A 72,089-nucleotide genomic window follows, 5' to 3' on the forward strand; every position below is an offset into this window, starting at 1 on the left:
TGGTTTCCTGTCCATAAGCCCCCTATCACCTCCCCCTCCCCTTCTTCTATAAGGGTGTTCCCCTCTCCACCCACCCCCTCACCTCCCCCCCCACCCTGACATTCCCTTACACTGGGGATCCAACCTTGGCAGGACCAAGGGCTTTTCCTTTCATTGGTGCCTAACAAGGCCATCCTCTGCTACAGCACCATTCTTTCTTTTCAATTTGTATCCCTTTAACTTCCTTTCATTGTCTGATTGCACTGGCTAGAACTTCGAGAACTATATTGAATAAGTAGGAAGAGAGTGGGCAGCCTTGTCTAGTCCCTGATTTTAGTGGGATTTTTTTTTTTATTTTTATACTCCAGATTTTATTCCCTTCCTGGTCCACCCCATCTGTTCTATATCCCATACCTCCTCCCTGTTCCCCCAACCCCAGTCTCCACAGAGATGTCCCCACCACACCCATCCCACCAGATCTCTAAACTTCCTAGGGCCTCCAGTCTCTTGAGGGTTAGGTGCATCTTCTCTAACTCAGACCTGGGAGTCCTCTGCTGTATATATGTTGGAGGCCTCATCTCATAATTCTGAAAGAAATGCAGGATGCAAATGGAGAAGAGCCTGAAGAAAAGAAGGTACAGCGACAGGTCCAGAATGGGATCCAGCTCAAGGGATCCCTAAGACCTGACACCATTACTGAGGCTGTGGGGCATTTCACAAAAGGGCCTATCATGACTGCCAACAAGCAGCTGAAAGAGTCAGATGCAGATTTGTGCACCCAACCAATGGACAGAAGCTGCTGACCCCTGTGGTGGAATTAGGGAAAAGCTGGAGGGAGCTGAGGAGGAGGGCAACCCTGTAGGAGGACCAGCAGTCTCAATTAACCTGGACCTCCAAGATCTCTCACTGGATCACCATCCAGGCAGCATACAACAGCTGAGATTTTATACATCAGAGCCTGTAGCAAAAACATCTTAACCTAGATTCATCAACAATTTTATTTTCCAAATGCTTTCTAAGGTCACTGCTGACGAACTACATCTCCAAAGTTCTTTACTAAGGTGGTGACTGAATCATTAGTCTCCAGCAGCAATGCCTGAATCAAGAGGTCAAGCATTATTGTTGAGTGCCAGTGACAGTGCCCAGTGAGGGGCTGGAAGCCCCCTTAGAGTTTCCATACAATTCTTAGATTAAGAGGGATATGAAGGCAACAAGCAGAGCAAAACTGCATAACAGCACGAAGTCCTCAGAACATGGAGTCCTCTGGGCCATGCCCCTCCTATGAGTTCTAAAGCCCTGTCATTCCTCCTGTATGGCCCCAGGTAATTTATTCACTTCACCATCCAGTTATACCCCTCTCCCTTCATCTCCTCCCAGTCCCATCCTCCCACCACCAAACTTGATTTTCATCATGGTCTTTACTACAGCAATAGAGAAATAATTGAAGACTTACTGTAGATGTTAAAATAAACATAACACTTTTCCTAATTTGGTAAAGAAATTTTAATTTTTTTGCAGAATATGTTAAAGAACAATTTAATATGGGACTTCCACATCAAGGAAATGTCTTTAGATAGTGACTATTTTTATTTTTTAACATTTTCTATGTTTTCACTTATACATTCATATTTTATTATCATATACCAATTGGACAAATTTACGGTTTTCATTGAGACATTTTCATACATGTATACAATGTGCCTTGTTTACATCCCACATGACCCTCCCTTCCCTCCTATCCTTACCCCTGCTTCTTCTTACCCCATAACCCCCTTCTAATTTCATTTCTATCTTTTTCTACTGACTAGCCTTAATTAGTGCATTTTGTAATTAGACTGGATTCAGGCCATCAAGAATTATATAACTGGTTAGGGTTATTTGTTACTGTGTATTCAAACAAACTTTCAAAAAAAGGTTAAGAATACTGGAATAAAAATTAGGCCATGGGCAGCCCCGAAAAACATAACAAGAAACATAATCTTAAAAAAAGTTCTGAAGATGTAGGCTTTAGCTGCAGCCAAAACACACACCCCTATTATCGTTGAAATTGCACTTTGCAACACTGGGTAACCTAACAAGTATAATGCCTCAATAGACTTCTTGTTGACTGAAGACTCATTACTGGAAACAAATGCATAGGAGATGTGTGCAGAAAAATCAAAAGAAAACCCTATACAAATAACAAGATTAATCATGGATATGGAATCAAGATTAACATTCCAGAATGCCATGAAACCTGTCACTCCCACAATCACAGAAGCAATAGCAAAGGTGACCCACAGGGAACACACTGGGTGAGGAATCAGCAGTAAGGAAACGATGAACATAGCTGTTGATGCGATCATGACATTTCGAACAGTATTCTCTATTATCGCAGCATACTGATCAAAATAGATGAATGCCTGGTTATATACCATCAAGGGAACCTCACAGTTTTCAGCTATGCCTCGCAACTTTAGTAACATTCTTTTCTTATTGCTAGAGGATGAAACATCTATGGTTTGGATAAAGCCTCGTGAAGAAGTGATTTCATTTGATAAGGAGACATTAATATCATATGTAAAAACAGGGAAAAAGTTTAAAAAGCCTGCAATATTATTCATAAAGGTATTCTTGTCATTAGGATTATTTCCAGTGTTATTCATATACTGCATATATGCCTCCAACCAAAACTCTGTGAGATTTTTATCTACATACTCATTTTGTTCAAATTGTGTCATACATTTGTCCAGTTTCTGTCTTACATCTTTATCCCAGTAGTTGACAGTTTCTGTAACAATGACCATAACCCTTGGACCATAATCTGAAAAGTAGTCTTCCTCGACATTAAAGTAGGGTGTGATATAGGAATCATCACTTGCCAGGTTGCGAAGATCTAACCCTTCTTGCACTTGGAAGCACCCATATATACTGCTGATGATGTAGAAAATGTATATTAGCACCACAATAAACTTGGCTTTGGAAGTTGTGAGAAAAGGACCAAAATAGTCTCTAAAGAACAAATTCATGGGATGGTTATCATCTCCGTGTTCATCTGGAAACGAACCGAATGGGACACAGCAGAACTTTTTAAATGAGGAATATTTTTGGTCTGGCTTTTCCAGCCAGCGCGACCACACAACTTCTCTTTTACCATCCAGAGCCATAATTGCTCCAAAACAGGTGATGCTATAAAAATAGCAGAAGAGCAGGGTTGTTCCCGTATAGATACAAAAATACTGCACGGATCTGAAAGAGCTGGTGATTCCCGTATAGAAAGCAAGGACATTGGTGATGGTGGTGATTGTAATGGACACTGCCACCTTTGAGTAAGAATTGGAGAGTCGTTCGCTTACGCTCTCCATGAGGCTGGTCTTCTGCCAGGCAGAAATCATGATAAACATGTCATCAACTCCAACACCTATAACAAAAGAACAGATGTTCAAGTATATTAATAATATACAAGTTAAGACACTGGACATTTTCTATTGGCTGTTTGCAAATCTCTGCTTAAACACTGTTTGCTCAGGCTGTTTCTGAGTTTATATCAGAATTTGTCACTCATTCCTCTGTTAGAAGTCTTAGCTCTGTACACACCTGCTGTTTGTGCACAGCACACTCTGTTTAACCAGGGGTCTTCATGATAAACCGAGGACACCTACCTGATGCCCATTTCATACTAGTTGAAGCAGTATCAGCAACCTATCTTTGATCACACAAGCCATTTCAACCAATATACAAATATGTCTATCAAACATTACTTGAAATGCAAACTGGCAAGTGTGTTTATAGGTAGCATCAGGCCATGTAAGTAGTGCCACTTGTATTATAGCACCTGCTTTCTAGAAATACACCCAGGCATACACTATCCCTGCTGGTCTCTATTGGACACCCAGCATGTGGTGGACACAAGGTTTCATTGGTCTTGAGATGAGAGGGTTGTGCAAAACTGAGATCTTCAAAACCCTTTCCATGATGCAATTTCATGATTGGCTTGAAACAGAACTGAAGAATGTGAGAGAGCTTTGACATTACTAATGTCAAAAAAGAATGGAGACATAGAAGGAAGGAGACTAGACAGTCCAGTCCTACCACCAATGAATTCATTTTAGACTACAGTTGAGACTGCTTGTACTTGTGTTTTTATTCCCAAATGTATTTTACGGTGAGTCTTGGAACTGCAATGCTGATCGTTACTCTTTTTCATAGAGTACAAGTTAGGGTTGGGGAGATACTGGGACTCATAAGCTGGCCTGTAGTTCAGATATTCATGCTCATGACTGAGGTGGAAAGATACAAAATTTTCACAAAGATAGAGGAAGTGTCATAGACTGTATGGTGGCACCACATGACTAGCAGCTCTCAAGTCTCCAGCTGAACAAGGGAAACAATTAGAGACACTGAGGACCAAGAATGGGATGCATTGGTTTCTTAGGTGTTTAAGAACTATTATTTTATTCAGAAATTCTCCTCACAGTTCTTAAGTTGCTGGAATGCATATACAAATCTATTCACACACTCCTGTGGATACAAACTGTGCAAATACAGTGAATACAGACTGGCTTGTAGTAAACACATCTCCCTTAACTATAGTTATTGATGTCTGTGTGGAAAGAGAAACTCTTGAACCTTATGGAAGCCATATTGTGTCAATTAAAAACAAACCTAAGGCCAATGAGCTGAGGCAGGAAATAGGAGGTGGGAGTTCCAGCAGAGGAGCTTGGGATTCTGGGAAATAGTCAGGTGTGGGAGATTCCAAACACTGGAAGAAACTGACACATAAACCTGAGAAGAGGTAATGAACCAGTGGAAGAAAGTAGCCTAGAATAAACTGGATTATTGATAAATGAGCTACTCAGGGAGAGAGCCAAAACTTATGGCTTATTTATTAATGAGATATTAAGTCTCAGAGTCACTATTTCAGGGAACAAAGTGGCTGGGAAGAAAATCACCAACTACAGCTGGGGGCACACTGACTGAATGTACATAAATGAGGGTGTGCTCTGAAAAACAAGGCTAAATTGATGTACAATACAAAACCATTTACTATTTTCAGGGAAAACATTTTTCTCAAATTGCATAGTTTGATGAGTGTATGGGTGTGTATTCTTACTCTAAAATAAATTCCAAAAACAGCATAAAAAAAGAACACTATAATCTCCCTTTCAAGGATAACCCTGAAAAACATTTTAAAAAATTTTATAGAATTTGTTCTATGTAAATATTATTCTATTTCCATTTAACTTTTATTCTTTGTTTCATGTCATGCACCCCATTCTTGTTCATCTCCCCATCCTCTCATATCTGCCATTTGGCCTTGCAACTCCACTGCCCCAATTAAAAATACACAAACACCAAACAAAAACCAGAAATCATAGAAAACATGATCATGGACTCTGTAGTGTGTCACAGTGTGTCCCACAGTATATCCCTCTGTCCACACATTTTCATTTGTAAACTTTGATTGCAACAAGTCATTGGTCTGGTTGAGATCTCTGGTTTCTGTGACACCATCAATACTGGATTCTCACCAGGTCTCCTCCCGGTTATCCTGTTGTTGCCCTGTGTCATGGAGATCCTGCAGTTTTGGATCAGCAGGACTTGTACTTTCAGGCATCCCAACCGCTTATAGATGATATTGATTTTGGGGTTGGCCAACTCAGAGCCCTGGGTGGCAGCTGAGCTAGTCAGTGGTCCAGCTCTTCCTTATCCACACCACCATGGTGAGCTCTCTAGTCCTGCTCCTGCTAGGCCACCCGATGCCACATCAATAGTAGACAGGGTCAGTTCTCCTGGCCATACGCCCTTGAGGCTGGCTCACCTACACGCCATGTCTCCAGGGCCAGCTCCACTGTGCTTCCCATCAGGGCACAGGGCCCACTCTCCCAAGTGCAGCAGCTGGTGAGAGATGGGACCAGCTATCCAGAATGCTGCAGTCAGTGAGGGGCAGGCCAGTTCTGCACAGCCTCTGGACATCCATGTGGCCTCCAGTGGCTGCCACAACTAACAACATTCCCATGTTCTCTACTCGTTATACGAGCCGTGGACATTGACATTGATCCATGCTGCTGCATAGTCAAGGACCCAGAAATGGCCCTCATCTCAGCAGCAGCTTGGGTTGGGATTTTACCATGACCCCTGGTGGCAGGGCTGGCCACTCCCAACAGGCTATTCCTCTCCACCCTCAAGTCTCCAGCTCTGCCTCTTGTCATGATGCTCAAGCTGCTCCACTTCTCTTTCTCATCTGTCCACCATATACTTGTACATTGTGGTGGCTCCTACTATAGTCTGGCCAAATGGCTGGTGGGACCCTGGGTGACATCCTCCAGCAAGTGGATGTTTATGGCCTGCTTGTGAGGTGCAACAGAGGGCAGATCTTTGGATGGCATGGCTGAATGCAGGTCTCGGTCGTCCTCCTTCCACACCGTGCTGCCTGGATTTGATCTGAGTTTATGTGTCCTAGGCATAAAACAGCTTTGGCCACCAAGCTAAGCATCAAGCTATGATGAACAAAGGACTGCCATCTGCCCTGCCCCTGACTGATATAAGAACACCACCACCACCACCAATGTCTCTTTACCCAATGCCGGGGCGGGGGAGGTAAGTTGTTTTATAATGAGAAATTTTCATTCAATTATATTTGTCTTTTAAAAGGTTAAATATGGTTTCAACGTTTCAATATGTCTGATCTGACAAATTCCACATTGATATGGGATCAGGTTGCTCTTAATATTTTCTTATTCAAAACACACCAACATTTATTCTACTTATAATTACATTTATCAGATAAATTTTTAGAAGTGAAATTGCTTGTCTGTAGTTCTCCCCCTTTAAGTCTTTGATTTGCTCCAAACTTGGAGGAATGCAAACCAATTTATACTTTTCCTACAGCAGAATCTAGAGAGTTTTCATTTATGCACAACATTCCAAAATGATCTCACTAGTACTGATTAATCAAGAAAAAAAGAACACTTGTTTTGTTTTTGTTTTTTAGATTAGTGTGTATCCCTTGATATATTTCATCTTGCGTTTTCCGGGGTTTCTATTTTGTTTTCTATGTGTGAATGAATGGCCATCTCTATTTGTCTAGGGCACTATATTTTTCCAACTCTGAAGACAGATAATTTGTTCTTTCTGTTGTTTGAGCCAGCTAAACACAATGCATTCCCTTATCCACTGAACATATCTATAGATTTAACATGGCTTCATAATTTGTTTTACTCACCAAGAATAAGAAATGGTGAGTTTGCAACTATGATCACAAATGGGACCCCAATGTGCAGCATCAGGCCAAAGCCACTCACCACTGACATGGCGACAGAAAACACTCCAAAGACTGCAACCCACATTTTGTTTCTTATACAGTCCAACCTGTAAATTTAGAGGGAAAATAAGAACTTATGATGGTGGCTTCCAGATTGAAATCCTACCAATTGGTTGTTGACTTAGACACCTAGGCAGAAGTCTTTGGGCTGACAATTTCCATAGCTTTCTGCCAGAGACCTTAAACTAACAGACACCATTACATTAACAACTCACAAAGAAATAGTGGGGACAATGAAGTGGGGAATCTACAAACGTTCCTGGGTGATTTTTATGTAACTATTTGAGCACTATCCACTGACTACCATTTCAGAATAGAAATTTGCTAAGCACTACAAATGCTTAACTCTGACTTGGGTATGGATGAAATACAGTAGGTAATAGGTGGTGGCTTGGCTCATCTTCGGTTGTTATGGCAAAATACCTGTGGCTGGATACTTTATAAAAAGAAAAGCATTTACTTAAGTTCACAATTCTGAAGGTCCAATAGGATGATGCAGCATCTTTGCAAGGGCTTCTTTCACTGTGTTATAACATGGTACTTGTCATTGTGGTGGGAATGCTTAAGAGAGAAAAAACAAAAGGAAATATAGGAAAATTGATAGATTTAGGATCCAGGCTTGCTGTTTTCATAACAACTTCCTGTTTTGGGAAATAATGGGGGTCCCATGAGAACTTTCTGAGAGCAGCATCCCCTACTCTATGAAAAGTGACCTACTGCTTTTCATAGATCTTGCTTCTTAAAATCTCCCAATATCACAATACTTGAAAACCAACTTTCTAACACATGAACCAGGACTCATTCAAACCACAGCCAAGGACAAACTGAAACGGAGCATGTATCCAGTTTTTTATTCCTCCAACCCCCGACTTCAAGATATAAACATAGTATACATAGTCTGCAATTTCAAATTAGCTCAGTGAGTGTTGCAGCTAAAAGTATGAAAACATTGTTTTAAATGATTTTTGTGATGCTTATGTCTTTCTGATATGGGCTTTATAGAAAGGTTGATAATTTGAAAAAAGAAAGAAAAAGTTGAACACAACACATTCTGAATGACCAACCAATTTTTTTTTTTTGGTCAAAAGAACAGAAAAGAAGATAAATACAGGACATGTTTAAAGTATGACACTATCTATGCCTTATCATCCCACAGGTCGCAATGCATATCTGTATAAGGGTAACATCCATCTAACCCTAACCCTAACCCTGCAGCAGTCAGAGAGGCTGTCTTGTTATAAGCCACCAACAGAGTTCTGGGAACCAAGCATGGCTCCTCTGCATGAGAAACACAAAATTCTCTAAAGCACCTTGCTGCCCTAACACACATTTTAAAATCTTGGCAATACACTCCAGGTTTTAGGCTTTACTTGCTATAAAGTGCTTCAAAACAATGACTGATACCTACCTTTACAAATATATTATAGGGAAAAGAAAATAGGTTAGATCCTAAATATGAGTATGACAACTAGGAATTCAATGACATTGATCACATATGAAAAAGGTAACAATTTCTTTACCTGTTCTCATTCCAGGAAGAGGAGGTGACTCCAGAAACATCTGGGAAAGCAAAGCCTTGTAAGATTGTCATAGACCTGCTAGGAGAGGCGACTCAGCAGCCAAGCCACTGAAAGATCCTCAGTCTATCCAGCTGGGTTTTGCAGAAAGCTCTAGGGATGTGTCTTTCACTGAGGCCAAGCAATGTATGCCTGAAAGGCCATTGTGTGATGCTATAAAGGTGAATGTAATTGAGATCCTAACATGTCAAAGATGTCAAAACTGGGAGACATATATCCAAGGAGAACTGCACACAGAGAAGGGAAGCAGCCCAAGAGAGGGACTACAGGCAACACAGCTATAATGGCTGAGGCATCTAAGACCATTGAAACAGAAGTTCCAGATATACAGCTATGAAGTTCTGTGTTTGCACTTCTGGGTTTCAGTCTTCCTTCCCTTTACTATTCCCTTACTATGTCCTCATGCCTCCTTTGTGGAAGGGTAATGTGTATTCAGGCCCATTTTATAAGGGAAGTATATAATTTATTTTTTTAACAGAGAATCACAGTTAGGGAATTAACTCAAGTCTCAGATGAGGCTTTGGCTTTTTAACAGTGCTAAAAGTTAAAACTATGAGGACTTTAAATAAAAGATTTGTAAGTTTGATTTTACGTGTATAATCTTGTCCCAGTTGTGGTCACGAGAAGGGGGGGTTGGGTCAACTAGAACTGGAGTTATAAGCAGTTGTTGGTCACCATGAGGGGTGCTGGGAACTGAACCCAGGTATTCTGCAAGAGCAGCAAGTGCTCTTAACTGGTTTTATCTAGTTACTACTGTGGGAATGTTTAAAGTTGGACTAGATGCATGAGCCAAGGGGTTGGGGATTTAGCTCAGTGGTACAGCGCTTGCCTAGCAAGCACAAGGCCCTGGGTTCGGTCCTCAGCTCCGGAAAAAAAAAAAAGATGGCCATGAGCCTATTGGGACCAGGGACAGAAAGTGTTAGTTTGAATGAAATATGTCCCCCATAGGCTTATGTGTTTGAATACTTGGTCCTCAGCTCCTTAACACTTGGTACTGTTTTGAGAAAGTTATGTAAGCTTTAGGTGGTAGAGCCTTGCTAGAGAAAGTGCATCATCACTGGGACCAGCTCTGAGGTTTGTAGCCTCACTCTCTGTTCCCACAGATGTAGGAATGTGGATGAAACGTGATCAATCAGCTCCCTGCTTAATGATCAACTGTATCCCTCAAGAAACAAGCCAAAATGAATTCTTTCTTCTTTAACTTTCTTTTAGTCATGGTTTCTATCACCATGTATTATGAAAAGTAACTAATACAACACTAACTTATGGAATGAAGTGACAAGGCAAATATTTGACAATAGATACCCAGTTTAAAAGAGAAAAACTCAATAATTTGAAATCTGTAAAACTAGGAAAGAAAATAGAACTAAAACAGAAGTTTCTTCATCTGTTCTGCTTTCTATAACAAATGCCTTAGACTGAGTAACCTATAAGAGCGGAAAGGGAAGTCAGCAAATTCAGAGATAGAAAGTAGAATAAAGTTTGTCTGGGTCTCGGGGAGAGGAATTAGGTTATTGCATAATGAATATGGAGTATCTGTTAACAATGAATATGGAGTATCTGTTAATAATAATTAATATAATAATTATTATATTAATAACATAATAATAATAATGTTAAGTATCTGTTAACAATAATATCTACTTGTGAAGCAGATAGTTGTGTTGGATAAACAGTATGGATATAATTAATATTACCAAATTGTTCACATAAATGAAATATTGTAAAGTGTGTATGTTCTATCACAATATGTTTACTATGAAATAATAAGTAAAAAAGAATAGTTTTACCTGGAGCATGATACAACTGCAAATAGTATGATTAAAATGTATGCCAAGTGAAACAGAGGAATCACAGTCTTGGAGGTTGCCTCAAACTCCAACTGTCTGGAAAGGGATGTAAAGTAGACCACCTGCAACAAAAACATGCCCAGGAAATAAATTCAGATTACAGATTCTGTCAAAAGTACAAGCATACCAGATGCTTCAGCTTGATGGGCAGTGTAAAAAGTGGGACATTTGCTTCTTCACAGAAAATCTGCATAATGCTTTTCAATGTTTCCTTCAAAATCAAAATCATTTCTTTGCCTTTTCGTTAAGATCGGGTGAGAATCTTAACTGTAAACCTAAACAAACCAAAACTGAGTTTTATGCATAACTATGAAACCCTGTCCTCCTTAACAACTGTGGAAAGTGTGGTGTTTTATAAATCGTGTTAGGTTGCTAGCTTCTTATATTTTAATTGCGTCAGTAACTCCTTAGGAAACACTTGGCCTTCCGCTAAGTATTCACTGGGGTTATATATTGGAATTGCTGGTCCAGAAATTTGTCAGACGACATGGACGTCAGCACTAAGCCAGGTTCCCTACCTATAACTGCCCTGAAAAGGGCCGGGCTAGTTACCACCTTCTAATACAGCGTGGTAGAACTCGAAAGTTTTGCCTTTTAATTTCACTTTTAATACGAACGGGCTTTGAGGGCTCTTGGGAACAAGAGGAGGGTCACATAAAAGAAATAATTTTCAAGTGACTTAATTGGAAAGCCAAACCCTACACCGAATGTGAAAACTCGCGTCTATGCTAAGCGGAGTGACTGGTGCAGGCTGCAGACCCGGACGATACCGATGCATTTGCGATGCGACGCCCTCCGAGCGCAGCAGAGAGAGCTCCCGGCTTCCATCCGGGGTTCGCTCTGTCTCTGCCCTCGTTGGCCTCCCTTGCGAGCCCCAGCCTCCGGGCACCTCTATGTCTTCCAGAGCCAGGTCGCTCTTCATGTCGTTAAAATGGTCGAGGAAGTGAGTCAGCCACGCCTGGCTGCGCTCGCGGTCCTCGGGGTCCTCCGTCTTGAGGTAATACAGCAGCCGCATCGCCCGCGACTCCACCAGCCGCTGGCGGTTTCCGGTCGTCGCGTAGCCCAGGACATTTCCCCCGAAGAAGCCCGCGAGGTGGATGAGGTGGTCGGCCACGCTGTGTATGGGGAAGGTGAGGTCCGACAGGTTCAGCGACGAGTTCCGCTGCCACGAGAAGAGCAGAGGGTTGGGCGGGACGCACCCCGCGCTGTACTTGGCGCACACCTCCGGGTACAGGATCTGCGTCCCGTTCTCCTGGACGACTTTCAGCGCCTGCACCGCTCGGTCCAGCCTGCTCACCTCCGCGAAGGCTTCCGGCTCCAGCAGCGAGTCTCTGCGGGACACCACCAAGATGGACGCGAAGTCGGTCTCGGAGCTGGTCCTGGAGGCGGAGAAGCGGTACGAGTCGTTGGTGCTGAAGTGGCTCTGCACGAAGCGCCGCTCGGCCTTGGCCGGGCTGCCGATCGGCGTGTACTGCTCCTCGAGGTTCTCCTTCTCCTTCGGGAGGAAGATGAGGCCGGTGCCCAGCGACGCCGTCAGCAGCACAGGCCCGAGCAGGAACAGCCATGGGTTCGCGCCCACGAGGGCGCCGAGGCGAAGGAAGCAGCTGGACAGCGGGGCTTCCAGGCAGTCGGTGTGGCAGCGGCGCGGCGGCGGGGCCTCCTGACCCACGGGCGGCAGGCGCTCCAACGGCGGCCCGGTGGCCCAGCTTGGGCTCGCCTCGTCCGGAGGGACGGCTTCCAGTTGTCCTTCCGTCTCCCGCAGCTCCTCCTCAGCCGGCGCCACCTCGGCCGGTGCCTCCTGCTGCTGCTCCTCCTCTCCTGGTGCCACCTTGGAGGAGATCATGTCACCCACGGCTGTTCAGAGGAGCTGCTGCGGAGCTGTGTGCGCCGCAATGGTCCGGCGGGGACCGTTGGCTGCTCTTGTGCCCGGATGTTGGAGGTAACGGTTGGGAGCACGTGCGCGCGCGAGGCGACCTTCCTGGTGCGGGTCACAGAGCGTCCATCCCGCTATCCCCGCACTGACCGAAGCCCTCGGTGGGAGCACAAATTAAACCTTTTTAGTTTGGCGTCCTGGTGGCCGGGACAACTTCGCGTTTACTTTGTTGTCGTGTGTGTTACTCTCCTCCCTGCCATGCTGTCAGAACGCTGAGGTGAGGGTCATTAAATCTAGTTTTGCTAACAAATTTAAGTGCCAACCAGAGGAACATAAGCATTTCTTGGAGGAAATGCTGCTTGTGCTACTTAAACGGTTGCCTATCTAAAGTTTACACAGTTTCCGATCTAAACGAAAATTGTACCGAGACAGATTTGGAGATCTTTATGAATCAGCACCCAAAGAAGGACGAGCAGCAGAGGATCGTTGCTTCCGGTTTATTTCCACCGTAGCCGGCGACCTGACCGCGTTTGCTGAGACCACGCAACAGAGCTCCCCTAAACGTGCTGCTTGTGCGCTCTCAGATTCCGTGCAACAGAACCGGTCCGGTTGTTTTCACCACAGCAGAAGATGTTACTGCGCCCATCCTTGATGTTTATTCACTGCTGAGTAGGAAGGGCTTAGCAGATTAAAGATCTGACCCCTTCCATTTCTCACAGGAGCAGGGGCATCGCCAAAAAGACCGACTTTTCATCAGCCAGCGCCTCTCCTCCTGCACTCAGCCTGGCTGGGAAAGGAGAGAACAGAGGCTGCAGTCAGGGGAGGGTTTTGAGAAATTTCCACAGAGATCCTGTTAACAACCCAGTTACATTCAGGACTAGCTATCTCCTGTATATTTCTGTTGATTTTGTTTTGCTGTAAAATTATAAAAATAAAAGGCTGTCTTTTACCCCCACTGGGCCCTGCACCGTGGCGGCCCAGTCTCTCTCTTAAACTTAAATCGCTACAGGAAAGAACAACACAGTAAACCTCTGATCCAATTGATGATATAATTGCCCACCTAAGCATACAAGGCCCTGTACATATCCATCCCTTCAGAATATTCATAACAACCTTTAAAGGTACAGAGTGGAATCTTAACATCTGCCTCCATGCTCTCTTGGCGTTTTCTTCCTCCATTCTCCTCCTCTTCCCTCAAACTTCTCTCCTGCCCATCCTTCCTTCTCGTCCAGTGACAGGCCCCGTTCTATCTTGTACCTGCTTCACCTGCGTAATGACATCATCCCACAATTTTGTTGCCAGAACTGCAGGCTAAGATGTGTCAGTCATCACAGCTGTTCTACCGCATGGCAGCAGTGATAGGTAAGAGGAGGTACCCATCACTTTTGCTTAAACTGGTCAGTTTATGGTTTGTCATAAATTACAGCTGATGCCACATGCGGTGGTTTGCACCAGTAGCCCTAACTATTCAGGAGGTTGGGACATGTATATTGTAAGTTGAAGGCTAGTTTGGACACCAAGGCAAGCAGGACATTGTTTCAAAACAAAATATCAAACCCAAAGAATGGGGCCATCATTTAATGGTTAAGTATCTTCCTAGCATGTACAAGCACTTAATCCCAAGCACCACAAAAATGCAGTTAGAAAAACTCTAATACACGGAATAACTATTTATCTATCCTGTCATGCATAGGGATAGAATGAAAGTCATGATCAGGGAAGCATGCCTAACAGTAACATCCAAAGTAAATCAGAACAAAAGATAAAATGAATAAATTTAATAACTACAGAGTCCAGATAACAGTTGTCTCATTTAGGGCAGACATTGGGAAGACAGCTTGTGGTAGTCTGAGTATGCCTAGCCAGGGAGTGGCACTATTTGGAAGTGTGACCTTGTTGGAGTACGTCTGCCACTGCGGGCCTGGGCATTAAGACCCTCATCCTTACTGCCTGGAAGTCAGTCTTCTGCTACTGGCCTGCAGATGAAGACATAGAACTCAGTTCCTCCTGCACCATGCCTGTCTGCATGCTGCCATGCTCCCGCCTTGATGATAATGGACTGAACCTCTGACCCTGTAAGCCACCCTCAATTAAATGTTGTCTTTATAAAAGTTGTCTTGGCCACGGTGTCTGTTTACAGCAGAAAAACCCTAACTAAGATACAACTTTAAGACATTCTTGTCATTTTGGTTTTTATAAGGCTTTTATTAAAAAACATCATGCAAAAATTTTATATAAGAGAAAAAACACACATGAGACTAGGGCTGTCTTTGTGAGAAAACTAAACACCATGTTAACTTTATTTTTTTCCATGTTTTCTTTATCTTTTTTTCTTTTATTGGATTTTTAGATTGACATTTTAAATGTTTTCACCTTTCTTGGTTTCCCCCCCAGAAGCCTGCTATCCCATCCCCTCTCCTCCTGCTTCTATGAGGGTTCTCCCTAACCCATGCACCCACTCCCTCCCACCACCCCGCCCTGACATTCCCCTACCCTGGGGCATCAAGACCAGACAGGACCAAGGGCCTCTCCTCCCATTGATGTCCAACAAGGCCATCCTCTGCTACATATGTGGATGGAGCCATAGGTTCATCCCTGTGTACTCTTGGGATGGTGGTTTAGTCTGTGGGAGCTCTGGAGGGTCTGCTAGGTTGATATTGTTGTTCTTATGGGGTTGCAAACCCCTTCAGCTCCTTCAGTCCTTTCTTTAACTCCTCTATTGGGGACCCCATTCTCAGTTCAATGGTTGGCTGGGAGCATCCGCCTCTGTATTTGTCAGGCTCTGTCAGGAGCCTGCTATATCAGGAGACAGCTATATCAGGCTTCTGTCAGCAAACACTTCTTGGCATCTGCAATATTGTCTAGGTTTAGTGAATGTTTATGGGATGAATCCACAGGTGGGGCAGTTTCTGGATGGCCTTTCCTTCAGTCTCTGCTCCACACTTTGTCTCTGTATTTCCTCCTGTGAGTATTTTTGTTACCCCTTCTAAGAAGGTCTGAAGCATCCACACTTTGGTCTTCCTTCTTCTTGAGCTTCATGTAGTCTGTGGATTGTATCTTGGGTAATTCGAGCTTTTGGACTAATATCTGCTTATCAGTGGATGCGTGCCATGTGTGTTTTTCTGTAATTGGCCCCCTCACTCAGAATGATATTTTCTAGTTCCATCCATTTGCCTATGAATTTCATGGTCATTGTTTTATATTTTTGAATCCATTCCTCTGTTGAAGGGCATCTGGGTTCTTTCCAGCTGCTATGAACATAGTGGAGCACGTGCCTTTGTTGTATGTTGGAGCATCTTTTGGGTATATGCCCAGGAGAGGTATAGCTGGGTCCTCAGGTAGTGCAGTGTCCAATTTTCTGAGGAACCTCCAGACTGATTTCCAGAGTGGCTGTACCAATTTGCAATCCCACCAACAATGGAGGAGTGTTCCTCTTTCTCTACATCCTCGCCAGCATCTGCTGTCACCTGAGTTTTTGATCTTAGCTATTCTGACTGGTGTGAGGTGGAATCTCAGGGTTGTTTTGATTTGCATTCCCCTGATGACTAAGGATGTTGAACATTTCTTTAGGTGCTTCTCAGCCATTCAATATTCCTCAACTGAGAATTCTTTGTTTAGCTCTGTAGCCTATTTTTTTTTTTTAAAGTTTGATTCTCTGGAGTCTAACTTCTTGAGTTCTTTGTATATATTGCATATTAGCCCTCTATCAGATGTTGGTAAAAACCTTTTCCAAATCTGTTGGTTGACGTTTTGTCCTATTGACAGTGTCCTTTGCCTTATAGAAGCAAAAACTTTCTGGGCCTTGTTTTATTTACTTCTTGAGCCTTTCCATAATGAGGATGCCATTCAGGATTTCTGGCGGGGGTTGGGGGATGACTACTTACCCAGATTCAACAGACCCCAAACAGAGAAGATTTAGTGTCACACACCCAAAGAGCTGGGGCTCTCTAAGATGCTTCTGAGTTAGAAAAGTTGCACAAAGCATTGCAAGGATACTGGAGACCACCATTGGTGGACAGCAGTAATATTTTAGACTAAGTCCTGTAGCAAAAGTTCTACCTTGGGCTCCTACAGATGAATAGCTAATGTTTGGCCTGCTCTTAGCCAACCTGCTACAACCTTTTTCTAGTTTCTTACTTTTCTCCCTTGTATTCTTTCACCTTTTCTTTTTTAATTTCCACACTTTGCACTGTGGAATTACAATGTTTGTCTTTGAACTCTAACAGCGGTCAACAGAAACTTGAACAAAAATAAGCAGAAGTTAATTCTTTTTCACCAAAGCTGTAGAAAACTAGTCACTGTCCTGACTCAGAAAATGTTCACTGAAAATGCAATTTCCAAAGACTCTATTTCTCACCTCAGTCTTTGCTGATGTGACACAGCTGCCATGAATATTTTCCAAAATTTAAAAAGTGGAGCTGGTGTTTCTTTTTGTAAGGCAACCGAAGGCCAGAAACAGGTGTGAGGAGTCAATAATGAAGAAAAAGCAGGCCAAATGGCAGAGGTCACCAAGAACTTGGTCTTACTGCTTTGGCAAAAGTCAGTCCTCCACATTTAATGAAGCTCAGATCCTATGTCCAGGGCTATAGACAGTGTGGTCAACTCAATCTGCTTTCTGCGCAACCTTTCAGCTAATTGTGTTGTTGTTTTAGACTTGCTTTTTGTAGCCACTTCTCTTATGGTTTCCGACAAAGTTTAAAAGACAGTCTAGGGGTAAAGTGCTTATTTACACAAACATGAGAACCTGAGTTGGAGTTCCCGACCCCATATTTGTAGTCATAAATAATAGAAAAGGATTTGGGGCACCAACTCATGCTAACGCTGGCACTGGCGGGCCACATGGCGCCAGCGGTCTCATTTAGCTAGCCAGGCTTGGCAGACTCTATGGCCCAAAACTCTCAAAATGTCTCACTCACTAAGTTCCCAATTTCTATCCCACACTACTGCTGGCTATTCTCTGGGCCCTCTGGTGGCCACACTCTTGCAACTCTCCCTGAGAACTTTGCTCACATTTCCAGCATCCCCCCACCCCCACCGTGGTTATTCTCACAATTCCCAGTATCCTAGTAAAATCAAAACTCTAGAAGCTTGTAATTTATCAATCAGATTTGTATTAGTAAATTTTCACTCAACAAAACATCTACACAATAAACTCAGAGCCAATTGATATTGATATAAACTGCCCACCTAGCTAAGACAAATTGTCCTGTAATAATCCATTCTGTATATGATATTCATAGCTACCTATGGCTATTAAAGCCACATGGGTCATCCTTTTCCTCCTCCATCTTCTCCTCTTCCTCTTCCTCTCCCTCTCTCCTGCCTTTCAAAAGCTCTATCCCTGCCTTTCTTTTTCACTGCCCAATCATGGGCCCTGCCTTATCTTGTGCCTGCCTCATCTGCATATAGACATCAATTCACATTTCACACTTTCTGTCTAATTAAAAAAAAAGAATTTTTCTCTCAAATGAAAGCTGAGCACAGCTATTACCATTCTGTAATTATAAAATATAACATACACCTAACACCCAGTCCATCATTTTTGTCAATTAAATAGTACATTCTGTTATCTATCCTAGCACAGGAAAAGCTTAAAATCTATGTGTTATGTCTTGTCTAGCTTGTATATTATCTGAAAACTATCTAATTAAATGCATATTCCCAACGTTAAATAGCCTGGGTAGGCTATGAGACTATAATTAGTTTTCATCCCTGTCAGAAATCTGAGGACGACCAATATTATCAGAAAATATAGGAAGCCTAACATGGCTTCCAGAACTGGAACAAGTTGTAGAGACAACTGCTTACCTATACAGTCCCCTGTTAGCAACACATTAGAGCATCAGTCTTCAGCCTTCTGGCCCAGGATCATCTGACAAACCTTTGTAACACAAAATTTTGAAGGACTGATTATTCTGACTTGGCAGAGATTATCAGTTGACTATTCCGCATAGTGTGTCCTTTTCTAATTTGTCTGTAGATGAAATAGGCAATTTCTGCTCAGTGACCACCTAGCCACAGTGTAATTACCTCACCTAGAGGTAGAGACACTCAATTTCTTCTTTGAATCCACAAAAGGGAAGATGCTAGGAGCAGATATGTCTCAACAACAAAAGAATAAATAACGTTAAATGTCACATTTTGTGGATTTTCGATGTTTTTGAAAACTATCTATATAAAGTAATCTGGACCATTGTTCATTAACTACTCTTATCTATTTCTAATAAATTATCTTGAAAACACCCTAACAGCAAACTCAGAGCTTAATCATCTCAGATCAATTTATAACAGCAGTTATAGGACTGGGTCTTAGCCTTGTATTCTTAAATGTCTATAAGAGAGTAACAACATCAATCATAATTTTGTATCAATAAGAAATTCATAGCAATGAAAACCTAAATTTTCATCAAATAAATTCTGTACCAGTGTAAGAGATTATAACTCAACTTAATAACAAATATAAGGATTTCTACCAGATGAGATTATGGCTGCATAATCAATTCTAGCTAATTTCTCCCTGTTAAATTATGACCATTTCTAACTTTCCCAGAAAGACAACTTCAGAACAACCACCCTCAGCCCCCCAAGTCTAGGACATTGGGCTGACAACTCTTCACAACTTCTTCAGACTGAATATGGGCGTTGAGCTATCTTAAAGGGGGGTAGGGAAAATGGGGGAGTTGTTTGGCCTTAAGAAGGCCACCCAACGATTGTTGTAGTCTCTGATGTCTGTCCTGACTGGATCCGGCTGAAAGTCCCTGAGATCAGGAGTTCAAGAAGGTCAGTTCAGCACGTCTGACGATGACAGTCACCAAACTGTAATTCTGTAATATATAAGTCTCAAAACAAAATTTTAGTATCAAAATATCTGTATGGATTGTATTCCTCTGTGTAGGGTGTACAGAGTGGTTAGGATGAAATTCTGTTCTTTTTTTGTTTTATTTTCTTGAATCTAGTTCTTCAGGAGCTCTCCCTCTATTAAATCTGACCCATAAAGCTCTGGAAGGTTTCCAGAGCCCAATCACCTTTTCTAAAAGCACAAACGCAAAACCTTTTCCCCAAATCGGCATATCCTTCAGTTGGCAACCAGAAAGGCTTGTATCTTGTGTTCTCTTCCAGAGAAATAATATTATCACAAATCTCAAAATCACACCCATTTTGAAAATTAAAACAATCTAAAACAAATGAAGTAAATTAAAATATTGTATTATGCCCTCTGCTTGGAGCCATTGCATTTCCCCCTATACTAGTTGTGAACCATGGGCAGAATTTCTCACGTGACTCGGGCAAAATCTGTCTCTCCTTCTAACAATAAAAGCAACGTAATCACACTTCTATTAATGCCTGCTAATAAGAAGCAGGCAGCTTGTCAAACCAGGATTTTAACCCAAAATTCCCATGGAGCCCACATTAGGAAGAATATGAATATCCTGTAAGACTTACTAGAGCACTGTATCTTTATACCATCTATCTGTTGAGCTCTCTACCTGGAGCCTCACTCCACTCACAGCAACTTCTATAATATACGGCTGTTATTCACTATGCCTGGTGCATTAGTTCCGAATCATGGGCAAAATTTCCCATGTGATTCGGACAAACTCCGTATATGAATCTATTCTCTTTGAATTAAGCCACACTCTTGGCTTTTTGACCCAGTGTGGCCAGGCTCTTTTCACAGCAGGGGACCTAGAATCTGTGAGCAGAGACTTCCCCTGTGTTTCTTTGTTTCAAGGTTTCTACGCTTGAGTCTCGATCTCTGAGCCACCCCTCTCTCACTTAGAAAATAAAACTCTAACTTTCAGGCTGATAATTTTAAATTTTTCATGGATTCTTGACTAACACGTTGGCTCACCACCTGTAGTGGTAAATAATAGAAGTGGAAGCACCAACCCCCCGCTATGGCTGGCACTGCGGGCCACATGGCATCTGAGGGGTATTTTCATCTCAATCAGCAAAACATCTCCACCTGACCTGCTAAGTTCCCAACTTCCCTCCCACACTCCTGCCTGCTCTCTGGGTTCTGCAGTGATCTCTCCGCTTCGGTCATCTATCTCTCAGCTCTCTGCTGCATATTTTGCTCACATCCCCAGCATTCACCCCCTGTGGTTATAGTCACAACTCCCAGTAACCTGTTAAAATCAAAACTCTAAGAAGCTTATAATTTATCAATTAGATTTATATCAATAAATTCTCACTCCACAAAATGTCCTCACAATAAACTCAGAGTCAATTAACATTGATATAAACTGCCCACCTAGATAAGACAATTAATATATATAAGATAATTGTCCTATACTTATCCATCCCTTAGGAAATATTCATACCTACTGTGGTCATTAAGACCACACAGATCTGGGTTGTCCTTCTCTGCCTCCACCTTGGTTCTTCTTCCTTTCCCTATCTCTCTGGCCTTTTAAAAACCTTGTCTCTGCCTTACTTTTTCACTTCCCAATCACGGGCCTTGCCTTATCTTGTGCCTGCCCTCACCTGCATATAGACAGCAATGCATAGAACTGGAGACATTAATAGACATTATCTGGACATTTTAAACCAGATACTCCTCATAAAGATTCATCTTTAAATTGAACATAGACATTTATCCTTCAGGATAACAAGTGTCTTGTTTGCCCAGAGAAAGACATGGTTTGTACCCTTTTATTGCTAAAGGAATTAAGCCCCAGTCTGTAAGAAGAAAGCTTTGCTCTTTTTAGTAAGACTAAGCCTGCCTTGCTGTTAAGAAAATATCTGTTCTGTCCCATGATAAGGAGAAGCTTTTCTGCTCTTTCTGCTCCCTCTGCAGCTTCCTTTTTGTCCCTCTTTTTTTTCTCTGCATTCTGCATATTGCTCTCCTAATTTCTAAGTGCCCTGTTAATTTCTAAGATAGTCTGTTCTGCTGTCTTCTCCTAACCTTGCTCTCTCCTCCTGTTCTGATGTGGTAATGTCCTTCTTTCTTTCTTTTTTAAGAAGATTTTATTTATTTATTTATTTATTTATTTATTTATTTATTTATTATATTTAACTACACTATAACTGTCTTCAGACACAGCAGAAGAGGGCATCAGATCTCATTACAGATGGTTGTGAGCCACCATGTGGTTGCTGGGATTTGAACTCAGGACCTCTGGAGGAGCAGTCAGTGCTCTTAACCACTGAGCCATCTCCCTAGTCCCTGGTAATGCCTTTCAATGCAATCATTTATAATCTTTTGTACCTTTTCTGGGAGAACAGATCACATAGGTTTCCATTTTCCCCCAAAATGTTCACTAGAAGATCAAACATAAATTCAAATCATAAGTTGAATAAGAAGTTTACAACAGGGAATGTTTACATAACATTCACTGTCACTATCTCTACAGGTTCATGGAGAGGCTAAAGACCATAACTAAGTTGTCATTCAAGTCGTGTATAGATAAACCAAGTCAATATTTTATCTTCTGTCCTTGCATCTACAATGAATTATTAGTTCTCTGTTTATAACCTTTGATTAGTTGTTTTACAACCTCTTGGAATGTGTTCTAAGTTTTAAATGCCTGCTTTATCTCAGAAGCAATTAACTTGTGACACTTGAAGACTATCAGAGTTCTCATTGCAGTTTTGACTATCAGAAAAGACTTAATAGCAGTCCTATTATAAAGGACTTAATAATTACTAATATAATTTTAGGAATTATTATAGGAGCATCATTAATAATTAAGAGATCAGGGTTGGGGATTTAGCTCAGTGGTAGAGCGCTTGCCTAGGAAGCGCAAGGCCCTGGGTTCGGTCCCCAGCTCCGAAAAAAAGAACCAAAAAAAGAAAAAAAAAATAGATCATCTATTTGTCTATATAGCATCACCATAAGACAGTACATCTTCACTGTTCTGAGAAATCTGCTCGAAAGGGTGAGTTAATATCTAGTGTTTGTTATATATATTTAATAATTATGGGGAAAGCATATTAATAGCAGAAATCTTTCCTCAAATGTATTCTCTTCAGCCTTGCCTAGAAGGGCAAATCCATCATGTCTTTGGAGTCCATAGTGAAATCATTTCAGGAAGAACACCTGTTAGCTTTTAGCTTCTCCTAGATGGCTTCTGGCAATTATCTATAATACTCTTCACAGACTTCGGCCCAGTGACAATAGCTTTGGTTTTTCTGTAGTAGAATTAATGTAGTATACCTGTGATTTTATTTTGTATGTCCTCTACCTTCCTGACCCATGTCACCTATCTGTGGTGAATAGCTGTCACTTACAGTTTCCTCTTTTTTCATCCATCTGGTAATGCTGCCTCTGAGGTTCATGGTGCCTGAGACAGATTTGTTGGTGAATAGCTACAGCATCACCATAAAGGCCAACTTGTAATGGGTAGTGTGACTACTGGACTTCTGCAGTTCTTCCTCATGTATGGAGCCCCAGCAGCCTTTGATCACAGAGTCACTCCACAGTGATCGCTCCAGAAGAGCCAAGGTTCAGATCCCAGAGGCACATAGATGAGATGTCACCTTCAAAATATCTATAGAATCCCCTGTCTCCATTGTAGTCCCACAAAAGGTAACTCTTGCCCACCACCTTGTCTTTCAACTTTCAGTGGCTGGTCAGCAGAAGAGGACACCGTTACACAGACTGGGGAACAGATAGATCTGGCTGCTGATGTTTTTCTTGACTTTCTGTGGGGAAGAATTACCTGTTAAATTCAAGGCAAAGGCTAACTGCTGATTCCTTACTGAGGCAGCCATGGCAGGAGCCTGAGGCCAGTACCTGTGTCTCTCTCTCCAAATCAAGGCACAGTGTATTTCCACTTCTCTGGATACTCAGCAGTGACCATCAAACGTTTTTCTTTGTATATCTGACTATTTTCATCCAACATCCGTATTGCTAATGCTTCAGTAGTCTTTTCTGTTTCTAGCTCACATTATGTTATAGAATTATGCCACAATGTCTTATAAATTGTGTCTATGGAGAGCTGGAAGGTAATTTGTAAGCTGTTCCATATAGTTCACCTTATTGAACCTGAGTCTGATGTATATAAGCATTTTTTGCCAGATACGTATCTTGGAGTAGAATTTCTGAGCATATAGCATGCTTTCTTACCAGCAACTGAGCTTATCAGTCTTCACAGTTTTACTTAATTGGGATGATGTATGATATATCCTCAAGGATATATGACAAATGGTGCTAAACACCTGTTCATACATCTACTGCCTATTTAGAGTCCCTATTTATAGGATTTTTAAAAACATATTCTAGATATGAACCTGAAAAGTTATACATTTGAAATGCTTGGGAACCTGAGAAATTCCCTGCAGGAGAATCTGACACACTGGGATTATCAGCAGGCAGTTAGAAGCCGGATTAAGGGTTTAGAAGCTGGGTGGCTCCTGACAAGGGTCAACATGTCATTGGGACTTCCCAGGAGAACTCCTGGCAAGGATGCTATGTGATAAGGATCTCCACCAAAATTTACAAGCTTGGAAAACTGAAAATAGATCTACAGATGAAAATCTTCCCATTCAAAGTTCCCTTTTCTTCCCTATAGAGCTCTAAGCTCTGGGTATCCTGGCACAGTTTCCATTTATGCCGAGAGACTGCTGTCCTTAGTGCTAATTAAAGGGCAATTTGTCTGTTGGGGTTGGACTCTTTTTTCATTTATCTCCACTTACTTCAGTCAGTCCTGTTCTCACAGAGATCCTTGACTATTACTTGCTCTTCAAATATCTTTTCCACAACAGGATCTGCCGACCTGTATGGCTTTGGGATTGACCTGACTGAGGCAACAGGAAATGAAGAAATGACAGATACGGATACAGCAAAGCTGGGATCAGTTAGATTCTGCACTCTGACGGAGACTACCAGTCACAGCCTGGAAATTCAGCGCATGTATTACACACCATAGGACCAAAGAAAAGGCAGGTTAGCTAATCTCAGTGTGGCACCTGTGTTAGTTAGAGTTTCTTTTGCTGTTTTAACACCATGACCAAAAGTGACCCGAGGAGGAAAGAGAGTGTTTGGCTTGCATACATATCCTAAATCATAGTCCACTGAGAGAAACCCATGCAGGAATTCAAACTGGGTGGGAGCATGGAGGCAGGAGCTGATGCAGAGGCTGTGGGAGAGTGCTACTCACTAGTTTGCCCCTTGTGGCTTCCTCAGCCTACTTCCTTGAAGTGCTCAGGACCACCAGTGGTGGCACCACCTGCAATGGTCTCAGTTTTCCATGTCAATCACCATTAATTAAGAACATGTCTCACAGACTTGCCTATAGCCTGATATTATAGTGGCAATTTCTCAGTTGAGGTTACCTCCTCTCAGATGACTCAAGCTTGTGTGGAACTGATATAAAAGTAGCCGGCAAAGGATATCTGTAAAGAAGCCAGACTCAGGCTGCAGAATGCTGCGGGAAGTGGAGGTTGATATTTTCAGGCAACATCAGGATAGAGGACACTTCAGTTGCTACTTTCTGCACACACTAGATGGAAAAAAGCAGTAGACTTGGGACTTAGTTTCATAAAAATAATCACCGGAAATAAATATGATCACCAGAACATCCCAGAAGAAGGCCAGGCCTGAAGCTTTGAAGTCTTTCACACGGCCATCCTCAAGTCAATAATACACATTCCCTTGGGACTTCATCCACTCCCCACACCTCCTTATTTCTTATTTCTTAGATGTCATGATGAATCTCCACATTTGGTCCAGAGGAAATTTGCTGCAATGTTGGACACCAGACTATAAAAATAATAAGGAAGAACGTCGCAGCCATTTAAAGGGATTGAAGCTTCGAAATGCCTTGCTTGTTTGTTTAATTGTTTTTTTTGCCATAGTTATGTTAGGATAAACATCTGATGATAAGCCTTTATCATTTCTAGGTTGTGCCAACATAACTGGGCCACATCCACAATATCACTGTATGTCCAAGCACTTAGGAGGTGGGTCTTTGTTGTGGATTTGGTCTAACGAGTGTATTATGTTAATTAGGTCCTGAAAACTGCACAAGAATCTGCACATAAGGCACTAAGGGTCCCTGCCCCCAGCTGGCTTTGATTGGTGAACAAAGTTGCTGGCAGCCAATAGCTGGGCAGGGAGACAGAGGTGGGACTTTAGGATGCCCAGGCAAGGGGACCGAGGGAGGAAGAAGGAGATAGGGCAGCCATGCTGAGAAAGGAGTAGCTATCATGCCTGAGAAGTAAAGGACAGAAAGACAGACAACAAGACAGGGAAGAGTGGCCCCAGCAACCCTCTCACTGGGTTTCAGGCAGCAACGATGGAATATAGATTTTAGTGAGTAATAACTCCGAAATATTGGAAGGGAGATGTCAGCCACATGGAGGTTTGTGAGTGGCCCATCCATCGAGGTGTTTAAGGCCACTGGCCATGTCTTCCATTCCGGCTATGTGTCTTCCATTCGGAATCCAGAACACTGGGGCAGGCAGCAAGGAACATGCAGCCACTGCTAGGTTGATTAGAGAAGAAGTTAATTGGAAACTGCCACAGGTCTTAATTAATCACCAATTATATTTGCTTTCATTACAAGGAGCTGCTGTCAAGCACATGCATTGGTAATCTGTATGACATTAAATCCTGTCTAAATCAAGAGGCTGCAAACCTTTTATCCTCACCAACTCTACTGAGGACAGTAGTAGATCAACTGGTAATTCTAAAAATATTGACAGTTACCAATTTTCATAGGTCCTTATGATAAAAGGTCCTTCAACTAGTCTGAATCTGGTCTACGCCAGAACATTGTATTATTGCATTCTGTGGAGCCCTTGGTGGACCACTGAACAATGCTAATGCCATTGACATTGTGTGTGTGAGTGGCATCAAACAAGCAATGTCTCCAGGGAGCATAGCCAGGGACCCATTAAACCTTATAAGGATAAATGAGTGGCAAGGTTTTTGCTAACACCGCACTCTGGTCCAGTGAGTGGGGCTTGATAGTAACATTTGCTACAAATTTGATGTAAAAAAACAAAACCAACCTTATAAGGATCTACATTTTCCCATTGGATGTATATAGGGGGCCTCAAATTCTTTTAGTACTATCTTTTCATCTTTAACATGGGTACGTTCAATATCAAAGTGACTGTGCTGGATAGGTTTATGCCAACAACACAAGTCAAATTCATCTGAGAGAAGGGAACCTCAATTAAGAAAATGACTCCATGATATCGGGCCATCGACAAGACTTTTTTTTTTTTTTAAATTAGTGATTGATGGAGGAGGGCTATTGTGAACGGTGCTGTCCTTGGGTTGGTGATTTAGATCCTGTAAGAAAGCTGGGCAAGCAACGAAAAGTGAGCCAGTAAGAGCGCCCATCCATGGCCTCTGCATCAGCTTCTGCCTCCAAGTTTCTGTCTTGAGCTTCTGCCCTGACTTCCTTTGATGATGAACAGTGGTATGGAAGCATAAGCCAAATAAACCCTTTCCTCTTCAATTTGCTTTTTGGTCATGAAAGGATATCTCATAGTAGCAATGGAAATCTAACTATGACACGTTGGTGCCAGAACTGTAAGATATTGCTATGGCAGACCTGACAATGTCGTTTTGGGGAGGATTGTGAAAGGATTTTTGAATGTTGGGCAAAAAAATGTCACTGAGTGTTCAGTGGTTGATAATTTGTTCTGTGGGGGCTTGGAATATAAGAATGTTGAAGATAGAAGCCTGGGTTGCGAAGTTTCAGAAGGAAGTTTAAAGACTCTATCAGGGCCATTCGTTATTTTGAGTTTAGATTCTGTGGTTCCGGCTAGCTGGAGCTGAAGAACCAGCTGTGGTTAGCAAGATACCAGAACTAAAGTGAAACCTAGTGTCGTCGAAGTAAAATCTTCTGGAAAATGTTTCCTACAGCACACAGATGTTGTATTCCAGAGGCAGCCGACGTTGTACCTCATGCTGGCAGATGAAGGTGGTAATTTAAGAGTCACCCAGGTGGTTGTTTTGACGGCATGAAGTGGGGGCAACAGAGGGCAAATGAGGCTTAGCACTAGGTAAGGTCATCGGTGAGGGTGCAGCCTCGGTGGCAGTTGGAGGTCTGGCACTGAAGAGAGCCTATGAGAAGTTAATGGTGACAGTGCAGCCCAGTTGCAGCAGAAGACCCCAGCCTTTGGAGTGTCTAGTACCACAGGATGGCCACCAAGAACAGCAGCTATGGAGTAGAGAAGACGGAGCTTAGAAGACAAGCTGTGTGTGTTCAGAGGTGAAGCCAGAGACGTGACCCAAGCCCCTTGGAGGAGGCCGGAAGATCATGAATAACTCCTAGACATTGGACGTTGAGTTATTTACATTTTTAAAGCTTTGGATCTCATTTGATTTGATTGCGACTGTGCCCCGGTTCTTCCCCATTAAAGTAAGAAAGTATTTATTATTTTAATTTCATAGGGCCCTATGGGAGATTTTGGATTTTAAATGAGATTGGCTAGTTTAAAGAAATTGAACTTTTAATGTGTTTGAATTTGTAAAGACTGGGACTTTTAAAGCTATTTATATTTTTAATGTGAGATCTTGAGGATGATAAAATGATGATGGTGATTTTAATGGTGATTTTAATGGTGATTTTAATGGTTCTGTGTCACGCTGACAGAGTCAATTGTGCTGAATAGTTTTATGTCAACTTGACACAAGCTAAATCAGTAGAGCGTAGGGAACCTCAATTAAGAAAATGCCTCCATAATGTCAAGCTGTAGGAAAACCTTTAAGGCATTTTCTTTCTTTCTCTCTTTCTTTTTTTTTTTTGTTTTATGGTGGAAAAAAAGTATATATTTAGAATTAACCATCTGGACTCACTTTAGACGATCCCAATCTTGTTGGCAACATCTAGAGCCTCATAATCAGGAGCCAAGCGAGCATATGCCTTCTTCTCTCCGTCAGGCCGTATCAGAGTATTGACTTTGGCCACATCAATGTCATAGAGTTTCTTCACGGTCTGCTTGGTCTGGTGCTTGTTGGCCTTGACATCCGCAATGAACACACGCGTGCTGTTGTCCTCTATTTTCTTCATGGCCGACTCGGTGGTCAGTGGGAATTTGATGATAGCATAGTGGTCAAGCTTTTTCTCCTGGGTGCACTCTTTCGAGGATATTTTGTCTGCCTCCGGAGCCGCAGGGTCTTGGGTCGCCGGAAAGTGGGTGACGTTCGGATCTTCTTCTTTCTGTGGCTGTGGACGCCTTTCAGCACTGCCTTCTTAGCTTTCAAGGCCTTCACTTTGGCTTCGGCTTTGGGAGGGGCAGGAGCTTCCTTCTTCGATTTCGGCGCCATCTTGGCCAGGCATTTTCTTAATTAGTGATTGATGGACAGTGGACAGTGCCATCCCTGGAATGGTAGTCATGCAATTTGTCTGTCCCCTTTTCTGCTTTCCCTCACCTGGAACTATTCAGACTTTGAAGTTCCAGACCTGAAGATACGGTTTTCTAGAAACGGAGTTCTTTGTCTAGGATCATTAGAGCACATTCAGGGTCCTTCACAAAGTGTTTTTTATCCTCCTAAAAGGAAAGTTTTTATCACATTAATTTTCAGATTTTGAAAAGGTTACTGACATGTGGCTGAAGATATTATGCTTTGGGTCATTTCCTCTGAGCAAGCACTTGGTGCCAGCAGAGTAAAGAGCAAGTCTGAGATCCAACTCACAACTACCAATGTAACTACAAGGTAATTTTTCCTTTTGCTTGGTTGTTTCTCCAACTGTGTGCTTCGTTAGGAAAGGATTTGACCATTCTAGGCAGCTGTGTTTGGTGCTCTGAGAGGCAACCAGACATAAATAATTCATAGAGTGTGACTGCTGGCTGGGAGCTATCAAACATCCCCAAGACGTTTGTTAAGTGGAATCATAATGCCTGAGAAGCAGGAGACCCTGGGCAGTAACATCCCTGGCTACACCTGTTCTTCCCCTGGCCTGTGCACAGCAGGAAAAACAAGCTGTGGGGCACAGTGGAGCAAAAGCTCCCAGAGTATATGCTGCAAGATGGTGAAGGGCCTGGCTGTGCTGGGATCTCTAACCAAGACGTCTGTCACGCCTGGATCCTTAGGTCGTCTAGATCACAACAGAGAAAAGAATTCTGCAGCCTGAGCATGTCACAGGAGACAAGTGGGAGGAGGCCAGGGTGGGGGCACTTAGGAGCTAGAGGAAAAGAGACACAGTCTCCTAGTGAGGTATAGGATGGTGGGCATTGATGCTGTCTGATCATTGTCTCCCTTCAGCATGCATAGCTGGAAATAGAGACGCTACCAACACTGATACCTAAGAGGGGTACCACTTTAAGATTCTTCCCGAACTGAGTCTAAAGTTTGACGCCTGCTTCTCAAAGGCCTGATCAAAGTGGCCCATTTAGAAAAGCCACCCCAAAATCCTCTGAGAAAGCTTTATTAACAGTTTTACCAAAACTGTCAATACCAAAAGAAAATGGGGTCTGTGAGGGGTTTGGTGGGACTTCACAGGCCAAGATCTGGTTCCTGCATGAAGCAAAACAGGAATGTGCCTAGGTGAGGGCTCTGCCAGATACATGATCTCAGGACAGGCTCCTCAATTGGAATATGGGCATCTGATGTCTGTGGGAAGACTCTGCTAGTTAAGTCTACTGTTAACTGGATAGCCTTCTGGGGCTGGGTGTGAAATGGAAGTCTCCCTTCATTAGCAGAGCTTTTCCTTCTCTCACTTTGTCCAGGGAGTTCTAAGCCCCCATATTTGCCTCTACCTGAGGAATGTCATGTATCCTTAACTAGATTATAGGACCAGTTCCTTTCTCCTGACAAAGCTTGTTCAGCCAGCATCTGAGATTCCTGAAAAGCTTCCCCATGTTAATGAGGTATTCCAGGTACCATGAGCCCCCAGCCAATGAACCTTTGCCCATCCTGGATGTTCCTGCCTTCAGTCCCCTAAAACTTTATAAGCCTTCAATCACCCTAAGTAAAGTTGATCTGCCTACTAACAAGCCGGTCCAGTTGTGGTTGTTCACCATAGATATTCATAAGAGCTTCCAAAACCCCTGTGTGGCATCTCTGCTCCTACTGCCCTTGTGGATTGTATTGGCCAGTGATCCACAAGGGTGGAGAGACCCACAGACATTGGGCACATCACTATCCTACTGAAATTTTAGCCACTCCAACTTACTGATCCTCTGCTGTTTGCTCATGACCACTCCACTAACAAGTGGGAAGACAGAATGTTATCTTATTTTCTTGGGTGCCTTTGTTTTGTGAGGAGTTTGGGCTCACAAAAAAAAAAAAAAAAAACTGCAGGAAGCACTTTCTAGTGGGTGAGCAAAATGGTCAGGCCTAGAAGAGAAGTTCATTATTAAGGGGTGGCTAAAGACCAAGGTGTCAAGTGGTCAACAGGGGCCCTCATTAAAGGTCTTCTGGTGTGGTAGAGACTACGGGTTTCTTTAAAAATGAAATGAGGGAAGAGTATCATGACCCAGGCCTCTTTGTAAAGTAATCCTTTGGCTACTTGGTGGGTAGGGGATAGGGTAGTGAGACACTAGAAGGCTTCACAGAGTCTAAGTCAGGTAAGATGCTCAGGGAATGGTACAGGACCGAGGGGCTGAGGAAGCAGGGACTTAGAATGTACAAATTTGTAAAATTTGGAGCCTTAGGAAAATAAAGGGTGAATGTGGGGCTCATGAGAAGAGCCAGACTGAGCAAGGCCGGGGTGATTTTTGTTTGTTTTGTGGGTTGGGAAGGACTCCACTTCGGACATAACACATATAGGGTTACATGAGACATCCAGGTAGAGAAAAATCAGAACTAGGAAAGGAGTTAATGTTGTAGGGACAGACCTCACAAGAAGATGATAGTCTAGCATCACAGCATCTAGAGGTAGAAGAGCGGGAATTTGAGCACCAGAGACCACAAGGACTAGGGACCAGGTTGGTTCAGCTCCAAGCACCAGAGCTACAGTTCTTCTGTCTGCTCCTCCCAGCTGTATCTCTGTTCCCCATGACTGAGAGATAAATGATGGTTCTGGTTCGGGAAGTCAGACCCTGTCACAGCTCAGGCCTGAGTCTCCTGTGTCCCTTTGCTATCCTTCCTCCCTTTGCCAGACCTCCCTGCTAATGAGCCCCCCTCACATATTTCTCCTGTCCCAGTTCTTCATTCCTCCCTGCTACTTTTCCTCTCTTACCTGTTGGGTCTCCAACTTCATTCCCTGTCTGGTACATCAGGACAGGCAGGGAAAACTGGCCCAGATATGATGAGGCAGTTTCAACTTCTGCATTGCAGGATAAATTTACTGCCTGTACACCAGGGCTTCTCAGTGGAAAACTTCAATACCTGTTCCTTGAGCTTGGTATGAAATGAAGACAACCCTTCATCTGTTAAAAGTCACACAGGGCCCAATCCACCCAGAGCTAGTTAGTTTTGTTGTCTGCATTCTTTATTTTAAGAAAAAAAATTAAGTATTGTGATCATCTATAAAGTCATGCACATAGAACACAAGTGTGTCCCAAGTACAACCAAACCTGTCACAGACGTGCTGAGAGCTGTGGTCAGACATGACAGAGTAGGAAGAGGAGTCAGATGGTGCAGTTAAGGGAGAGTCAGAACAATCACATGGCCAAGACAACAGAGCAGATGCTAGTGGACAGGAAACTCACACAAGAGATGGGAAGGAGGTGGAGGAGGAGGAGGAGGAGGAGGGGGAGGGGGAGGAGTCACAATAGAAGTGAATATATATATAGTGTGTGAATATATATATGTAGTTTTCTATCCTTTCCTGGTCAGCTGTGAACCCACCCTTAACTATATTGTGTTCAGTTTTGTCTTCCCATTGCAAGCATTCTGAATAGTCTTTGTGGCCATTTTGAAGGAGTATCTATAAAAAAAAAAAGTTCTAACCAGTCTGACAATTCTCTATCAAATCTTAAGAGAAAGAGTAACAGCAGTGCCTGCTGTATGAATTCAGAAGCCTCTTTCCTCCTGCTAATGTGTGCAGCCGTCCATATCAGTGCTTGTTTTCTGAGGTTCCTTTAGCTCTGTGCAAAGTGGACATTCCTGGTTTCTTTAGAAACTGCTATGCCAAATGATGTTTTACTGGGACAGACAGGTGAAAGGATATTTTTCTGAAGCAGATACAGGTGAAAGAATGTTTTGCTGAAGCAGATACAGGTGAGAGGATATTTTGCTGAAGCAGACAGGCAAGAGGACACATGATGTTTAGAAAGAATATAAATATGAGTCCACAGACAGTGGGGAGGGGCTCTGTCATTGGTTCACCTTGCTCCACCTCACTAGTCTTCGCCGACAACACTCTTGTATTGTTCTGCGTTATATCACATTGCCGATCTTTGCTTGTTGTGACTTCATAGAGAGCAACTCGTCAAAGTGATATCTTGTGATATTCCAGCAGCTTCTTGCCAGTTCCTCAGACTCAGGCCAATTGGTGGAGCCTCACAGTTTCCTCTGGATTGAGCTAATTTGTGAGAGTGGACTGGACTGCCGCTGCCAATTCATGTTGGTGTTTTGCTAGAGGACTGGACTGCTGACAACAAAGATTGGAATACCCTCAAAGAACTGTTTCTAAACAGGTCCACAACCCCTGTTTCCTATTAACCTTTCTTTTCCACTACCTCTGGTGGGTGGTGGGCTAGAAGGGAGGCTCAAGCTTTTAAGAATCCTTATTAAAATGGGTTTCGAAAAATCTAAGCCTACATCTGTGACTCTGACTGACAGTCTCAGCCGGAAGGACAATGCATGAACCTGAAAAGGAAGGGTTGACCCTCGGAGTCACTGCCTGGGGTTTGTTCCAGGACCTTGGCAGTGGTGCTACAACAGCCAAAGCCTTCAAATGCTTCTCTTAAACCTCAGTAAACATGGAAATATCATGTCTCCACACGAGTGTTGTGTCCAGGAAGGAGGATTAAAGTTGAGAGCCAGATATTTCATGTCCGAAGCAGAAATAAGAATCTCTAGAATCTACGTTGTGCCGAGGCAGAAGAGTGCTTCTCCTGAATCTGTTCAAGAGGCACCTTGGGCTCTTGCTCTCAACACCCCATGCTTGTGGCTTCAGCTTCCATTAAGGAATTATCAGGAAGAGAAAGGACATCTAATATGTTGGCCTTCCAGTTAACCCCTTCTCACAGTGGCAAAAGAGTACAAACCACTATACCTGAAAATTTGTACTGTTATATGTGTCTATTTTTTTAAGATTTATTTATTTATTATATATAAATATACTGTAGCTGTCTTCAGACACACCAGAAGAGGGCAGTGTGTGTCTATTTTTAAGGATTTAGATACATAGCATACATGTAAAGGGTTTAAGCCTAAAGACATTTTTAAAAATATAGTCCAGTGATAAAAAGATATTTTAACATTTCAGGTTAATGGTGATGAAACTAAAATTTGTATTTACAAAGCAAGAAAAGTATCAGTTGCCAACATAGCTGACAATGTCAAAGTCCCTCCTTGAGTCTACAGGAAGCCCACAGTCTACATGCAACCTGGGAGGATACAAACAGGAACATGCAGTAAGTGACAACTGTGACAGTTTTGAATTATGAACACTAAATTTCCGTGATGTGAATTAAACATTGATGGACAGTTCTGAGTTCCATACAAATGTAAGGATAACACAATAGTCTATAATTTGTCTATAGAAACAAAGATTTTTTTAAATTAGCATTCTTCTAGGTTGGGGATTTAGCTCAGTGGTAGAGCGCTTGCCTAGCAAGCACAAGGCCCTGGGTTGGTCCCCAGCTCCAAAAAAAAAAAAAAAAAAAAAAAAAAACACAAACAAAAGCATTCTTCTAGCAGGCTCTTAGGAAACATTTGTGGAATAAGTAACATGTTAAAATATCACTAAGTATGTGGCTCAGTGGTAGAATATTTTCCCAATATATAGAAGATCCTAAGTTCAATCTCAAGTGCTACAGGAAAAAATATGTATCCCACCAGCCTCAGAACTGAGCCACAGAACTGCTTTAGTGGGACAGTGCAAGAGAGACCTGCTGCTGTGTGGCCCACCCACAGTGGGAGCCACCACAGTGTGCAAGCATGTGGTACACAGGTGGAAAGAAGAGAGAAGTGAACAGTTTGAGCATCACGAAGAGATGCAGAACTGGAGACTCGAGGGTGAAGAGGAATGGCCTGTCATGAGTAGCCCACCCTACTACCTGAGGCCATGGTGGAGTCCGAGCCTGTGCTGCCTATGAGGGCCATATCTGGGTCTGTGTGGCTCATGTTACTACGTAAGACCATGTGGACATTTCTGATTGGGCTGCTGCTTGGGACCGTGTTGCTATCCGAGGGCTGTGCAAAGCTGGCTCCACCCCTCATCAGCTGCAGCACTTGGAAGTATGGGCCCTGCACCTCACCCAGGCAGCACAATAGAGCTGGCCCTGGTGACTGGGTGTAGGTGAGCTGGCCCAAGGGTGTGAGCAGGGAAGAACTGGCCCTGCCATTTGTCTGTCACGAGGCATCATGGTTGTGGGAATGATGACCTCATGCCCTCTTCACCTCACCCCTCGACATCTGTGGCAGCCCAGAGAGCTGGTCCTAGGATCATGAGAGTGAGAGCACTGTCCCTGCTCCTCACCACAAGCAGCACTGAGGAGAGTGGGCCCTGGGCCTCACCCAGGCAGCATAAAAACAAAACAAAACACTGGCCCTGATGGCAAAGGGTTAGGGGAGGGTGTGAGAGAGGGAGAGCCGGACGACCCCTTGACAGCTGTAGCACTTGGGAGAGTGAGAGAGCGGATTTTGTACCTCGACTGGGTGGTGTTGGGTGAGATAGCTGGGGCAGTGCTAGAGTGTAAAAGTAACTCCTGTTCACCTGCTTTAATTGTTGCCTGTTTAATTACAGCCTCTGTCTGCTAACACAGGCCTAGTGTTAGCATCTGGGAACTACCACACAAACCACTCAGACACTAGTCTCAGTCAAACAGGGATGGTTTATTGAACACTACACTTTAAAAACCTCTTCTTCTCAGTCAGCTTACCTTCAAGAGAGAACCCAGAAAGAAGAGCAGCTAGGGCACCCCCACCCCAGGCCCCCGGCATCAGGGCTTTCATAAGTGGCTCTCCTTCCCTCAGTGAACTCCGCAAAGTCAGCAACACCTCCCTTGTTTCATACTTTATCAGCCTTGGGCTTTGAAATCTCGCAGCAAAGCCCTTCTTGCATCCTCATCCCACGATCAACCAGTGCTGCGCTGTCACCCATGTGAAGGAGGCGGCTGCAGGCTCCCATACCTCCCTTCTTCACGTCTAGCTCTGCCATGAGGACTTGGCTAAGGCACAGGCCAGCCTTCCTTCAGTCAGGAAGTACCCTGTGGAGGGGCCAAGAGAACATAAAATCAAGCCCCACATGTAAGAATGGCCCAGAGAAGAAGACAGCAGCCAGGTGAAGCAGAGCATGGCATTAACATGCCCAGAGAAAAAGAAATCTAGTTTTAAAGCTTGGGTTCAAAAATCAATGAAATCGTCAAATAAGAAACGGTGTCTCGCTTATTCCAGGGTCTTTGTTTGGTTTTATCATCTAGAGATCAGTCCGTTCTCTAAAATCTTACCGTCATTCCAGCAAATGAATGAATGACTAGGGCAGGCCACAGACTCCCGGGCAAGAGTAAGGTGATGCTCTCAGGGACCAGCCAACACTGGCAGGGACCAACCATGTCTAACTAGAGCCAATCTGCCAGTGAGACTTTTTAAATATAATTTTTAAATTTTTCATTGATGCTTTGCCTGCATGCATGTCTGTCTGTCTGAGGCTGTTGAGGTATAATTAAAAAGGGGCATGACTGGTTCACATGTGTCACCGCTCCATGCTGGGCCCCTGTTACTCTCGGACCCGGGCAGTCACTCCCTAGTATCAGTTCTGGCACCATAAAGCCATATAGAACTAACATTAATTTATCTCAGCAGTGACTGGCTTTAGTGAGGCACCACGTCATGTTAGCCTAGGTATCTTCTGGCCCCAGTGGTCTCTCCACTCCCATTGCTAATCACCCTGGCCAACCCTGGCCAGCCAGGAACTCTGGTCCCAGCTACCCGGTAATAACAAAACTTAACAAACAGATTTATATATTAAATACTCAATGAACAATACATTAACACAATTAACTTACAACCAATTGATAAAGATAAAAACCGTCCACCTAGATAAGATAAATTTATCTACAGAAATCCAGCCCAGCTACCTTGACAATTCAGGACCACACGGATCTGAGTCATCCTTTTCAGTCTCCATTTTGGTTCTCCCTCCTTCTCCTTCTCTCCCTCCTTACAAAAACTTTGTCCCTGCCTTATTCTTTTACTATTCAATCATCACGGCTTTGATCTAACGTGCCAGCTCTCACCTGCATAATGACATCAACCTACATGAGGGAGTCAGAACCCCTAAAACTGGAGTTACAGATATGAGTGAACTGCCATATGGGTGCTGGGAAATGAACCCAGGTCCTCTGGAAGAGCAGCCAGTGCTCTTAAGCACTGAGCCATCTCTCCAGCCTGCATCATGTGAGACTCTATAGGGGAATCTTAGCATATAGGCAAGTGCTGGGTTTTCTATTTCAAGAAGCCCTTCAGGCCATGAGGACAGCTCTCCTGTGACTGGAAAAACTCCGTTGGTTAAAGAAATGAATGGAAACAGCTTGACAGAGTGTCGAGCTGAATCTATGCTTCTGGAGACCTAGTACTGGTCTATCATTCTCTAGGGAGACGGTCCTACAACTTTCATGGGGAATTGTACAATGTTCCTGGCACCCAAGAAAGGTCAGATGCCACGTATGGAAGGAAGGGCTTGCGGCTAAGCAATGAGGTCAGGATGAAGCACTGAGATGGAAATGTGGCTAGGGAATGAAGCAGTACATGTCTCCAGCAACGGTCACAGCTTACAATTAAGTCACAGCATTTCAGCAGCCTCCTAGAGTATGTGCAGTGCCTCTGGTCCCACAAGGGTCCAACCTGCTCTCTCTGCCTCACATGTGAGCCTGATCACAGCCTCTGGTGCAACCCAAGGAAGACATTTTGCCTTCCATGAATCTACATTGCCAGGGAAATGGCAAAGGGAGAGCCTGGGGTAGTGAGCAGGTGGAGCAGCCTACACAGGTCACTAAAGATTAGCACTCCCACACTCATCTACTGCCTAGGGCCAAACCTTTCCTCTGCTGGAGACCATGTCCTGTCTTTGGCAACCTTTCCTCCCACTCCAGACCATGTGGGATCTGAGTGCAGTAAGCTTGTGCCAGCTGGTTTGGGAGCTCTTCAGAGATGAAGGCAGATGAGTCCCAGTGAGATGTGAAACTTGAGCCTGGGGAGATGACAGCCGGCCAAACTTTAGTTTCAGGGGTTCTGACACCCTCAGGCAGACAAAGAACCAATACACATCAACAGCCAGCAGGTGGCACTGCAGAAGCATGAGAAACAGCGCTTAGGCTCTCATCAAATGATTTTTTTCCTTTCCTGCACAGCTGGCTGCTGCTGAGGTTGTCCCTTAATCTTCCTCATAGATGGAAAGTTTGGACTTGGGCCAGGGTCAGAGAAAGGCTGTGGCCATGGGAGAGTGTCAGAGAATGCTGGGACTTCAGTCATCCTTCACCACCACTTCCATGGTATGTTTTCTCTTCCTTCATGCACATGAGGATACAGTGCTTTGCCCTCAACAGCCTGGTCAGCCTCTAGTACTTGCTTTATAAAGGCAGTTGGCCCATGGAACTCCAATTGCTGCTGGAAGCCCCATCTTGGGTCAGTGTCCACGAGGCCTATGTCAGTGACCTTTCGTTTAGTTCTACCCCCCAGACCCATAGTTGTGGATCATCTCTGAGGTGTTGACCTTCTAGTCTGCTTAACAGACCAAGGGTGTGTGTGTAATATAGATGTGTATATAACTATAAACATGAGAATGTATAATGTGTGGGTTTTAGGTATGACACTGTATATTCTTCATGGAGAAAGTTATGTGTGTGAGTGATGACCTTTGTGTATATGAGTATCTGCACATGGTGTGTCCTCTGTGTGTGAGCATATTCATGTGATATACTATGCCAGTCACATTTGAGAATATGTGTCTTTTGTGTGAGCACATACATGTGATGTACTGTGTCATCTATACGTGAGAGTGTGTGCGATGTGGTATGTCTTCAATGAGTGAGCATGTGCACATGATATGATATATTCTGTGTGTAAACACATATGTCAGATTTCTTTGCATGTATTTCTTGCCATGTATGTGTCAGGTCTGATCTTCCTGTGTCTTCCACCACACCTGTATTCTTGGATATTTAGACAAACTTCCTCTCATCAATACCATGATGCTGTAAGCCACTTTATCTGCTTATGAGTAGCAACAGTGTCTGCTCACTGAAGTGCTCAAAATCCTGATATGCCTGCAGAGCTTCCCTTACTCAAAGTTCCATCCAAGAGTATTGGAGAGTGATATATACAATAGGTCCTGGCTGGCACCTAGCCCTTCCCCCAACTTTTTTTTAAACATTTATTCATTATGTGTGTGAACATATGTGTGTGCATGCTGAAGTCAAGGACAACTGGTGGGAATCTGTTCTCCCCCTTTACCATGTGGTCCAGGGATCAAGTTCAAGTTGTCAGGAGTGGTGTCACATATGTGTCTTTACCCTCTGAACCAGCTCCTAGCACTGCCTCCTCCACCTTTCTTGTTCATTCCTCAGATTCACCCCAGCCTGGCAGGAAGCTTAGGTGCTGTCAAGAGTTCCCATGAGATATTAGGGGGAAAACAACACTGAAGTTGCTCCTGGAGCCAGTTACTTGCTGACAACTTGGAGAGAGTATCCTCCCCATCTCAGACTCAATTGGAAACTATTCTGCCCAAAAGTTCCACTCCAAGCAAGACCCAGTCCTTTGGAAGCCTCTAATGAAGAAAAAGGAGCCACCACATTTGTCTTCTGCTTCTGGAGAGTCTTCACGAGGATGAAAGCAAAGGTCTAGAGCCGGTTTCTTAGTGTTTGCAGAGCAAGTGGTGGTATGTACTTCAGCGGCTTTCCAGGGGCTGTACGTGAAAATGGACTGGACAAAAAGTTGGCCCAGCATAGGTCGAACAAGGCAGAGAAGAGTCCTAGGCCTGATTAGGAAAGAGATGGTACTTCCCGACCTTCATTCCTTGGAGCTCCTCTGTCCTGTGACTTTACCCCGCAGGACTTCAATTCCATTCCTACTGACCTAGAAATTCTGACCTCCAAATGTTCCTATGCTTCCACACCATCAGAGATGGCTCACACTCAGCAGAAAATTCCTCAGTGGAAATCACATGGCCATTTTTTCTGGAGCCCAAAGGTCACAAGAAAGACCCCAGCTGCAGTCCACCCATCCAGTCCCTCAGAGGTCGGCCATGCAGAGGTTGCAATGTAGTCCCTATGACCAAGACTCAAGTGCTATGGGTGATCCTGTGTTCATATCTAAGGCTTTCTGCTTCTTGAGATCTTACAGGATACTTGGGCTGGCATTTGGAGGTAGGACATTAAGGCACCCAATAACCTCATTCAGGAGAAACTTGAGGGTTTTCTGAAGTGGAGGTGATTCATAGCAGTTAAACCGTCTGGCTTCAGTGATCAACTCAGTTTCCAGTTTTCCTCCCTCCTCAAAGGTGGAGTTGAGAGTAACCTTCTAAGGAAGACTTGGTCTTTTCTGACAGACCTATCCTAAGCTTTCAAGAGCCTAGGACCCAGCTGACCATCTAGTTAGCATCCAAAAGACACTAGCCACCATAGAGTTCAAGAACTGTGATTGTTGTATGCCAAGAACCAGAAACAATGATCAAGTACATGTTTATCTTGTCTCTTAGCAAAGGGGTATGGAAAAGACCAGATTCCAAGACTAGACTGTGGAGGCTAAGGGGAAGAGACAATGTTTAAGCAGGCTTGAAGGAGAGTGGCGTAAGGATCTAGGAGTGGCAGGGAGATCCACAGAGCAGAAGGAGGAAGAGCAGGGGGTAAGGGAGTGGGTAGCAGGGACCATGGTGGGTAGAACCACTAAGCAGGAAAAATGCAGAGGTGATTAGGGCAGTGACAGGTGGAACCACAAAACAAGCTGCAATGGAAAGAAGTGCCAGCCTCATCCTAATAAATCTCTTAATCTCACCTAAGGAATAGGGTCAATAATGCCCATCCCACAGCTTTGTTAGGAGACTGTATAACAAAGTCTCTGGCACAAAGAATGGATTTGGGAATCATTACCAAGCCCAAGCTCCACTGAGCCCTCACTTCCAGCCCTCACACTACCAAGTACAGCTGGGACCTGCCCTCAGGTCATGCTCTGAATTTACTTAGCCATGTCCTATGTATACCTTCTGGTGCCTAAAGCCAGGCTAGAGAGATTGGAAGACACTGAAGAAAACAGACTTCTGGTATTATCTAGTTGTGTGGACATGAGCAAAGATGGAGTCATGTATAGTCAAATGTATGGGGCATTCCTGTCTGAGCATGTCTGCATGTGCAGGTGTCTATACGTGCATAGAGACTAGATGAGTACATGGACACATGTGTACATAGGGGCAAGCTCCTGGGGCTCCTAGACTGGGTGAGGAAGCGACTCTCTCGTCTTCTGAGAATACCAGCCAAGTAGAGGGCCTGGAACCTTGGTTCTTTTGACAATCAGAGCCTAAAGCTCGGGGCACATAAGTTTCTAGGAACCTACAAAAATATTGAGCCTGGATAGAAATAACTTCCATTGGCTTAAAATATAAAGGAACATTGATTTTGGTCTCTATGATCACACCAAGATTTCACTTGGGGGATTCGCTATAAAGTTTGCATTCCCAAAAGCCCCTCCTCGGTTTACTAAGTACTCATGTAGCCAAGAGAACCAGGAAAGAAGGGCCAGTCCAGGATGAGCTCTCCAGCCCCAGCCTACCTCAGCAGCAACTGGCAGTTCTACACGTCCTCTTACGGACATCACTACAGCTTTTCTGGCACTTCATATTCAAGCCAGTTTTCTAGCAACTGGCTGTTGGACTATCCTTTTCTGGCTCTTTGTTGACCCTTCTACCCCATCCTAGAAATGGAAACCTGAGATGAGAGAGCTCTAAGGGCCCTCAGTTCCAGTTAGATGAATGAGCTGGATCTGCCCACAGAACCCAAACCCAGAAGTCACTAGAACCACAAGCTCATGTTCCTCAGAACATTCAGTAACCTAGTAAGTGGTCTGACTTTCTAAGGGTTACTAAGGTCTCAGCACCTGTTCTGCTAAGCTAGTACGAACCAAGCAAGCTTCTGACATAATAAAATGTGCCGGCAGTCTTGAGTGACTGTATAGGACATTGTGAAACAATGGTGACCACACAGGCCTTGCTTCTTCACAAGTAAAACAAAAACCAGACCATGAATTACTTGCCCAAGCTGTACAGGCAACACCCACAACTTCCCAGGTAAGGGTGAACATGGGCTCGGAGGAAGCTTGAAGGCTGTAGAGTATCCACACATACATAAATGTCCACCCCCACCTTCCTAGACCAGCTCTGGTTAGTCTGAATTCAGGAAGTAACCCCAGCCTTCAAAAGGTATGGAAGCCACAATGTTAGTTGCTTCCTTGGGCCTGGGTATAAGGCAACTTTCAAATAGCCCAGAAAGAGCCCAAAATTCACGGACTGTCCCCATCTTCCTGTGACTGATTCATGAGTTTCCCGTGACAGCCACAGCAACATCACATCCGTTCTGAAGACTATTTTTAACTGACTTATGTATTTCTTATATGAGGAAGGTATCAGCCCATTTCTGCAAGACTTTTGCAATGTGCTCATGTCAGCAGTATTGACACCATGAGCCAGTCAGGCCTTCAAAAGTCATGTAGAATTTATGAAGTTAGAAGTGTGTGAGTCAAGCTTGCAGACCACTCAGTTTGAAACAAACAAACAAAAAAAAGGCTCAGTTGTCAGGTCCTTCTGACTAATAAACACATCCATTTTGAGAGAAAATACACTTTCCTTAAACCATTTCAGAGGTGCAGTGGAAGACAGAGTTTATGGCTGGATACTTGTCTCTGCCCACAAACAGATGCTGTCCTTGTATAGGTAGGCAGGGCTTCTGAACAAGAAAGGAACAAAGCTTTAACTTTCTGGACCCTAGATAGCTTCCTTGAGGCCAGAATATCTTGAGGGCAGTATCTTCCCTTCAAACAAATGTGCACTCAGGCCTGCATGCACATCTAGGTCTTGTAGAGACTGTCAGTGCCCTGGGTGGCAGTGGCCTAAGGGTACCCGGAGCTGTCCCACTGGTCTGATCAGTGGTGCTTGTACTCTTAGCACCAACTCTAAGCCAGCTCCAGACAGACTCCCCCTCTTTTCCCTTGTCTTCTTGAATGCTCTCAGCAGGAGGCTGCCTACCAGCCTTGGGACAATTAGCAGAAAGCTACAATAAGCAAGGGGAAGAGGACAAAGGAGACCCAGAGGCTCGCAGATGCCTCTTAAGGCTTTGTAAAGTTGGGTTTGAGATTGCACAAGTTTAGGCAGCCCTGATAGGCCTGAATGAGAGCAAGAAAAAGAACTATAGAGCAGCAGCCCAACTAGATGAGAGTCTCTTGTCAGAAGGCTGTCTGTCAATGCCTGGTCAGCAAGGGAGACCATTATGTGCCTCCAGAGCCCAGAGGACTAGAAGAGCCTGAGAAGTAAACACAGCTTCCTCCTTAGAGTAACAAGGAGCGTCTTGTGGACTCTGCTTTGCAAATGAGAAAGCTGAGATTCTGGGCTATATATCTCCAAACCTGATCCTTGAGCCCTCAGCAAACATAGTAGTTTCCATCTTGGAAGCCCCTAGGCCAGCCAAAGTCTGAGTCTCCTATAGTCCTTGGCAGCCCAGGACTTATCTCTGTCCTAGGACAGTAGGATGGGATGTGTGGGACAGGGACCAAACTAAGTTCTATGTTGTTCTTGTCAAGTTACCTAGAGGCTTTGAGAAACCGGTTTCTTCCCTTGCTTTCCTCTTTGCAGGAAGAAGAAAGATGAAAAAACCTAGTAAATGTTTGGAGGCAGGACCCAACCCTGTTGACATCCAAAGCTGAGACACCATCTGAAGTATTCACCAGAGGGTATTGTTTGGTTCAGTACAACCATGTACTTGGAGAAGAAGGAGCTAGAGGCTCAGCCACCAGCCTCACCCAGCCTTAATGCAGGCTGGACTCCAGCCCAGGAAGCTGGCCCCAGTCTCTCCAGCCCTCTAGGCTATAATTTGTGTCCTCCAGGGCTCAAGATAGCTAAGGTTTAATGTGGAAAAATGGTTCCACTCTGTCTCACCCCATACCCTAAAATAAACTTAGATTAGGGACAAAAAGCATAATTATAAAAGTTTTGGGAGAAAACACTAAATGAAGTCTTCGCCCTCTCAGGGAAGCAAGCAAGAGGCAAGCTCCAAAGCCTATAGAAAACAACTAATTTGGCTTTATATATATATAAAAAAAACTTCTATGTGGAAAAATATAGCACCATTAGAAAGGTAAATTGGCACTGTCAGCAGTGTAAACACAAAGTCTTGATACCCATTGTATCATGGAGCTCCCACAAATCAACAGAAAAAAAAAGCAGACTCCCACAGAAACAGTGAAGAGTAAACATGCAAAGGGTGAGGATGAATAGGAAAAGATATGACTTCTCTATTCATTGTAACAAACCTGAAAAATTAAGGACAAAAGGCTGGGCTGGGTACAAACGGCCATGGAGAAGCAAACTGGAGCCTCATTGGGGCTCTGCAGATCACAGCCAGCTCTACAGAATGACACCTGTGCAGAGGTTGTGTGACGTCAAGACTGGAGAAGTGCATTTCTTTCCAGGGAAACAGGGACCTTGGGGGATTTAGGCGAGGAGGGTGGTGGTAGTCGTGATACTAGAGGACCTTGGTCTTGGACTTCAGGTCCTTGTCCGCCTGCCCTCGGAGACGTGGACAGAGAGTTTGGAGAGGCTACCTTCCCTCAACTCTAAGGAGCCCTGTCAGCTTACAGGAGACACAGGCTGGTCAGCTCAAAATAGGGAGATGGCGGCTGGGCCTGGGATGTTGTGTGGCTGCAGCACTCCTCAGGAAGGAGTCTCCCACACCCCATCCAACTCACTTCTACTGTTTCAGGATCTCCCATTCCAGGATAGATCCCCACACCCAAGACGTTCTTCCCCTTGGGGGTCAGCCCTCCTGTACAGCAGTGTCCTCTCTCCCTTCCCTTTTTACACCCAGTGAGCTGAGGGTGGTGGCATATGCAACATACACCCCTATCACACACACACACACACACACACACACACACACACACACACACACACACACACACATATATATATATATTCATTCATTCACGGGGACATGGTCAAATTCTCAGTGGCCTGCCCCCTAAATGAAACTGTGTCTTTCCCCTCCTGCATCCCTGCTGGAAGTCATTTGACACCCCAAATATACTGTCACAGTTTTTAAGAGTTATCTCTGATGGCTTCCTGTCTAGGCTGTTACTATTGGGACTGAGGGGGCTGTAGAGGTAGAGTTCTCAAGAAGTCTTCTTTGCTCATGTTTCTCTGCTGGGCATTCAGTGACAACATTGTCCATGGACATCAATGCAGACCCAGCTGCAAAGGACCACGAACCCAAACTTGGCCCTCACAACCACAAACATCACCATGGACTCAAGTGGCAGCACAGACTACCTATATCCATGTCCTCCCACCCCTACCCCCTCAACATCAACATGGCTCTAGGCTATAGCACAGACCACAGACATTCTGGTAGTCTTCAGTGGTAGCATTGGCCACTGACATCAACATAGACCCAGACATGGCCCTTGGCAGCAGCCCAGACCTCGTCACCATTATCATCTCAGGTGGCAATGCAGGCCACTCACATTAGTACAGGGTGGCATGGCCTATGAACATCTGCATGTAGTCAGGTGACAACATGATTCTCAGACATCATCAACCCAGACCTAGTCCACATCAGAGCTACTGACACCCACACATGGCCCTTAGCAGCATCACAGGACACAGTGGTACTTCAGGGAAGTCCAATCTAGAAAGCAGATTGTTCATCTCGGGTGACCCAGTGTCCAGGCTGCTTCTTTGGGGGCTGGGTCTGCATCTGTTTAAGCTCCAAGCTCACCAGTTCTGCCTCTCTCCACAACACATGTGTCATTCCACTCCTCCATCAATTCATTCGTTCCTCACTATGGTGTGGCCGGGCGGTGTGTGTACATAGCACCGATGGCTTCTGCCAGGGCAGGCCTCTGTCCCTAATTTTACTTGTGGCATGAACCAGTAATTTGATACAGATGCCAGAGAAAATCACAGCTAGATATATGGGGTGGGTGGTGTTTGGCCATAAAGGGCTTCTATCTTAAGAACCAGTAGTGAGGTCTGAAGAGTCTGTCCCTGGGGAACAGCATGGATCATTCCAGGATCTCACCTTTGCCACAGGGACTATGTGCTGGAGCTACCGTCAGTGCTGTGGCATCTCAATAGGAGAAGAAGGAGTGGTTTGGGGACAAGTTTCACTCACATTAAAGCTATCTCCCAGCTTGGGGCTACTGCTTTTCCTCATTACACTACCAGTTACTGCAAACTTCCACTGCCAAGGAGGACCCTGGGCTCAACTGATTGCACTATGACATTGGATCATCACCCTCTCCTTCCCCAGTTCCCACCTGAGCTTAGAGCACTCCCAGAAGTCTCCTTCTCACGTGGATCTGTATACCTCTGGAGCACCTACCTACCACAACCACCGGCAGTTGCAGGCCATGGCTTAGGCACGGAGGACACATAAAAGCCTTGGCACTGAGCCCAACCAATGGAAGCTGTATTCTCCTGTACCCAGTCTCTACTTACCCTGTTCTGTTTTCTTACAAAGCATCCTTTTCTTTTCCACTCCTCAAACAAGACATGATTTACTGACATGTGTTTGCTTGTTCTCTGCCGAGTTCCCAGTAATGAACAGTAAGGGTGTCCAGCTCTACAAACTCAGAGCTGAACACCATAAGGCGTTCACTCACTAGAGTGTCCTAAGAGAAGTCAGCCCTGAATTCCAGTGTCCAAAGGCAGATAGGATCCAAGCCTAGCCTCAAATTTAAAGCCTGAAAGTTAAAGAACAAAGTACTACTTGGTGAATGTCGACAGAGCACATGTCTCACCCCAAACCAAGGCCCAGGGAGACCTCTCTTCCCCAGCTGAGAGCACATCTACCAAGAACAACCACAAACTGGGGTCATTTCCAGAAGACACCATCCCTAGTTTCCTACAGGGGCCAAGGCTGGGGGCATTGACTAAGAGCTGGGAAGGCCCCAAGATGAGGTTAGAGAGCACACTTAGGTCACACTGCCTGAAACGTGAGGATGTTAGGAGAGAGACATCAGGCCCCTGATTCTGACTCTAGGCATCTATGAGTATGAGAGCCAGGTAAAGAAGTCATCTTAGTTCCTCACAAGCACAGCTCACTGCTCTTTGTGAGAAGCTTGCTAGCATCCTTACCCCAACCAAGCCTCTGTGTGGTACGGCCAGCTCATACCCACAGTGCTGAATTCCAACTAACTAAAATTCCCAACTGCTTCCAAATTTCTCCACATTTCCAGATGGAGAATATCTCCGATTCCCTGTCCCAGAGAATACTACTTCCTGCCCCATGGGACAAGGCAAAGCAGCCCTTCCTCTTAGCCACGACACTGAACAAGAGAAATTCAGTAGGGCTAATAGCTGACACACTCTGCCCCCTACCTCTTCCTCCTTACATGGCCTGAATTTGCTTCCTGGCTCCTGAGGCTTGGTGAACCACACTTAAAATAGTTGTTTAAATAGCCAGACAGCTTACACTGGAACTGGTCTCTACATAGCCATACCCAGCCCTGGTAGCAGGTCCTCTTCTAACTCAAAGACTTTGACCCTTGCCAGGAAATGACTCCTGGAAAGACTCTCTATGTCTGGACCTTGGCCCAATCCCCAACCATAGAACTCCCAGCCCAGTGGTTAGGGCTCCTGACACACCCAAGCCTCTCCCAACAGATCTGCCATGCTAGTAACTCAGAGCTCAGAGGCATGTAGGCCCACTAGCTCTGTATTCCTGGGGGTGAGTAAACAATAGTGGTCAGTAGATAGTGATACTTGAAAAAGGACCAAGCGGATGTGGTCCTTATGAGACATTAGAGCCACCCCAGTGAGCCCTTCACCCTTTAACATGGACACATGAATGCATCTGGCCAGTCAGTTATAGGACTTTGTCTCTGTATAATATGTCTGTTGGAGACACTGTAAGGACATTCATTCACCGTTCTTAGAGGAGTAGCTTACACACACACACACACACACACACACACACACACACACACACACACAGCAACTCTCCAAGGACCTGAGAAAAAGTGACTGTTGTTATGATCTTATTGATAAAGGCACATCACATGACAGATCTCGCATAGGTTTATTGGGGAGGGGGATACAGAGTCTGCTTCTGGGCCAGGTTGGAGGAAAAGGGGGGAGAGGAGGGGCTGGACTTTTGTAAGGGGATGTGGCACATGTGCAGGAGAATAAGTGACTCGAGGTGACAGTGGAAATGTGTCCCATCTTGCCAGCTAGTGATAATGTAACCTGTTGTTGCTGGGTCCCTGAGGCAGACAATGGAGATGCTTGGTTGCTAAGAACCGTGTAGGACGAAAGCCTTGTGAGGGACAGACAAGCCTGACCTTTGTGCTTACCTTACTCTGATCAAGGGTCTACATAGCCTTGAAGAATTGACAAAACAAAAGGTCAGCAGCTTGTCAGAAAATTATCTGCTGTAACCTAAAGAGACACTTTTTTCAGTCTCTTACTCTGCCTCTTGGGACCAGAACCTGAGTGTCTGGGGCTCCAGACAATCACTGGGAAGGGTTCCATATCTCCCAAAACAGGCAGTGGGGTAGAGTTCTGACCTTAGCCAAACCTGCCTGACACTTGAGAAGTCTAGTGGTTTTCGTTTCATGATACACACACAAGTTAAAGTAGGAATGTGAGTATGTGGGAAACGGCATCCCCATACACTCTTGGGAAGCTCTTCTCCTGGCCGTATGTCCTATCTGCTCCCGTATAGCTCTAGGAGGGAACTTTAAGGCACAGCGTACTGCATTTCTCTGCCTCCACTTCTAGGCTGCTTTTTCTCTGAAGCTGTTTAAGGAGAACATATATGCATATGCAAGCATGTGCCCATGTACTAACAATGCATGACATCTAGTTTCTTACTCCATACTCAGCTGCAGAGCCAGGGCAGAGAGAGAGAGAGAGAGAGAGAGAGAGAGAGAGAGAGAGAGAGAGAGAGAGAGAGAGAGAGAGAAAATATGAATATGAATATGCGATGAATTAGTCCCACACAGAACACTGACTGGCCTTCATCCCCAACACCAGAGCATGTTAGGCTGTATCTAGATGCCAAAATGCCAGGATCAGATCAGGATCTGTGCATCACAAAAGAATCCTAAACTTATAACTTGGTCAGTGGGTGCTTAAGGATGGAGACAGATGTGTTTGCAGGGGTTGAAATATATCACCTGGGGATCTGCCGCCATGTCTCTAGCGCTGGCCCTTCTCCTGAGAGGTACTCAGTAGACCAGATCTACCAGTAGCATTCCACATAGAGGCGCATCACTAAGCAAGCTAGAGAAGGGAGAGGCATTTGAATCAAAATCTCCTGACATTGTCCTAAGTATGGATACTACATATTATCCATAGCTGCTCAACCATTTATAGATGGGACCAAGGCAGTGTAGTTGCCCAGTGCCCTACAGCTAGTGATTCCTTGTCCATCTACACTCAAACCAAGTACCAGTCTGGCACATTCTTTCTCAGTAAAGCCACTCATTCTAGTAGGACTGTAGAATTCACATCTATCATCAGTGTTCAGAGGTAGATGTCATCGCACCACCAAGTTTTCTTGGAGTCTGTCAATAGAACCAGACTTTTTTTTTCTGAGGTCAGATTCTCAGAGTAGACAAGTGTGGTTGGCCCTTTGGCCAAAGTCCCCATTAACTCTATGACATGAAGCCTTCCTCCCCAAGTTACCCAGGCACATACCTTGAAAGGTCTTTGGCCTCAGCCCCATCCCACTGTTGCCTACATACCTATCCATTGGCACTGTCCACAGAGGCGGGCACTAAATCAGGAACATGAGGACAGGCCTTGCCCGGAAATGAGGTTGACTCAGGAGCTTATAATCTACAAGTGTCACTCTCACTATGTGGTCGTGCCCTAATCTATCTACTGTTCCCATCAGGGTGACCTTTGGTCTTATGGATGGGGCCCCCTTCTAGCATCTTGGTCCTTCCTCTTCTGAGCCTCTAACACTATCCTGGGTGTGGACATTGAAGCCAGAGTTTCCTCTTTTGATTTACATAACTCTACCTCACCAACTACAGAACAACCTCCATTGAAAATTGCCATTTGAGTTGCTTTTGTGCCTCACGGCTTGGGGTTGATGGGAGGGCAGGAAGTGATGAACTTAGCTTCTGACAGGGAGGCTGTGGTTGTAGAAGACAGATGGTCAGTGGGCAATACTGTGTAGTTGAAGTTGAACAACATTGCATTGTCCATAGATGGGCAAGAGGAAAGGAACCATGCACAACAGGACAGATAGACTTTAGAAAGACAGAAAGACAAATGCACGTGTTGACGTTCTGTAAAAGCAGAGAACTGCTGTGTAGTGGATGAAAACATGAGATTTGTCCTACTAATATTATCCAATACTAACACATCCAGACCCTAGTTTCCCGGTTTTCAGAATGATCTATTTATACAGTGCTATAGTAAGCACAAAGCAACCTTCTTTAAGTGATCTACAGTCACTTAAGGAGCCAAAGCTTATTCCCATTATTCCCCATCCATAAACAGCACATCACTGGGCAAAGGCACTGCCCCATAGGGTACCTCAGTCAGGATAAGAGGCCGTATATAGAGAAGGGCAGCTCATGAAGCTCAGTGCCCAGTACCTGGGAATCTACCTCAAGACCAGACAAATAGCTTTGGTGGAAGCGTACTTGAAGAGGCCAGGGAAAGAGAGGACCCTAAAATTAGAAAAGCAGGAGGCCAGAGCAGAGGAGACACAGGGTCTAGATGGTCCTTCTGGATCAGGGTAAGGTGACCTACAATGCCTGCGTTTCATATTTTCACCATCGTAGGGAAAATGGGACTCCAAGGTGGCTTTAACTTGACCAAAAATAAACAAGTAAAATACTACACTTATATGCCTGGCCTACTGGAGATGTGAAGTCAAATTTAAGTTTGCTTTGACCAGTAAGAAATGAACAGCTCATTCTAACGCTCTACAAAGGTAGACAGAAGAGGAAGCAGCGAAGCACGGAGCATGTAACTGAAAGCAGTCTGAGTGCAGCAAGGTATCAAGCTGAAAGCCAGTATAGCTCACCTCAGGGAACACCACAGAGTCCTATATGTCTCAGTCCCAGCATAATCTTGGGAACAGCTAAGCTATACCAACAAACAGGTGGGACCCTGCTGCCTGGTCAGGGCCAAGCTGCTTAGCTTGAGCCAAAGTGTGTAGCATCCATCATCAGCTTTGCAAACAGCTTCCAGGGCTGTGAGCAAAACAATCCCAACCTTATTTTCCACAAGCACCAACAGATGTTTAAAATTGGGGAGGAATCTCTAGACTAAAACATTTCTCAGGCAGGGCCTCTGGAATAGCTCCAGGGAGCTGCACACCCATGGCTTGTGCTGTTGTTCTAAGCCGCCCTTCACACATCAGGAATGTCAAACAGAGCTGACCTCAGCACCCTGAGAGCTCCACTCCAAACACAGCCCTGGGCTGTGCTCTCCAGCAGCAGGCAGACTCTGGAGTGTTTGTCTAATTTAAAACGAGCTAGTTGGATGGTGTATTATTTCTCCAACCAAATAATACTGAAGCTGCACGCGCAACCATCTCTACTGCTCCTGTACTTCCTGCATCCCTCAAGCCTGCTCAGCATATTTAGCAAGTGGAAGAGAGTGACTGTTTCTCATTTCACTGAGAAATTAGAAGGAATCAAAAGATTTCCATGTGTTTCCTCCAGGCATCTTACCCAGACTAGCACTTCTGTGACTTAGGAGCTTGACAGGAATCTTCTCCCTAGCTGGGTCCCTCCACACCAGTCATGACTTCAGGGGGTCACTGTATAAGGCCTGCAGGCTTGGCCACTGCCTGTCTCTGCTCTTTACTGGGAACAGTCAAGGAGACAGTATTTTTATCTTCACGTATTTCACACTTTTCTTAACCCTTTCCCTAAGACTTTATCTCCTCCATTTTACACACACACACACACACACACACACACACACACACACACACACACACACACACACACACATTTTTGCTGGGCTCTTAAGTGGCCTACCAGTTGCCAAGCCTGGGCATCAAATCTTAGTGTTCTTAGCAACATCCCACACAGAGCATCACGCCCTATGGAAAATGAATTCTTTCTTAACTTCATTTCCAGGGCCATTCTTTAGCTGTTCTCATCACCATGGCCCTGTATTATTGTCTTACTTCTGCTAAAGCAAGCCATCGGAAAGTTAGTGGCTTCAAGTGACTTTTAAAAATCTGTAAGTGGTCTTATAGTTTTGAATAACGGAACTCCAAAAGTGGCTCCTCTGGGCAAAAATCAGGATTTAGCAAGACCACCCACCTCCTGAAAGATTCAAGTGAAACCTTAATTCTGGACTTTCATAGCTGTCCATGCTTCATACTTCAGGGTCCCTCCCTCTCTTTACAAGCCAATCTCATCCCTCTGATCTCTGCTTCTGTCCTTAAGTCTTGTCTGGTGCCATTAGTATTGTTCCCTTTTTAAAAACATTGTAACTCCTTCAGAACCATCTCATCTTTTCTCATTTGCATCAGCAAGACAACTTTTGACATATAATGCAGCATAGTGACAGGTTTGGAGATTAGGATGTTGGTTTCTTTGGAGGTTATTATTATGCTGACCACAACCCGACTTCCAAAATTTTACACACAAAAGTCATTCACATTATTCCAGCATCTATAAAAATCTAACCCATTGTAATATTAAGTCAACGTTTACAAAAGTTTTAAACTCCCAAACTTCAACAGTATGGAGGCACAGGCCTATTTGAGATCAAGGTCAGCCTGGGCTACATAATCAACAAATAAACGATGAAGTGTATAAATTAGTACATAAATATCCCAAGTCTCATCGTCTCAGTCAGGAGTAAGTGAGGCTCTAGATATAGTCTATCCAGATGTATAGTATTCTCCGTTCATGGGCCTATGAGGGGACAGTTACTTGCTCCTCAAGTATGACAATGTGGCAGACTGATATCAACCTTTCCATCAATAAGCAAGAAAATAAAAGAAACACCCTTGAAAGTCTAGACACAACAGACAATTGAACATTCTGATCTTAATGTCCTTCATAGCTAAACGCAGAAATCTGGGCTCTTCATTCCCCAGGCAGGCCTTCTTGTCTCCCTAGTTCCAACAAGTCTCCAATATCCCCACCCAACATACTCTGTCCCAGGGCTGGAGTGATGGTCTAGTGGTTAAGAGCACTGGCTGCTGTCCCAAAGGACCCAGGTTCGAAATCCCTAGTACCCACATGGCAGCTCACAACTGTCTGTAACTCCAGTTCCATTGGATCTGATGCCTTCACATAAGCACACATACAAGCAAAACACCAATGCACATACATAAAAACAAACAAACAAGCATACACTTTCCCAGATGTAGGGAGAAGGCAGAACTTTGGGGCCCCTTGATCAGAATAGAAAAGAGGTCTATTGCACTGATACTGAATGGTGGGACATTCCCACTGTCTCTGTGAAAAAGGGTTAGGGTGAGTCAAGCATGTGGACACTGGGCCCTTAGGGCCTGCTTCTCTGAGGACAAGCATGCCGAATGAGGCAAAACTCTATGTTTACTACTTATTCTAACAGCCCCTTAGGTGTCGGTGTGCTCAGGCCTTACCACTCTAGCTCCCATCTTTTGCTCATGGTCTGTCTCAGAGCAATGCACAGGTGCTGGCAGCAGGCTGGATTCTGCCAGAATCAAATTACCTAGACACTAAACCTGCTTTTGTCCACTTGTAAAATGCGTGTCAAATACCTACCACATGGGCTTTCCTAGTAAATATTATAGCATGCTAATTTCCCACAGCTACCACATAAATCACCACAAACTGACTGACTTAAAACTTCAGAAATGTATCCTCTAATAGTCCAGGAGGGCAAAAGGGCAATACCAAGGTAGGAAGACTCTTTCCTGTCTCTCCCAGCTTCTGGCAGCTCCAAATGTCCTTTGGCCAGCACCCTCACCCAATCTAATCCTGTCAGATGAGACAATACACTCAAGGAGCCATGCAGGATTTGCATTCCTCTACCTTTCCAGATGAAGTGTGGGTAATGGCCAAGAGGTGCTGCCTATCAATCCTACAACTAGCTCTTCCCAGTCTGTCCAAGACGATCTTCATTTCAGCTGCAGCTCAAGGAGAGCTAATGAGTGGCTGTAGTGGCTTATCTCAGCCACTCCCATAGCAGAATATTGTTTTCCTCCCATCTTCAGTACCACAGGTGGGCACACAGGACCTGGTATAAGTGGTCAAAGGGACAAGGAGTTGTTCTGAGCAGAGGTTTCAGAGGCAAAACACATTCTGCTCAACCTCTTGCAGTTTCTGTCTGGATCTTGCCCTATCATGCTTCTGCATCTTCCTTAGACCCTTCCTTAGAAAGAGGGAAGAGAAAAGACTCTAACATGAGATGTTGTGGCAGAAGCAGAAATTAAGAGAAATCCTAAACCAGAGGAATCAGCAGGGCAGGTAGTATACAGCATTGTTGTAGTAATAGCTGACTAGAAAAGAATCTGGTGTCAAAAGTTGTGAAATGGCAATTTGTGTTATGTAATTTTTGTTTTGTTTTGTTTTAAATCACAAAACTGCCTCCAATAACCTAGAAAACAGGAAATGTACCTAGCGTAGCCCTGGCTTTGCAGAGGGCTTTCCAAGCAAAACATCACCAGAATGAATTAGCTGTTTCTACTACGCTCAAAAACATACCTTGAAGGGGAAAAGTTAATCCACAAAAGAATAAGTAAATTGGCAGAAGAACTGAGAGAAAAGTAGAGGAGTCCCAGAAGTATAGCTTTTGCAAGACGAAAAAAATGTGATCATTTCTTCAGCTGATAACGGAGGAATACGCAACCAAGGACCTTTAACTAGAAAAGACTTCCAGGGTGTAAGAAAGCATCAAGGGTGCTTCCACAATGTGACCAGAGCCAATTCAGGGGCAGAGAGGGGAGAGGGGGAAGGAGGAGGGAGGGAAGGGAGGGAGAGGAGAGAGAGAGAGAGAGAGAGAGAGAGAGAGAGAGAGAGGCTCAAAGAACAAGGTTAGGGAGTAGATACTTTGCAGTCATAGGGATTTCAGCCTTGCGGGGCTTATCTCCGTGTTTTCAGTGGCTGGAACAGCCCAGGGCAGCAGCTTTGTCTACCATCCTGTTATGAAGGAAGGGAGTGTGACTGACACGGACAATAACAGAAATGAGCCAAGAAAGAACAGGACACCCAGGAGGCTAAATCATGGCTGATGACACCACTACCCTGCCCTGAGCTAACCTTCACGGTATCTGAGCCTTTGCCAACACGGGTTTGATTTCAGACCAAACCAGCCAGGTCACCCCAAAGCAGGATTGGCTCCGGTCCTGGGCCCAAACCCTTACCCTTGTCAGGAGACTTGCATAGCCTCCGCCCCCAGGACCCTGCCAAAAACCTGCCAGTGCAGATGTTTGTGTGGCTGCTCCAGTGAACCAGGGTTACACTGGGAAGGGAGGTACTTTTTGAAGCTGTAGTCACTGTGTTTGGTGTACAGAACATGACAGCAAGGAGGAGAAAGTCTGGGATTTGGAGCCAGACTCGGTCCAAATCCTAGCTCAGTTTTGTCATAATCATGTGGCTCTGAGCAAGTTGTTTATGCTCTTTGAGTCTCAACATCCATTCACGTGTATCAAAAACACCACCACTACCAGCTGTGGGATGTGATAGAAAAAGCAAAAGATGCTCATTGCCCGGCCGTGTTAATTGTCAATTTGGCAGAATCTAGAATCATCTGGGAGATGGGACTCTGGGTGTGCCCATGGGGGAACTATATTGATTATATTAATTTGTTTGGGAAGACTCATCTCAGTTGTGGGTGGGACCATTCCCTGGGGAAGGCATTTGGACTCTATTAAATGGAAAAGGGGATCTGAATGTGCAGTCACTGTTCTCTTACGACTGTAGACATAACTTGACATCTTCAATATTCTCTTCATTGACTTCCCCGTCATGATATCTTAAACTGTGAGGCAAAGTAAACCCTTTATCTCTTAAGTTGCTTTTGTCATGATATCATGGCAACAGGAAAAATTCAAATCATACTAACAGGATGTCCCCTAAACATCTCATGGGCGAAATAAATACAAGACGAGAAGGCTGAGGCCTGTGAACCGACAGCATTATCAAGACCCTGAAGTCAGTGCCCACAGAATCTGTGCCCACAGATGTCTATGTATTAGGCCTGGATGAGAAAATGTCACACCATTTCTCAGTCAACAAAATAGGATCCAAACATGGCAGTGGTACCGTAGGATCCAATGTACCTTCTTAGGGGAAAAAAAAAAGCAGTGAAAAGCTGGCAGCCCTAGGAGTGACTAACAGAGAAAGCAAAGCCCCAGCAACTGAACCGCGGAGAAGTTTACAGAAACAGAGGGGAGCCACTGCCTGGGAACGCACCGGAGGATACCACTTTTGCTGCCTCCAGGAGAGAAACAGCACATCACATCTGTGAGAAGAAACCCAAACACAGTTTTCCTTGAGCATCAAAAGTTGCATAGCCTCTACCACGGCCTGCTTCTGCTTGGAAACAAAAACTAAGGGTGGTTTTGATGTCAGCAACAAAAATTTTCATATTTTTGGCCTGCACAGCTTCTCCCAGCTCTGCTCCTGATAGCTGATACAGAGGACAGCACTGAGCCACTATTCTGAATTGTCACAAATTCAAAGGAGAGTAAGCCTGAGGTCAGTGTCGTTTTCTTAAACAGTGAAGAGGGCTTCTTTTTGGACCTCAGACTTTCTTAGAGATCCAGAAACTGGAGCCTTCAACACAGAGGTTTGTCTGGCCCTGACCTGAGAAAGTTTCATTCTTTCTTTTCTATGGATGGGGCCAGACTTCAAAGAGACCGTCTGTCAAGATGCTCCCTACTCCAAGATCACTTTACCTGAGGACTCAAGCCATCCTCCAAGGCTTTCTAGCATGCTCCACAAGTTTGCTTACAGTGAACTTATCCCTTCCAAACTGACCAGAACCTACAGGCTCTGTGAATTCCAGCCTGATGTCATTTTTGCCATCAGCAATAATGCTGGCCAGGACAATCATCCTCCCTTGGAAACCTTAAGCTCTCCACACAGTGCTGTTTCGGGCGTCCATGTCCTGTCTAGCTCTTTGAACACACGCTGTCTCTAGCAGGTTCCCACCAGACATCATAGCTTCTTCTGGCAGGAACACTGGTCTTACTTCTATTTTAATTTGAATTTCACTGATAACCCCACGGATAAGGAACCACATGCACACTGCCTGTTTGTCTCAGTTATACCTCTTTCCCTTGAAGTTGCTTTTTTGTTTTAAATAAATAGAAGAAATGACTTGTATATCCTAAACATTAAATTGATAAGGTTTAGAAGTCAGAAATAGCCTGCCATACTTGCCACGTACAATTAAAGTTGTGAAAAAGGCTTCCATACCATTTTCTTAGTCACAGTGAATAAACAAAGTAAATAACTTTGCTAAGCCCAATTTTCAGAAAAATAAACTTGTGTTCAGAGACACTGCTTCCCTGGACAGTCTCAGACAGAGGTGAGAATTGAAGTCAGGCCACACACTCTGACTTGTGGAATTTGTGCTATGATGATCCTCTTCAAGACTAAACTAGGTGAAACCTTGATAAATGGTGGTGACCTGAGTCCAGGACCACATGGTCATTCTTGATCTGGTCCCAGCACGTATTAAATCTGAATATAGGATTGTGAAAGGAAGGAGATTCTGCTTCGTTAAAATTTGCCTTACAAGGTCAAATTCAGAGGGAAAAAAATTTAGGGTTTTGCTCAATCTCATGTAATCATCTGTACCAAGAGTCTCTCTTTTTTCCATCCTGTTATTACATCCTGAATTGCTAACCCAGAACACCTGAGGTCACCTTGTAGCCTATGCCACAGTACACACCCCTTCTATATCTTCTCGGGCAGTTTGGAAACATAGGGCATCAAGGCACCCTCGGCCCTGCTTCGTTTGTCTGGCAGAAGCCACGTAAAAAAAAAACCACTGAGACGGCTTGAAAAGAGATCTCAGCTAGAAAAGTACTCACTGTGGAAGCAAGAGAACCTGAATTCAATTCCCAATACCCAAGGGGATGTGGAAATCCAGTTATGGAAGTGTGCACCTATAAATCCTATCATAGGGAGACAGAGATCTCTGCAATTTTCTGGCTAGTCAATTTACTAGAGTCCAGGTTCAGTGAGAGACCGTGTCTCAAAAAAAGTGGGGGGGGGAGAGCAATTGAAGACATTCCCTTGACTTCTGGTTTCCATGTGCATGCATGCACACATGTATACACACAGGTACACACATATGAACATATACGTACATACATGGGGAACCTACAGCTCAAACCCAGTCTTTACTAGCAGTGGAGAACTGGGTGTGGGGAAGCATAGGATACAACCCAGCACCCGGCTGAGAGCTACCATACACATGGTAGGGCCTTCTGGACAGCTGCTGGCTGCCTGAGAATCCCTCCAGAAAGGACAGCTATGAGGAAGATATATGAGGTCAGCTCCCTATCTGACCTGCACATGTGAGTGAAATCTCACAACCAAAGCCAGCTACCCTACTTTCTCCAAATCATGGATCTTAAAGGCATGGTCACCCCTACCACCCACCCTGAACCTCTCTCCTGAGCCCAACCATGAGTATAGGTCATATGGGACATTTGTCAGATTGCTCTTAAAATATTTAGAATAACAACAAAAGTAAAGAGCCTTCAAAAATAGAAAAGACCCTCTCTAAGAGGGAGTGGGGAGAACACCAACCTCTCCTATCACATGACATATTTGAGGAACTAAGTAAAAATGAGGACGACGATACTTGAGAGACGCAGACCTCTTTCAGGATTTCTACACTTGTTATTTTGTCAAATGACGGTGTGAACCCTTGTAGCTGACTGCTTAGAAGGCCTACTCAGGGTATCTTAGAACCAAAATGATTTCAGCTTTTGAGCTTCCTACGAAAGAGGAAAGAGGCCTTCAAAGGATAGTACCTCTGCATAATGGAGATCTCTCTCTCTCTCTCTCTCTCTCTCTCTCTCTCTCTCTCTCTCTCTCTCTCTCTCTCTCTCTCTCTCTCTCTCTCCTACATCTGCTGGAAGCATGATCCAGGGCAGAGAGAGAGGGTGAGAACGGGAGTCCAGGGATTTCACTTCCCTCACTGTGTCTATAAACAGGCTGCAAACAGCATCTGTCACACGTGCACCCAAACCAAACTATCAGCCTCGTTGTGAGAGAGCCCCTGGCATGCAGTTGGGGTGAAAGGTCACAACTGTCTATCTGGAGCTGCAGTCAGTGATGCCTTCTGTTCTCTATTTCCTCCTAGAGGAACATCTCCTTCTCCTTCTATCCCTAGGTCTGGCATAGAACATAGACTACAAACATCACAGAAGTAAAGACAACCCAAACAGCACCGACTACAGCCCCTCCCAAATCTCTACTGGGCATGAGCAGATGAAAGACGGCCTAAAATCTGCTCCCTAGGCAGTCTCCAGGCCTCCTGACCGAGTTATCCCTACCCTGTCTCTAGCTGTAACTATAACTATGAAACCTGCACTTTATAAGATAGCTACCAAGATGAGGTTCACCACAGAATTTTGGTTTATTATGAAAGAAATGAACGGCATCTTCCAGACACTCAAGGCTTACCCTTGCTGTCTATTGCTGCTTTGTTCCTGCATGCACACATCTGGTTCCAGGAGCCCAACCCCATTCCACACATAAAGTATGTCACATTGCACACTGTAGGACATACAAACCCATCCAGAACACACAACCTTGTACAGTGTTTGCCACCCTGCGTAAGGCTCCAATAGGTCCTGGTGCAAGGAGGGTGTGGGCTGCAGCCACTCAAAGAACATTGGTACGGCACTACTCAACTCCAATAAGGTGGAGTGTGGGTATGCGCCACATGGCAGCTTTCAAGGGTCCAGATCTGCCTCAAACATCCCAGATGCAGCTCCAAAACTGGCTGTGCCAGGAACTCCCACTTCTGTACACAAACCTTGCCCTGGACATGTCAGAAAGGGCCAGGGCAAAGGATGGAGGAGACTCCTGTCTTATCAGACTCACGTCCAGTCATAACAAAATATTATCAGCTGAACCATTGACAAATGCTAATAATTTATTTATCAAACTCCGCAAGGTGGAGTCTGGGGCTATGAACCAATGCGTGTGGGTTCTGGAGTGAGCTGCCTTCTTAGCTTATAGGAGGTGCCATTTCACAGTATCCTAACTTGGTCAAGGAAACAAGAGAATTCTCTGGAGCCTCTTCACAAGGACACTAGTTCCACTCATTGAGCCCCTACTACCTTACTATCAAAAGCTCTGTGATTCAACATATGAATTTCCAGGCTAGAGAACAAGTCGGAGGCAGGCTTAGTTGAAGACTAGAGGATGCTAATTCTACCCAAGCCCTGAAAACTTCAAGGAATCGCATACACTACAGGACTAACTGAGCTCGGCCTACAGCCAGGAGAGTTGATCATGGCTTTTCACATATGGAGTAGGACGGGGTTCCTTTGCACTGCTGTGAGGTATGCTTTGCTGCTAAGCATGCCTTGTAAATGGCAGCTGTCGAGGACAAGCATCTGCTTCATAGTTAATTTCTGATGTCCAAGTCCCCCGTGAAAACCATATTCCTAAAGCTAGCTTCAGAACCCAAGCCATCTCTGCCAATCTTACAATGTCTCTGATATAGATCTTGCTGCTTCCTTCCTGCATCATAAACATCACATCTAGAAAGGGCCTGCCCTGCATGGTAGATAGAAAGAAATTGGTTTTCTGGGGCTCAGGGGCTGAGGAGCACCCAACACTGCTGGACAGAAGCACCTGAGAACCTAGCATAGAAACAGCTCCCTAAGGGCACCACAGGAGTTCCCAATAAAACACAAAACAAGAGGTTATCTCTAACACAGTCTCTTATCCTGTGCTGGTAGCCAGAACATACCCCACAGTAGCTGGGAACCCTGTAACATAAGGAGGCTGTTCTTTGAGAGCAAGAGGTATAGAATGCAGGCCTTGTTAATACCTGAAAACCCACCAACTTGACCTCCCAGACTTCAGGAGAATCTATCTCCCCATTGCTCAGGATTCGGGTTCTGGAGGTGAGCACACACAGCTGAAAGAAGTATTTGGAATGTTGTCTTCTGAGCATAAGCATAACAGACACTGTCTTAATTAACATCAGCTGTGATTACCCATAAAAGATCATTAAGATCATGCCTGCTAATGGTTCCTGATAGAAGGGCTTAGGGTAGATTGTGAGATCCTTGCCTAAGGCTCCTACCATGCTTTCCTTCCTGTGTCCCTGAGGTAACAATTTCCTCCTAATTGAAACAACTCCATTCTAGAGGAAAACGCATCAAGTCTCTTAAAGGTCTAAACTTTAGACCTTTATATATAAAGGAATCTAAACTTTTTTTAGACTTTAGAGAAAGGCTCCTTGAGGTTCAAAAAATGAAAAACTCATAAGACTCAGGAAGACCTTGAATCTTGCTAGATTCCCAAAGCCCCTTCATAAGGCCATATAAGATGATGAGACTCTCCAACCTGTCAAGCTGCCTCCATGTTGTACAGAGAGCTCTAGGGTAGCTTTCATGAATCATGTGTAGCAGACATTTGGTGATGTGATTTGAGTCATCCTGTTTCTTTAAGTTACTTCTCACCCATATCCTATAAGGTTCCCCAATAAGTTAAGTGGCTCACCAAATTGGACTTTGGTTTGCCATTGGCTCCCTATCTGAGACCTCTTTGTTCCCATTTCCCGAGGAATACTGTCATACGACGGCATCTCAATCCAGCCATATATAATTCTGTCACAATTACCCATAGTTTCAGGAGGTGCAAGGGAATATAAAGGGTAGGAAGTTAACTGAAGAAGACCTCGACCTACACAGCCATAGAGACATCATCATCAATGCCGGGGTTAGACGCTTGAGTAATGTAGCTATTTTAGAGTCACCAATACTCCTGAAAATACATCCTTACCCATGCTCCTGTAAAAAAAAACAATAGATGCTCTGAGATAGGCTCAGTTTGTATTGTAGCATTTGGTCTATAATTGCTGTCCTATATGGGGTGAGGAGCCATGTGTTCACATATATACAGGAAAAAATAACATGACAGAAAACAAGCCAGAAACCTTCCCTTAAAACTGCCCTATTAGTGTAGAATTTTATCAGATCTTCAAAGAAGGTCTAATACTAATACTTCTCAAACTACTCCACAAAAGAGAAACAGAAGGAATACTATTTAATTCATTCTATTAAGCCACAGTTACACTGATACCTAAGCCACACAAAGACCCAACAAAGAAAAAGAACTTCAGACCAATTCCACTTATGAAAATCAATGCAATACTCAATAAAAATCCTCACAAACTGAATCCAAGAACACATCAAAACCATAATTCACCACGATCAAGTAGGCTTCATCCCAGGGATGCAGGGATGAATTAATATACAGAAATTCATTAATGCAATTCACTATATAAATAAAACTCAAAGAAAAAAATCACATATGATTATCTTATTAGATACCAAAAAAAAAAGCCTTAGACAAAATACAACACCTCTTTGTGTTAAAAGTCTTGGAAAGACTACGAATTCAAGACACCTACCTGAACATAATAAAAGCAATATACAGCAAATCAACAGCCAACATCAAATTAAATGGAGAAAAACTAAGCACTCCCACTAAAATCAGGAACAAGGCTGCCCACACTCTCCCTATTTATTCAACATAGTACTCAAAGTTCTACCTAGAGCAATAAGACAACAAAAGGTCAAAGGGATACAAATCATAAAGGAAGAAGTCAAGGCATCGCTATTTGCAGATGATATGAGAGTATACATAAGCGACCCCAAAAATTCTACCAGAGAACTCTTACAGCTGATAAATAACTTCAGCAAAGTGGCTAGATATAAAATTCACTCAAACCATAGCTTTTTTCTACACAAAGGATAAATGGCTGAGAAAGAAATTAAGGAAACAACACCCTTCACAAATAATATAAAGCCACAGATAATATAAAGTATCCCGGCACAATTCCAACCAAGCAAGTGAAATATCTGTGTGACAAGAACTTCAAGTCTCTGAAGAAAGACCTCAGAAGATGAAAAGACCTCCCATGCTCCTGGAACAGCAGGATTAACATAGTAAAAATGGGCAGCTCACCAAATGCAATCTACAGAGTCAATACGATCCCCATCAAAAGTCAAACTCAATTCTTCACAGAGATAGAAAGAGAAGTTCTCAACTTCATATGGAATAACAAAAACCCAGGATAGCAAAAACAATTCTCAACAATAAAAGAACTTCTCGGGGATAACCATCCCTGACCTCAAGCTGGACTACAGAGCAATAGTAATAAATAAACCCATACACCTATGGACACTTATTTTTGACAAAGAAGCCAAAACCACACGGTGGGGAAAAAACAGCATTTTCAACAAATGGTGCTGGTCTAAGTGGCAGTCTGTATGTAGAAGAATGCAAATCGATCCATTTTTTTAAATCTCCTTGTATAAAGCTCAAGTCCAAGTGGATCAAGGACCTCCACATAAAACCAGATATGCTGAATCCAATAGAAGAGAAAATGGTGAAAAGCCTTGAATACATTGGCACAGGGAAATTTTTCCTGAACAGAACACCAATGACTCGGACTCTAAGATCAACAATTGACAAATGAGACCTTATGAAATGAAAAGCTTCTGTAAGGCAAATGACACGGTCAATAGGACAAAATGGTCCCAGTTAAAAAATGGGAGAGAGAGAGCTAAAGAATTCTCAACTGGGGAATCTCGAATGGCTGAAAAGTACTTAAAGAAATATTCAACTTCTTTAATAATCAGAGAAACGTAAATCAAAATGACCCTAAGATTTCACCTTACACCAACCAGAATGACTAAGATTAAAAACTCAGGTGACAGCGGGTGCTAGCAAGGATGTGGAGAAAGAGGAACACTCCTCCATTGCTGGGAGGATTGCAAGCTGATACAATCACTTTGGAAATCAATCTGGGGTTCCTCAGAAAATTAGAAATAACTCTACCTGAAGACCCAGCTATACCACTCTTGGGCATATACCCAAAAGATGTTCCAATATATAACAAGGACACATGTTCCACTATGTTCATAGCAGCATTATTTATAATAGCCAGAAGCTGGAAACAACCCAGATGTCCCTCAGTGGAAGAATGGATACAGAAAATGTGGTACACTTAGAAAATGGAATCCTACTCAGCTATTAAAAATGATGACAAACTTTGTAGGCAAATGCATAGAAATAGAAAATGTCATCCTGATTGAGGTAATCCAGACCCCAAAGGTCTGTACTTACTGATAAGTGGATATTAGTCCAAAAGCTCAAAATACCCACGACATAACTCGAAGACCATATGAAGCTTAACAAGAAGAGAGGCTAAAGTGTGGATGCTTCAAACCCACTTAGAAGGGGGAACAAAATAATCACAGGAGGCAGAGGGAGGAAGGGACCTGGGTGGGATAGGGAAAGGGGAGGGGGGAAAAGGAAGCAGGACCAGGTATGGGAAGGGACAGGAAAGAAGTCCAGAGGGCCAGAAGAATGAATAGAAATAGGTAGCAGAGGGGGTAGGGTACTTGGGGAACCACTAGAAAGTCCCTCACGAGAAGGATATAAGAGGCTCTCAGGACTAATGGGGATAACATTAGCCAAAACACCCAACAGAGAGGAAACAGAACCTGAAGAGACCACCTCCAGTAGATAGACATGGCCCCCAGTGGAGAGATGGGGACACACACCCATCTAAAAAAATTTTAACCCAGAATTGTCCCTGTCTAAAAGAAATGCAGGGACAAAAATGGAGCAGAGGCTGAAGGAAAGGCCATCCAGAGACCACCCCACTGTGTCATCCATTCCATGCACAGACCCCAAACCCCGATGCCAAGATGTGCTTGCAGACAGGAGCCTGGTAGAGTTGTCCTCCGAAAGGCAGATCCCAGGGACTAAACCAACCAAAGGGTATACATGGGCTGGTCCATAGTTCCCACTACGTATATAGCTGAGGACAACCTTGTCTGGCATCAGTGGGAGGGGAGACGTTTGGTCCTGTGGAGGCTTGATGCCCTAGAGAAGGGGACGCTAGATGGATGAGGTGGGAATGGGTGGGTGAGTAGAGGAGCGCCCTCTTAGAGACAAAGGGGAGGGGGAGGTGTGCGGTTTCATGGAGGAGAGACTGGGAAGGGGGAATAACATATGAGATGTAAACAAATAAAATGATTAATAAATAAATCTTTAAAGGAAAAAAAAACCCTGCCTATTCAGCCTTCCAGATAGCTAAGTGGATAAAAGCACCTGCCGTGAATCCTGACAGACTGGGTCCAATCCCAGGGATCTACACAGTGGGGAGAGAGAGCCCAGTTCTCTGACCTCCATATGCACACTTCAGAATGTGCACACACTCAGGCATGCTCGTGCAAAAAAATATTTTTTTTTAAAAAAAATGAAAGTCCTACTATGTACAACAGCCAGCAGTCCCTTCGAACCACCGTAAAGGAGAGTTTGGTAATGTGCTGGCCATCTCTGTGGATTGGCTGCACGCAAACCTGAAAGACCTTGGAAGGTTGTTCCAGTTTAGCTTCCTGATTCCTGATTCCTTTCAAGTCCAGGTTGTGTGTGCCGAAATGCCCTCTTCACCTCTTTGAAAACACAAAACTCTGAGTCATCACCCATGACTCCCCTAGAGCTGCCATCTGGTTTCCTCACCAATCGAGCTTAGCCCCTCTCTGAACCATAGAAGTTCCTGTTTGTGCCATGCACTGAACCGCAGGCTTGAGAAGTTCAAGTAGGGTCAGAAGAATAGTAGGTCCTAAGTTTACTGTCGTGCATGTGGGCATCAAGAACCCAGGAAATTTGCTGGACCAGCACAGTGACTGGGATAAGGGCCCCACATGGCTCTCAGGGAAGCTGCTCCTTCATTGAACATAGTAATCACAGGGCTACCTCTTCTGCCAGGCACAAGGTGAATTGTCTCCCTCCCAGACTCCATTAATCACACTGAACATGCTGGGAACACTTTTTGCTCAAGATGGTTCACACCCTGGCTCCAAGTATCCAGTTTACTGTAGATCGGGCCTCTCGATGGGTAGCAAAGCTGGGAGCCCCAAGGCGTCTGGAAAAACAGGAGCTCTGCAGACCTAAGACTGCAGTAGGCAAGGTGAGACCCATAAGGGAGTGGAGAGGATGCAGATGGCTCAGGCCCAGGCATAACTGTGTACAACTCACCTATCATGTCCCTCCCCTACAGAAAGGTCGCTGGAAGATGCTGGTCTTAGGGGAGCATTTTAGTCTAATGTCCCAGCATCTAGGAGGCTTAGAACACAGTCTGGCTACCTCAGTCCTCACTTCTCTACAAACTATGTTCTCTTTAAAACAAAGGAAAAACTCTTCCAATTTCATTTTACAAAGAATCTACAGGCTGTGTCAACCCATTTGGAATGATGGAAATTAATCCCGTGAATAAGTGTCATACACTGAGGTAAGTTTTGGTGCTGCCCAGTCACTCACGTGTGTGGCCCTCAGAGCTAGCGAGGGATCCCACCTGGACTTATCTATGCTCTCATCTCAGGTGGGCACCTTCCAAGAGGGTCATGGAGGGGCAGATGAACTCAGCCTCTAGGGCAAGAAATAGGAAGATGGGAGAAGGAAAGACAAGGAGGTGGGAGGGGCCCTCATTAGATAATCTCTCCCTTTACCAGCTGCCGCCTCAGCACTACAAGTTCTTTGCTTTAGCTTTCAGTGGGTCACTAGCATTTCCTATCCTGTAAAGGTGTCTGCATGAGGAGAGCACCACTGAGTTGTCAAGCACGAGTCACTCTATGGACTTTGGACAAGAACATGCCTTGGGGATGGATCCACGTGCTGTGGCAGCAGTGTCCTATCAAGGGAGAGGGTGTCCAGCATTAAATGCAGCTGGGAAGGTGGTAAAAGCAGATACTGATAAGTTAATGCTGGGGACACTCCCAGACAGTAAGGCAGCAGGGAGGGGGCTGAGACAACCATAATCAGCCCAGGCAGGAAAGACTGGCTTATTAGTCACTTTTCTGACAGTATGAGCAAAGCAACTTAGAGAAGAAAGGGCTTGAGATTCCAGAGAGATAAGAGTCCCTCGTGGAAGGGAGGCATGGCAAAAGGAGGAGGAGGAGGAAGAGGAGGAAGAGGAGGAGGAGGAGGAAGAGGAGGAGGAGGAGGGGAGGAGGAGGGGAGGAGGAGGAGGAAGAGGAGGAGGAGGAGGAGGAGGAGGAGAAAGAAGAGGAGGAGAAGAAGAAAGAGGAGGAGGAGAAAGAAGAGGAGGAGGAAGAGGAGGAGGAGGAGGAGGGGGAGGAGAGAGAGAGAGAGAGAGAGAGAGAGAGAGAGAGAGGAAGAGAGGGGAAGGGGGAATGACAGAAGGGTAGAGGAAGAGGAAGAGGGAGAGGGAGAGAACCGGAAGTGGTGCTGAGCTTTTAATTTTAAAACCTATCAGTGGCATACTCCCTCCAGCAAACCTGTACTACATAACCCTCCCCAACGGTACCACCTACTGAAGAACAAGTGTTCAAATGTCCGTCATTATGAGGGTCATTCCCCGTCTAAACTACAACCTTTGCTTTACCTCCACAGGCTCGTGCCCATATCATAATGTAAAATTCATGGTGTGTCACTTCAAAAGTCCCCATTACCTCTTATACTCTCCACATGAAGGTTAAAATTCCAAAATCCAAAGTCTTTTCTGAGACTCAAGGAAGTCTCTTAATTATAACCCCTGTAAAATAAAAAAAAAAGCAAATTACATATTTTCAACATTTAATGACACAGAATATAAATAACCATTCCAGAGGGGAGGGATGGGAGTATAGAGAGGAAATACTGGGTCAAGGCTAAACCAGAACCCAGGAGGGAAGACACATTTATTTACTTATTCACTTTACATCCCAATATCGGCCCTCTCCTCCCAGCACCCCCTCTCGCAGCTCCGTCCCCCATTCCTCCCACCTCTTCTCTTCTCTTCTGAGAAGGGGGAGCCCCCCTGGGTATCACCTCTCACCCTTCTCTCATTCATTACTCACTGCAGGGCTAGGTACAGCCTCTCTCTGGCTTCAAGGCCAAATCAGATTCCCCGGGAGGTGCAGCTGCATAAAGGACCCTCACCCCGAACTCTGATGCTCAGTTGGACAATATTCCTTTGACCAGAAAGACTTCCTTTGAATGTTGAATTGAGATGCAAATGGTATAACTAATTCTGGGCTGGCATCTCTCTTATAGCTATGTTATGGGGGTTAGAGACCACACAAAATCATTACGTAAAGCGATGAAGGTCTGAAGATGTCAGAACCATGAAAGCTCTCAAGGAAGAGCTGCTTATAGGGAGTGGAACTCCTATATGCAAGGAGAGAGGTGTATGTTACAAGCAACAAATTGGGAAGAACAGAGCCATATAAACCTTTTGATACTGAATATGGGGCTATAATGTTTGGTGTCAGTTACAGTGACCCCATAGCCACCCTGGAGCTCCTTTCCCCACCCTGTCCCAGGTCTCTGTAAACTCTTAGCAGTGGGGTTAAGCTTGCAGACAAGATCCTAGCATGGCTGTCCTCTGAGAAGTTCCACCCAACAGTTGACCAAGACAGACACAAAGACTCAGAGCCAAACGTTAGATAGAGCTCAGCGAGTCTTGTGGAGGTATTGGAAGGATTGAGAGTCCTGAAGAGAATAGGAGCTCCATAGGAAGACCAACATGGACCCTTGGGGTTTCCCAAAGACTGAACTACCAACCAAAGAGCAAACATGGACTGGACCTAGTCACTGCCCCTACACATGTAACAGACGTCCAGCTTGGTCTTCATGTGGATCCCCCAACAACTTGAGTGGGCTGTCCCTGAATCTCTCACTTGCCTGTGGATCCAGTTCCCCTAACTGGACTGCCTTGTCAGGTCTGAGAGAGAGAGGAATATTGTCCAACTGAGCATCAGAGTTCAGGGTGAGGGTCCTTTATGCAGCTGCACCTCCCGGGGAATCTGATTTGGCCTTGAAGCCAGGGTGGGTTCCCTAATACATCTCTGACACTGACCCGGACCCATGAGTAAAGCATTCATAGGCTCCTTGTCAGCACTGTTGTTCAGTAGGAAACAGTACATACCATTCTAAACTCCGAAGCTGGTCTGTTTCTTACCAAACACGATTGTTTGTTCATCCAAAAGCCTCCACCTAGTTCCAGGCAGAAGGAAAGGGGAGCATGGTGTCCCACCATCCTCACTCCATGCCTGACTTCGTGGAGACTCGTCAGGAAGTGGTTTGGAGTCCTTATCCAAGCCCACCTGTGAGATAGTGGCTTGGGGCACAAAGGCCTACCTCAGTCCAACCACCCTTCCTTCCTCCATCCTCTCTGCTGCTCTACTCTGGCCACCACCCAAACAGACATCTGTCTCAGGACACCACTGGGTATGCCATTTTAGAAAATGTAATCCAAGACACTTTAGTTTTCAAAAATACAAAGAAAAACCTTTGCTCTTTGACACGGTCTGCTCTCCATGAATTATGAGGGAGTCTGGACACAGCTGATGGCTCAACTCATCTTTACACAAGGCCTGAGTGTGAGTTAATTTGCATATCTGAATGGGGTGTGGCAGTGAGATGACTTAAACTAGTTCCCCAGACAAAAGAAGAAACCAAATAGCAGCTTCTTTCCTTCTGAGTCAGAGCTGTAAGCTGTCGTTGTGCCGGTCTGACCTGGAGGCATGATACCTCCACGTGAACTGATCTGACAGTACCTGACCTCCTTGTACTGCACAGCTGGGGAATCTGAGTCAGTACTAAGCCCGAGGACATCCTGAGCTGGCATAGCATCTGCCTGCAAGAACAGGCCAGACAGGTCCTCAGATATCCTTCTCAACGGGTGTTGAAGTTCTGGCTAGAACAGATATTGCCCTCCTTTCCCCCTACATGATCCAGCCCCTTTAGAACCTCCATTTTGATAAAGACAAAATATCTGTCTCCCTCAGGCCTTCCAAACATTCATTAGAAGCTTGTATTACTCTCATCAATGTCAAAGAATAGCATCTATTCAACAAACATTAAATTCTTGGTGCTTTCCCATCTCACCTTACCACCTTATTACTAAAGACAATTCACCACAGCTCCTTTGCCTGGTACTATCCACTCTTTTGTCTCTCACCAGAAAATCACCAGGCAGGCAGAAAGGCAAACAGATCTAATAAATTGAAACTGCATCGGAGCCAGAACCGATCTTGACAAATGGTTTGGAGCAATCAGAACAGGAACTACAAGAACAGATGTAAGCAAGCAAATAGTAGGAAATTTCAGGAAGAATCAAAATGACCCCAAAGGTCAGAGCAGACCTACTCTGGCATCGCCTGAAGCCCTCCCCTACCTGTAGACAGCAAACATGTGGATGGTGACTGTCTAAAGAGGGCATCTTTAGAGGCCATGAAATTTTCCATAATACTTGGCTTCCCTCAGTGGTTCATCCCAGCAAACTAGCCCACTGATTGCTCAGTCACTCCAGCTATCACTTTCCCATCCTAGCAGAAGGCTCAACATCACTTTCCCATCCTAGCAGAAGGATGGTCAGGCTGCTTTTGGAGAGTTCAGCCAGACACCTGCTGGTTGGTGGCCCAGTCCAGAGGTAAAATGTACAGCTCTGAGGCCATGGTGCTGATAGACAGGAATCTGCTTTACTACTACATCACAAGCCATCCCAACATGGTAACACTTGTAATCAAAATACTGAGATCAAAATACTATAAGGGAAATGAAGACTTCCTTCAGTGACTTCATTAGCCCGTAAGACAAAACTGAGAGAAGAATACTTGATTTACAGATATGACATTAGAAACTACCAAACTTGAAAAGCGAAATAGAAAAGACTGAAACCAAAAAAAAAAAAAAAAAAAATAGAGCTGAATACCCGAGATCTCCGAGACATCTGCAGAAGGTGTCTCACAGAGTGAAGTTATAGTGGCCGAGACTCAGACATCAAACTACCATCTTTGTGGTCTAAGAGAATGAAGACCAAAAGCAAACTGAAACAATTCCAAAGATGCTGCCTAGACCTATCATATTCAAACATAAGAAAGAAAGGAAAAGATAAGGAAGAAAAACTATGGAAGAATCTAGAAGAAAAGAATTGCTCAACTGACCTGGACCCCTGAGATCTCTCAAGACACTGAACCACCAACCCGGCAGCGCAACACAGCCGATGAGGCCCCCGACACATGTACAGCAGAAGATGCCTAGTCTGGCCTCCGTGAGAGAAGAGGCCCCAGGAAGTGGGGAGGTCTGGTGAGGTGGGGGTGCAGGGATGGGGACATCCTTTGGAAATGAAGAGCGGGGAGGAGGTATGAGATGGGAGAAATATATACATTTCTCTTTCTTATTATTAATTTATCTAGTAAATATGTTTATCTAAAGTTAATGGCAGCTATGGTGTGTTTGCTTATGCATACATTAAACATATATAGACATATAGATGAACACCTATATATGCAATGTAATGTTCAACAGCAGTGACACAGGAGTGAGAGATGGAGAGGCAGAAATCCTTCATTAGTGTAAGCCCCTTGCACTAACTGTAGCATTGACAGTTTGTTGAAAGATAATTTATAGATTATGAAGAACAATCACCAAAGCTTAAAAAAATACAACTTATACAGTATGAATGAAGAGGAAATGTAGTTATACTAAATGATCAAAACCATAAAAGAGAAAAATATTAAGAGCAAAATTGGGAACAAAGAACAAGAATATCAAACAAAACAGTCACAAACGTTGCAGATATTAATCTAGCTATATTAATGATCCCGGGAGAACCAATGATCTAAAGGCAACAATTAAAAACAGAAATTGTCAGAAAATATTTTTTAAAAAGAAGACAATTATGTATTTTATATGTGAAACCTTCTTTAAATATAAGCATGTACAGATTAAAATAAGTGAACAGAAAAAATAAGTACCATACTTAAAATAACAAAAACTGGACAGAAAAACATATGCCAGACTTACACTAACAGAAAAGGCAATATTCAAATATATAAAAGATGTAAGTATATAATATAAACTACAAAACTCCTAGAAGATAGCATAGAAAACCCACACGACCTTGGTTGGTGTTTTTAGTGGGTTTTTTTTTTTTTTTACATCCAACACCAATGACACAACCCATAAAAGAGATAATTAATAAACTGGTTCACTGGAAATCACTACTCTGTAACAGACGTTTTCAAGAAAGTGAGAGAGAAAGTCACAGACATATCCAATGATAGCCTGCTCACCAAAA

At 44.2% G+C, this 72,089-nt stretch overlaps 1 protein-coding gene, 1 non-coding gene and 2 pseudogenes across 2 annotated transcripts; all 4 read right to left on the minus strand.

Annotated features, from left to right (window-relative positions):
• Positions 1-1,600: 1,600 nt before the first annotated feature.
• On the minus strand, positions 1,601-12,622 carry Ptchd3 (patched domain containing 3). The gene is made up of 4 exons (XM_032913870.1): positions 11,599-12,622; positions 10,650-10,771; positions 7,184-7,329; positions 1,601-3,379 (listed from the first exon to the last, which is right to left on the minus strand). Exons 1-4 carry the CDS (start codon positions 12,550-12,552, stop codon positions 1,884-1,886), a joined length of 2,718 nt encoding a protein of 905 aa, XP_032769761.1. The 5' UTR covers positions 12,553-12,622; the 3' UTR covers positions 1,601-1,883.
• Positions 6,409-6,552, minus strand: LOC116910697. Its single transcript, XR_004389225.1, has one exon. It is a non-coding gene; the product is annotated as a small nucleolar RNA SNORA48 (small nucleolar RNA).
• Positions 12,623-22,634: 10,012 nt separating the features above from the next.
• Positions 22,635-23,298, minus strand: LOC116910334 (annotated as a pseudogene).
• Positions 23,299-28,292: 4,994 nt separating this feature from the next.
• On the minus strand, positions 28,293-28,813 carry LOC116910164 (annotated as a pseudogene).
• Positions 28,814-72,089: the final 43,276 nt, after the last annotated feature.

Source organism: Rattus rattus, chromosome 9 (assembly GCF_011064425.1).
Source record: "Rattus rattus isolate New Zealand chromosome 9, Rrattus_CSIRO_v1, whole genome shotgun sequence".
In the NCBI taxonomy this organism is placed as follows: Eukaryota; Metazoa; Chordata; class Mammalia; order Rodentia; family Muridae; genus Rattus; species Rattus rattus.

What these genes read in the sequence shown, in the direction of transcription:
- Ptchd3 (XM_032913870.1), bottom strand. Translation starts at nt 12,552, where the DNA reads ATGATCTCCTCCAAGGTGGCACCAGGAGAGGAGGAGCAGCAGCAGGAG. An exon ending in TGGCTCTGGAAGACATAGAG is followed by an intron (nt 10,772 to 11,598) that starts GTGCCCGGAGGC and finishes TTTTTGTTGCAG; the next exon opens with GTGGTCTACTTTACATCCCT. An exon ending in CTCACCATTTCTTATTCTTG is followed by an intron (nt 3,380 to 7,183) that starts GTGAGTAAAACA and finishes CTTTTGTTATAG; the next exon opens with GTGTTGGAGTTGATGACATG.